This window comes from Equus asinus, chromosome 26 (genome assembly GCF_041296235.1).
Source record: "Equus asinus isolate D_3611 breed Donkey chromosome 26, EquAss-T2T_v2, whole genome shotgun sequence".
In the NCBI taxonomy this organism is placed as follows: domain Eukaryota; kingdom Metazoa; phylum Chordata; class Mammalia; order Perissodactyla; family Equidae; genus Equus; species Equus asinus.
This window is the reverse complement of record NC_091815.1, coordinates 17,902,672-17,963,619: the sequence shown is the minus strand read 5'-3', so window position 1 is coordinate 17,963,619 and position 60,948 is coordinate 17,902,672. Positions and strand designations below refer to the sequence as shown.

General features: G+C 39.9%; 1 protein-coding gene across 3 annotated transcripts; it reads right to left on the bottom strand.

Moving 5' to 3' along the window:
* Positions 1-903: 903 nt before the first annotated feature.
* Positions 904-50,968, bottom strand: ZNF507 (zinc finger protein 507). 3 transcript variants are annotated; one of them, XM_014860400.3, is made up of 7 exons: positions 50,783-50,968; positions 49,256-49,349; positions 41,938-44,072; positions 40,351-40,468; positions 36,601-36,715; positions 4,862-4,996; positions 904-4,747 (listed from the first exon to the last, which is right to left on the bottom strand). In XM_014860400.3, exons 3-7 carry the CDS (start codon positions 44,068-44,070, stop codon positions 4,381-4,383), a joined length of 2,868 nt encoding a protein of 955 aa, XP_014715886.1. In that variant the 5' UTR covers positions 44,071-44,072; positions 49,256-49,349; positions 50,783-50,968; the 3' UTR covers positions 904-4,380. The 3 variants fall into 3 exon arrangements, 2 of the variants coding, with proteins under 2 accessions (XP_014715886.1, XP_014715885.1); XR_001401186.3 differs by lacking the exon at positions 49,256-49,349 and having other exon boundaries at positions 2,808-2,993; positions 4,200-4,747; positions 50,783-50,960; XM_014860399.3 differs by lacking the exon at positions 49,256-49,349 and having other exon boundaries at positions 50,783-50,960.
* Between the last annotated feature and the right edge of the window lie 9,980 nt (positions 50,969-60,948).

Below are 60,948 nucleotides of genomic sequence, written 5' to 3'. Positions count from 1 at the left end.
ATAAAAACAAGTGAAATTAATTTTAATATATTTTATTTAACCCAAAATATCCAAAATATTTCACATGTAATCAATATAAAAAACTATTATGAGCTAATTTACATTTGTTTTTGTATTAAGTCTTCGAAACTGTTGTGTATTGGACATTGACTGGATACTAGTCACACTTCAAGCGCTCAGTAGCCACAGGCAGCTCGTGGCTACCGAACGGCACCATATGTTCTGGATCTTCCATGCTGGGATTTCTACAAGCAACCTGGACTTCAGTGACACACTGTTGGGATTTGGTTCTTGAAATGGGGATATAATTATGTTGCCCCTGGGGAGTTAGGACAAGGAATTACAGCTATTAGGAAGAAATATCTGGCCTCACTTTAAGCTGAGGCGGCCCAGGATTCTAGGGCATAAATGGATAACCAGAGCAATGATAGTCAGATGACGTTAGCTTTACTTGCCAATGCGACAACCTAGTGTGAAAAATATTTGATATAGACCCCAAAATGATCAAGCTGTGAACACATTATTGTAATCTTTGGTCTTCAATAAAGACTGCTAATGGTCATTAACAGAGCTAGTTTTTAGCACTTTGACTATATCAGAATTTAAAGCACATAAAGATGTGATTCAGAAGATAAAATGAACTGTATAGCAAGGAAAGAAGCTTTAAAATTAGACTGAATTTTTAAAACCATGGAAACAATGTAAATGCCTTTTCATCTTTGTGTAACACAGTTTAATGCTCGTCAGCAATAGTTTAAAACACGCTACCAAAGGGTAATGATAAGCCTTAGTTTAACCTTTGGGAAGTTCTTCATTATTTAAACCCAACTTTCTAAGCGATCAAATCAACATTTCCAAGATAAGAATGGATTTAACCTTGTTAATAAAACTTAGAGGCAAGTGTTTTTAACAAAAAATTTATTACCAAAATACAATATTAAAGTCAATGCATGACAAACTCCTGTAAAGCAAAATAAATTATTCTAACATTGTACAGTCCTTCCAAAGGTAGTCAGAGAAGCGCTGTGGACCCCGCTTCCTGCGTGGGGAACAGAGACTGTCCACTGCGAGCACGGCCCAGGTTTCAGGCTTAAGGCATGCAGCTCCAGGTGCAGGGTAATTTTACAAAATGCAAACCATCCTAGTTCCATAAGAGACAGTGTCAGAATTAACTGTAGTCTTTACATGTCAGTATTCCAGAAGTTTTTAGACTTTGGCTATAGAAGCAATGTCATAGTGTTACACAATACTTATTTCTTAAAAAAATACATGTATTCATGTCCATGAATATCAAACTCAAATTTCTATTAAATATATTTTATAGAATATTACTTAGAGCACCTTGCTGTACAATAAAAAAAGATTAAATAAGTGTCTATGAAAACTAAAAATATACTAAGTCTCAATAGAGAAGCCTGCTTGTCTTTGTCAAGCCAAGTACATTGCGGGAAGATACAATGTAAACATAGGCGCCCACCATTTGCTTTGTGAGAAAAGACACAGAAAATAATAACAAAGCCACTGAAAGCTACCTTGAATAGGATGACAGATCTAGAACAAAGGCTTCAGTCAGTGTCACTACACTGCGCTGGCTGGACACAGAAATCAAAGTCTACAGATCAGTACAGGCATGGTACTGCTAGGACTTTGGGGACACCAAGCATATTCTGGATTATTAGAGAAAGAGAGAAAATGTTAGAGCCTGAAAAGTATTATTTATAATCATCAGAATGCATCATCTTCCCGCTCCCCACCTTTGCCTTATCCAGTAAAAGTTTCTTTTAAAGACTGCTTTTACTATCAAATCTTAGAATTTTAGGTGTTCAGAGTGGAAAACAAATACTATGAGCTTTGTATGGCCAAAGATGTAGTAGCAATAAATAAAATGTTATTCCTGTAAAGGCAATTCCTGCTGATTTATTTAATACCTGTCTCTCTAGAACTAAAATTGCATATTTAATCTTCATTATTACTTTTAGAAATACTCAACTGCTCTCGGTAGAGGTACCGTTAACTCAAGGCTTGCCACAAAACGACAATGGGAAGGAACAGAACATCCTTGGTATGTGGCTCCTCCTATAGGCCAAGAGAAAGCTTGTGAGGATATTGTAGGCCAAAACCAGATGAATGTTTGAAGGCTTTGAATTTCTGGGTTAATTTTTTCCCATGAACTACAGAAATTTTAAATCCATGATTCCAAATGGAAAATTTAAGTAACAATCAATGTTTAAGTTTAAGGAAATGAAAAAAGATAATTTAAAAATTCACTGTGGAAAATTTTGGGATTTTTTCAGTTATTTGTATTTTCCAAATGATTACATAAAATTAAAGCCAAGGTAAATTTATAAAACAAAATTCTTCTAAGATTGTTAGTTTTCAGAATAATAGATTTTTATAAAGAAACATTGAGTTGTAGCTACCAGCAATGAAAGAATTGAATGAGTGGCAACAATATGATAATAATGGAACCATTTAAAATATTTTATTTGAATTTGAAATGAAATATAATTGTATTTTAATCCTGAAAATGAAAGGAAAAAATGAATATAAATGCATACGCAGTGGATTTGGGGAATATAATTTAGTATATAAAAATTCATTTTATCTTTTTAAAAACTACATATCAGAAATGGATTAACTTTCATAAATAAATTAAAGCTACCTAAATTAAAGAGCTACAAAGTTATAATCGTTTGTTTAAATATCATCATCAAAACGAGATTAAAAAAACAAATCAGACAATGCTTTAAGATGCCTGGCCCCGCTTAAACAGTTCCCAATGCTATCTTAAAAATGTTAATTCATACCTGGACTTCGGGAAGAGAACTCTTTCCTAAAACGTGTCTACAGAAACAAATTCTGTTTTTGATGTTTTCTAAGTTCACCAGTCACAGCCTCAGCTCTGGAAGATGTCAGAAATCAAGTTCAGAAAGAGCACCGTGAAGATGGTGCACTGCATGGAGCACCGGCCTTGTGACTTGTAGCAGAATTCACTTAAAACAATGCACAAATAAATGATCAGAACTACAAAAGCATAAACGAAAAACCCTGTTATCTTCATTCTTTGAAATACATTATGATACAAAATGTGTAATTAATGAGAAGATTACATCTATTTGACGGCAAGTTTCAATGCAAAAGCACTTTTAGATGGTTTTCCATATGTCCTATTGCACACTAATAAAATGAAATTTCCTAGATAGGAGGAACTCTGTAGACTTGCCAAATGTTTGTTGTTAAAAGTTTTATAAACAACCTGAACTCTTCCTCTATTTTAGCCACATTTGGTTATACCTCTTATGCTAAGTACAAATAAATTAAACTCCAGGAAGTGAAATCTCAATAGCGTACTCGTTTTAAGGGGTTCTGAATTTCACCGCCCTTTCCTCAAATGATTTTTATTTAAGAGTTCCAACTACTTCCCAGGTCTGATGATCAAATGCAAATTTCTACACTTTGTTGCTTTAATAGACTCTTTCAGATAACAAGCCTGGTCTAGTTTAGAAGAAAGGATTAGAAGGCCTATGCAACTAGCAAGGAAACAGCAGTGTTCTGTCAGACACCCTGAAAAGAACCTCTGCGAAGGGCACTGCGCTCAGCGAGGTACCAGCTGCACGAAACTTTGGCCTTGGGTTGAGTCTGGTGGCAGTTCGCCTATTTCTGCCTTTGCCCACAAGAAATTCACTGCAAATTTAAGACCGTTAATTGACTTCTTAATGCCTATTTACAATCTAGATTTGGATTGAGAGGTCTCTTTTCTTTTTCTCTTCTTTCAGGAGTACAGTAATATATCTGAGATTAACTATATGACTACTTCCTATCAATTTGGGAACGATTAGGTAGGTCATTTCAAAGCCCTCCAGTCACCTTTTCCTTGTTGACTCTGTTGGTAACACTGAAAAGCCCTCAGGGAGCCGCCTCCCGCTTCTCACAAGAGGCCTGTCATTCCAGAGCCGGCAGGTCAAAACTGAGAACGAAGAAAACTAAGCTCTGCTTAAGACCGTGACACTTTTATAACAAATTTTAGAACAGTTCCTGAACAACCCTTTCTTCACTCTTCTGCTTGCATTTCTACACTATGATAAGCTTTTAATAATAAATACACTCAACACTAAGAAGAGGTAACAGAGGGTTAATACAGAATTACATCTTTGCTTCCTCCTCATTTCCCCTCACTGAAAATATTTAAACATCATTACCGCTTATCCATTTGGAATTCCTCTTATTACATTACAAATTTGGTTCCAAGTCACATCTGTCATTGCCTCAAAAATCACACCATTTCCTCCGTGTCTAGTGAGCCATTTGACAGCACAAAGGTGAAGCTGTGGTTTAAGGGATCCCTCTTCCACCGCTGTCCTCTTCAAGTAATGATTCCATCTAATTTGTGTTTAGAGTTGTGTTGTGGTCCTTATTTAGGATGATGTTTACGATTTCACCCTCATGCTCTTTCATATGATCCAAGAGATTTTCTTTGCTGGTAGATTCAAAACCACAAATACAACAACAGAAGAGTAAAACACAATACTCCATACCAGGAGGGGCTGGACTGGAGTTTTTTTCTAGACTATATGAGGTATTACTTGCAGGGCTCAGTTTGTCATTCTCGTTGGGACCTACGACTTCAGTGGGCGCTTGGGCAATCAGCTCTGAGGGCGACATCAAGTTCTCTGAACTGCCAGTGAGAGGATCGGCTCTCTCTTCACTGTTGTTCACCACAGCCTTTCCAGGGGATTTCCCCAGAACTCTTGAAAACAAAACACAGTACACCAGACCTTGAGTTGGTTATAACATAGGACTGATAGATTTAAGCCTAACTTTAATTCATATATAACAATAAGGGAAGGGTAGGATCAAATACCTGCCACTTTGTGAAATTGCATCATTAATAGCCTTGTTTACTTGTTCGTAGTTATAATTTTGGTCACTTGCATGCTTCCACATATGAGACTTCAAAGACGGAGGATGGCTGCAGACATACCCACACAAGGAGCATCTGAAAGACAGGCAGCAGGGAGATCAGAGCCACCCCATGAGATCATTTCTAGTAATTATAATAATTCTGTAGCAATTATTAAATTCCTCCTTCTGAAGCCCTATTAGACACTGTATCTCACTGAATCTAAGATGTCACTGATTCTAACACACATATTGATTTCAAGGCTAAAATGTCCTAGAATGGATATCCTAGAATCAACGAAATAAAGTACTTTACATTATCAAGAATTTGTAAGAATCAAGACAAACATCCCAGATTACTGTAGCTATTACAATATTTGGAAATATTTCTAATATAGTATTATATAAAATCTTTGCTCCAAATTATTTAGATAATAATCTTAAAGTTTCTATTCAAAATACCAATTGTTTCACATAATTGGGTGCCCTTGATAAAATCTGAACTGAATGAAGTACTTTCAAAAAGAATTACGACTAGTTTTTAGAGCACCTTTAGGTTTCTCCTTTCTCTTCCCTGCATCTAGCTCCCCCTATTACTAACACCTTGCCTCAGTGTGGAATGGTTTGTTATACCTGATGAACCAATATCGATACACCACTACCAACTAGAGCCCACAGTTTACATACATTAGGGGTCACTGTTTGTGTTGCACAGTTCTATGTGTTTTAACAAATGCATAATGTCATGTACCCACCATTACAATATCCTGCTGAATAATTTCCCTGCCCTAAAAATCCTCTGTGCTCACCTATTCGCCCCTCCCACCCCCTGAATCCCTGGCAGCCACTGATTCTTTTGCTGTCTCCATAGTTTTGTCTTTTCCAGAATGTCATACAGCTGGAATCACATAGTGTGTAGCCTTTTCAGACTGGTTTCTTTCACCTAGCAATAAGCGTTTAAGGTTCCTGCATGTCTTCTCCTGCCTTGATGGCTCTTTCTTATCCCTGAATAATATTCCATTGTAGGGATGTACCACAGTTTATCCATTTACCGACTGAACGACATCTGGTTGCTTCCAAGTTTTGGCGATTATGAATAAAGCTGTTATAAACGTTCATGGCAGGTTTTTGTGTGGATATAAGTTTTCATCATCTGAGTAAACACCGAGGAGCACATCTAGTAAATATCTAGAACTGCTGGGTTCCATGGTAAAATTATGTTGACCTTCTTAGGAACTGCTAATGTACTTTCATAAAAAAATGTTTCAACTTTTTATAATTAAAAAAAAATTTTTTTTGAGGAAGATTAGTCCTGAGCTAACATCTGCTGTCAATCCTCCTCTTTTTGCTGAGGAAGACTGGCCCTGAGCTAACATCTGTGTCCATCTTCCTCTACTTTATATGTGGGATGCCTACCACAGCACGGCTTGCCAAGCTGTGCCATGTCTGCACCCAGGATCTGAACCAGTGAACCCCGGGCTGCCAAAGCGGAACATGTGAACTTAGCCACTGCGCCACCAGGCAGGCCCCCAAATGTACTTTTTAAAAGACATTTTTGTTAAACAGTTAATTACAAACCTAACAAATCAGGTAACTTATCTGAATTCATTCCAACAAGAGATATGGTCACCAATGATGAAACACAAAGACAATCAGAAGGCAGAAGAGTAAATATAAATAAGACAAATACGGCAAGGACTAAAGACTGCCTCACCTCCAATTTAACTTTATGATGGCATGCAGCAATATTGTCTTTTATTACATGTCCTGAGGCATAAGGTCCAAGGCCAATGAAGGGCCTTTGACCTCAAGAACTATGAGGCCACTTAAAGGCAATGAATACGCAATTCTTGGAAGAACTTCCCAGAAACCCAAACATATAACAAGATGTACAATTCTAATTAATAATCAGAGAAATGCATCACACGCATAAGACTGATAAAGATGAGTAAGTCCATATCTATGATTGTACTTGTTATGCTGTGGGGTGAGTGTAGTGTGGTTATAGCCCCTGATCAAGTGTTTCTGGATTGGTCCCTTGGAAGGAGCAGCTGCCCTGCACCACTGTCGCCTGGCACCAAGGTCGACACTGAGCAAGCGGGAGTGAAACAGCCAAGGCCAAGAGATGCCCACTGATTTCCTCCCAGTACTACCAACCAGTACAAGCCTTTGCGCATGCCAAACCCTGACATGGTATTTATAATATAAATACCTTTGTATTACATTATGGAAAGGGGAAACATACATGTAATCTTAGCTCTTCAGATTACTTGTCTCCTCACATACAATCAGACTGTTGCCCTGAAGCCTCATCAGAAAATTCTGTATCCAGAATGAGTCATAGGATGCCACAAGGAAAGGGGCCCCTGAGTGAAGGTCAAATCTATGCAATGGGAATTTCATACTCTGAGAAAACGGGTCAGAAGACAAATTCCGGAAATTGCACTTTTATCCTACACAACAGCTTTGACCTTACTCAAATCTTCTAAAAATAAATGTGGTGAATTATTAAATAACATTCTTCTTTTTTTAAAAAAAAACTTTCAGGTTTAGAGATTTACAGAAAAGCTAAGTTTTGCCTTTTGTTAACATCTTCTATTACTATGAGGTACATGTGTCATAAAGGAGGAGCCCGTGCTGACACATTATTACTAACTACAGTCCACGCTTTATTGAGATGTCCTTGGTCTTTACCTAATGTCCTTTTTCTGTCCCAGGATCCCATCTAAGACACCACATTATGTCGAGTCATCATGCATCCTTAGGATTTTCCAGACTCTAACACTTTCCCTGACCTTCCTTGTTTTTAAGGACCTTGACAGACGTGAGGACTCCTGGTCAGGCATTCTGTAGAACGTCCCTCATTGAGGGTTTGTCTGATGTTTTCTCCTGGTTAGACTGAGGGAAGGGTTTCCTGGGAGGAAGACCGCAGAGGTGAAGCGCCATTCTTATCACACGACACTGTCGACGCGACTCGTTACCGCTGATGCTGCCCCCGGAGCACCCGGCTGAGGTCAGGCTTCCACAGTGAATCTGCTCTTTCTCATCCCCCGTCTCCACAGGGTGCACGTGGGGAGGAAGGTGCTCTGTGCAGCCCACACCTAAGGAGTGGGAACTAGAACCCCCCTCCTTGGCTATCTGTGTATCTCTGTAGGGCATCTCCATCAATCATGGGGAATTCTGCACAGGAGCTTTCTCTATTCTCATCCATTTATTTATTTATTTGACAATCATTTATTTATATCAGTATGGACTCATGGGTATTTATTTTATAGTTTGGGACATAATTCAATACTACATTATTTATTTTGTTGGTCAAATCACTGGGGGTTCTTTTAGTTGGCCCCTATGTCCTGGTCACATACTCCCATTACCACACTCCCATTGTTTTGCTTGTTGAGCACTTCCTTACTTTCCGGTACTACAAGATGTTCCTAGCTTACCTCACATAGTCCCCGCCCCAGTGCTACATTAGATCAAGTCATTTCTCTGGTTCCCTTTATTGGAGAACAGAATTAGAAACCAAGATTTGGGTGCCAGGTGAATTGCTTTACTTTTATAAATAACCTATTTTCCTGATTTCAAAAATTCACTGTAGAAAATTAGAAATATACAGGAAAAAACAAAGAAAACAAAAATCACTTATAACTTTACCACTATATGTAACCAATGATTATAATTTTGATATATATTTCCCAGTCTTTTAATATACAATTATTTATAATATTGGGATCATGCAAGTCTACTGTTTTGTTGGTATTCTTCAATATAACTTAAATTTTCTACAATAAAATATTTTGTGGCTGCTCAGAATTCCATCACTAGATGGAATCGGCAGTTTTCCATCCACAATTCCTTATCATTTCATGCAAAAAATATAATTCTAAAAATTGACAATCAAGAACTTCTTGTTTCTGATCCATAATGTAGAAGCTTGGAAACTGCCACTCCATCCATCCTTACAGCAAGTCAAAAGCTGAACAAACTGTAAAATCAACAATTGTTCTTAGATCTGTAAGAGAAGTGAGGTCACAGGGCAAACTGCTGCCCTCAAAACTGGAGAGATGGACTGGCAGATACAGAGACTCCCAACTTACTGGAAACGCATGAGCTAAAACCCCCAAAGGAACCAGCGTTGGAACAGGACAAGATGAACTGCTGGGGACTCACTGTAGACAAGTGTGAGAGCTGACAACCTGAGGGGGATGCAGTCATGGGGGGGCTCCCACACTTTCTGAGTTTCCCTCCTAGAATTCTACCATATTCTTAGTGAACACTGGAGAAAAAACCTCTTGTGCTCCTGGCAGGTGGAGGGGAAAAGAATCATTGAAATACACCAAAGTGCTGTTTTTAACAAGGTCTGCCCACAGGAGAAACTATTTAACTAGAGCCTAACCTGCTAGAGTTTTATCAGAGTCTAACTGAGCTGAGGGAAGAGAGATACCCAACTCCAGCCCATTCTAGCTATACTGTCCACCAAGGAGGGTGGGGTGGGAGACTGAGAAGCATGTGTCAAGTTCAGTCTAGAGGCTCAGGCTCACTAAGAAACTGAGACCTAATCAGAGGAGTATAGAATGACACCCTCCCCGCTGCTCCCATTACCACCACATTACTAAAGGCCTATTTACTGCAGTGCCTTTTACCCAGTACAACATGCCTGGCTGTCAAGAAAAAATTACAAGACATACTAAAAGGCAAAAACAAATGTTTGAAGAGACAGAACAAGTATCAGAACATGGCAGAAGGCTGGAATTATCAGACTGGTGATTTAAAACAACTATGACTAATATGCTAAGAGCTCTAATGAATAACATATACAGAATGCAAGAACAGTTGGGCAATGAAAGCAGAGAGATGGAAATTCTAAGAACGAAAAAGAAATGCTAGAGATCAAAAAACACGTAACAGAAGTGAAGAGCGCCTTTGATGGGCTTATTAGCAGACTGCACACAGCTGACTAAAGAATCTCTCAGCTAGAGGCTAAGTCAATAGAAACCACCAAAAAAGGAATGCAAACAGAAAAAAGATGGAAAAAAAACCCAGAACAGAACGTACAACTACAAAAGGTGTAACATATGCTTAATGGGAATACCAGAAGAAGAGTGAGAGAGAGGAAGAGAATATCTGAAACAATCATAACTCAGAATTTCCCCAAATTAGTATCAGACACCAAAACACAGATCCAGGAAGCTCAGAGAACACCAAGCAGGATAAATGGCAGAAAAACTACACCTATCTATATCGTTTTGAACCACAGAAAATAAAACGAAAAAAATCCTGAAAGGAGCCAGAGGAAAAAAATATTTTACTTATAAAAGAGTGAAGATAAGAATTACACCCAGTTTCTTCTCAGAAAACATGCAAGCAAGAGAGAGTGGAGTGAAATATTTAAGGTGTTGAGAGAAAAAAACAACTAACCTAGAATTCTGTACGCAGTGAAATTATTCTTCAAAAGTGAAGTTGAAATAAACACTTTTTCAGATCAACAAAAGTCAAAGGAATTCGTTGCCAGTAGACCTGTCTTGCCAAAAATGTTAAAAGAACTTAAGAAGGAAAATGATATAGGCAGAAACCTGGATCTATGTAAAGAAAGGAAGGTGATCAGAGAAGGCATAAGAGAAGGTGAAATAAAAACTTTTATTTTTCTTATTCTTATTTGAACTAAGAGAGAACAATTTGTTCAAAATAATGATGGCCACAATGTATTGAATTATGTATGCTTATGTATGTGTGTGCGCACACACACACACGCTTATGTATAAATGAAATAAATGACAGAAGTGATAGGATGGGAAGAAGAATTAGAATTATTTTAATACAAGGTACTGGTACTACCCATGAAGCTGGTATAGTATTACTTGGATTGGTTGCAAATGTATATTGCAAACTCTAGAGAAACTGCTAAAAAAAGTAAAAAAAAAGTGTAACTGATACAGTAAGAAAGGAGAGAAAATGGAATCATATAAGATGCTCAATTAAAACCACAAAAAGGCAGGAAAAGAGTAAAAGAAAATAATAGGAACAAAGAACACGGGCAACAAATAGAAAACAGTAACAAATATAATAGATATAAATCCAACTATATCAATAATCGTTTTGAACATCAATGGTCTAAATGCACAAATTAAAAGACAGAGATTGTCAGAACGGATCAAAAAGCAAGAACCAACTATATGTTGTCTTCAAGAAACCCACTTTAAATATAAAAACACATATAGATGAAAGTAAATTGCTGGAGACAGATATCCCACAGTAAGACTAATCAAAAGCAAGAAGGCATAGCTATATTAATTTCAGACAGAGTAGACTTCAGAGTGAGGAAAGTTATCAGGGAAAAAAACGGGTATTACATAATGACAAAGGGGTCAATTCTCCAAGAAGACATAATGATCTTTTAAATAGATGTGCCTAAGAACAGAACATAAAAATATGTAAGGCAAAAACTGACAGAACTGGAAGGAGAAACAGATGAATCCACTATTGCAGTTGGAGACTTAAACACCCCTCTACCAAATGGACACATACAGTAGGCAGAAAATCAGTAAGGACACAGCTGAATTCAACACCACCATCAATCAACTGGATATAATGGACATCTACAGAATACTTCATCCAATGACAGCAGAGTACACATTCTTCTCAAACTCATATGGAGTATTCACCAAGACAGACCACATTCTACCTTAACAAATTTGAAAGAATAGAAATCATGCAATGCCTGCTTTCAGACCACGATGGAACGAAACTAAAGATCTGTAACAGAAAGACAACTGGAAAATACCAAAATACTTGGAGATTAAACAAGACACTAATAAATAACACATGGGTCAAAGAAGAAATAACAAGAAAAATTTTGAAATATTCTGAACTAATGAAAATACAGATTTTCAAAATGCATGGGAAGCAGCAAAAGCAGTGCTTTGAGGGAAATTTATAGTATTGAATGCATATATCAGAAAAGAAGAAAGATTTGACAATTATCTAAACTTCCATCTTGGGAAACTAGAAAAAGAAGAGCAAATAAAATCCAAAATAAGTAGAAAAAAAGAAATAACAAAAATTAGAGCAGAAATCAATGAAACTGAAGTCAGGAAATAGAGAATATCAACAAAACCAAAAGCTAGTTCTTTGTTAATAAAATCAATATGCCAGTAAGTAGCCAGGTTACTTAAGGAAAAAAGAGAGGAGACAAATTACTACCATCAGAAATGAAAGAGGGGACATCACTATAGATCCTACAGACATTAAAAGGATAGTCAAGGAATACTATGAACAACTCTATGCCCACAAATTTGATAATCTAGATGAAATAGACCAATTCCTTGAAAGACAAAATCTGCTAAAAGTCATACAAGAATAATTAGATAATCTGAAGAGGTCTGTATCTATTAAAGAAATTGAATCAATAACTAATAACCTTCCAAAATAGAAAGCACGTGGTCCTGAGGGGTTCACTGGTAAATTCTACCAAACATTTAGGAAGAAATTATACCAATTCTCTACAATTTCTTTGAGAAGACAGAAGCAGAGGGAATATTTCATAACTCATTCTATGAGGCCAGCATTACTCTAACACCAAAATCAGACAAGATATTACAAGGAAAGAAAACCATAGCCCAATATCTCCCATGAACACAGATGCAAAAATCCTCAACAAAATATTAAAAAATCAAACCCATCAACGTGTAAAAAAAAATTATACACCACAACCAAGTGGGATTCATCCCAAGTATGCAAGGCTGGCTCAACATTTAAAAATTAATCAATGTAATCTATCACATTAACAGGTAAAGAAAAGTTATGTGATCATATCAATAGATGCAAAAAAAGCATCTGACAAAATCCAACCCTCATTCATTATAAAAACTCTCAGCAACCTAGGAATATAAGGGAACTTTATCAAATGGATAAAGAATATCTACAATAAACCTACACCTAACATCATACTTGATGAGAAACTAGAAACTTTGCTGCTAAATTTAGGAACAAAGCATGTGTCCCTTCTCACCACTCCTTTTCAACATTGTACTGGAAGTCCTAGCTAATTCAATAAGACAAGAAAAGGAAATAAAAGATATACTGATTGGGAAGGAAGAAACAAAATTGTCTTTGTCTGCAGATGACATGATGATCTACGTAGAAAATCTGAAAGAACTGACCAAAAAACTCCTGGAACAAATAAGCCATTATAGCAAGGTTATATAGCAAAACACAAGGTTAATATACAAAAATCAATCGCTTCCCTATATTCCAGCAATGAACAAGTGGTATTTGAAATTAAAAACACAATACCGTTTACACTAGCACTCCTCAAAATGAAATACTTAGGTATTAATCTAACAAAATATGTACTAGATTTACATGAGGAAAACTGAAAAACTCTGATAAAAGACATCAAAAAAGAATTGAGTAAATGGATAGATATTCTATACTCTTGGATAGGAAGGCTCAATACCACCAAGATGTCAGTTCTTCCCAACTTGATCTATAGAATCAATGTGATCCCAATCAAAATCATTTTGTGGGTACTGACAAACTGATTCTAAAGTTTAAACGGATAGACAAAAGATCCAAAACAGCCAATACAACATTGAAAGAGAAGAACAAAGTAGAAGGAGTGACACTACACAACTACAGAATCAGTAAAAAGATCAGAGGTCACCAGAGGTTTGGAGTTGGGGGAAGGAGGAAGGAATAGGTGGGACTCAGGGGATTTTTAGGGCAGTGAAACTACTCTGTATGATACTATAATACTATTATGGTGGCTACATGTTATTATAAATTTGTCTAAACCCGCAGAATGTACACCACCAAGAATGAAACCTAGTGTAAACTATGGACTTTGGATGATAGTATGTCAACGTAGGCTCAGCAATTTTAAAAAATGTTACCACTCTAGTGGGGAATGTTGATAATGGGGGAGGCAATGAATGTGTGGGGCAGGAAATATATGGGAAATTTTTATACTTCTGCTCAATATTGCAGTGAAACTAAAATGTTTTAAAAATTAATGCTTATTAAAAAAAGTTGACGGTCATCTTTGTATATGAATTTTAGGCACTTAGGCTTTTGATAAAGTCATTGAGATCACAGCCCATTAGTTCTAATATTTGCACCAGTACATGTTCATTCTTTTGGAAAATACTAAGAGTAGAATATTTGCACCAGTACATGTTCATTCTTTTGGAAAATACTAAGAGTAGAAAGTAGAAAAAGAAATGTGACACAAATTCTTTTTCTAAACACCTACCATTCCAATGTCTAAAGTCAATAGAGAATAGCTAGAATCTCTGTATTTAAATTAGCAGTATCTTCAAAAGTTCCAGAGTTTAAAAAGGCTTTCAAAGTACTTTTAGGAAGCTAGAATAACAGTGATACTGAAATTTGGCAAGGGCAGCAGAAAAAAGAAAACTACAGACCAGTCTCACTTTGACTATCAATGCAGATATCCTGGATAAAATGCTGGCAGACAGAATCCCACAGTATATTAAAAGAATAATATTCCATGACAATGGGAGGCTTATTCCAGGAATATCAAGAGTTCAATATTAGGAAATATTATTGTTATGATTCAGAAGAGAAAAGATCATATTTTCATTGTTGTTGCTGAAACAATCTAAAAAATTCAATGTCCATTTTAACAAAACTTTTTATTATGGAAATCTTTAAACAAAGACAAAAAGTAGGAAAGTACAACGAATCTCCATAACCCAGCTTCAATAATTATTGATATTTTGCCAGTCTTGTTTCATGTATCAGCCAACTTAAATTTCCCTGATTTTTGCAGAAATGTCTTATTCCAATTAGGATCCAAACAAGATCTATATATTATTTCACTTGGTTGGTATATATCTTAAGTCTCTTAATCTATAACAGTTCTTATTCTTTCCCTTACCCACCTCATGCCATTTACATGTTGAAGAAACCAAGTCATCTGCCTTATAGAAGTTCTCATATTATGGACGGCACTGACGACTTTCTGATGTGAAAGTGAGATCTAGAAAAGGGTTTTTCAACCTCAGCCCTCTTAACATTTTGGGTTAGATAATTCTTTATTGTGGGGGCTGTTCTAGTCACTGCAGGATGTTTAGTAGCATCATTGGCCTCTAACCACTAGGTGCTAGTACACCCTCTTTCCCCTTGGGACAACCAACAATTTCTCCAGAAACTGCCAAACGTCCTTTGGGGAGCAAAACTCCCCTTGGGTGACAACTACTAATGTAGAGGTTTCATTAGATTTGAGGTCAATTTTTTTCCATTTTTATTTTTTTTTGCAAATATAATTCATGGGTAGAGATGTGTATTTCCCACCACCACATTTTAGGAGGTACTTAGATCAGGCTGACAACACTTAACCCAATATACATTCTTAATAAAATTTCTCAACAAACTAGGGTAGGTGGATAATTCTTCAACATGATGAAAGACATCTACTCAACCCCAAAACTAGTATAAAGCTTAATGAGGAAACCAGAAGCATTTCCATTAAGCCCAAGAACAAAATAAGGATGTTCACCATCCCCACTATTACTCAGTATTGTGGAGGTGCTAGCCAGTACAATTAGATAAGAGAAAGAAATAAGAGGTGTAAATATCACAAAGAGATGGCTGAGAAAATTATTTGCAGATCATACAATTATATACCTGGACAATCCAACAAGAATTAAAAATTGTTACAAGTAATAAGATAATTCAGTAAGGGCATAAAACTAACATTCTGTATAGATGTATAGCTTTCCTACGTAAAAACAACACTACTGAAAGCTGAGAGAGGAAAGAAAAGACCCAATTTATAAAAGCAAACAAAAAAATAAGTTACATGTGAATAAGCTTAACAAGTGCACACACACATGCACGTGTGTATGTGTTTGTATAAGCAGTCCTTGCTTTGCACGGTTCTGATATGCATGGATTTTGGTTACTATGTCTTAGTTAAATGTCACCAGTTCCCCAACAGCCTTGTTCGAATTTCAGTTACCAAGGAATGTTAACTGTAAGTAACTGTAGAGTATAAATTTCACTGGTAGTTCTTCAGGTCACTATGTTAACACAGGTGCTTCACGATCAGCAACGAATCACGTCACTTCTTTCAAAGTCTCTCAGTGATTGGTTCCCCAACTTCTATTCAGTTCACTCACAGATAGCAAAAGTATGCGATTATGTTGCCTCCTTCTCTCCCAGTGATAAACCTAAATGACATTTTACAAAAATGGTAATTCAAAAAAGGGAACTGGCCAACAAAATGGAAGTGCAGCCAAAAACCAAAAAGTAGTAATGATGAAAATGAAATTAGACTCATATGTAAAGGGAGTTATAGAACAAAGAGCTGACACAGGAATGCTGCCACTGCCGCCACTGAAGAAACTCTGTATATGTAGCCAGAGGATCTATACGAAGATGAACTTAATGACGTAAATGAGGAAAGAAGTTCCCAGAGGTAGTTATGCTAAGTTCCCAGAGGAAGTTATGCTGGTAAAAAATTTCACGGTACAGAAACCCTTGGAGGTATTTCATAATATTGAAGGAGCAAAGGATAAAATATTGAAACCTGATTCATACTCAGAGGGGTAGGACAATTGGCTGAGGCAAAGAAATGCTCACTCCATGCTGAAAGGTGTACAATGAGAAGCAAGCATTATGCAAACTACTCTTGATAAGTTTCTTACAAAGAAATAAAACATTTTAATTCTCAATGTTTCTAAACTTTAAATTATAGTGTATTAAATTAACACTACTTCATTTTTCATTTCTCTTTACATTTATAACTAATGGTAAGAGAGTTTTTAATATTTTAAGAAGAAAATTTAAGATCATCCAAACAGAAGATCAATAAGGAAACATTGGCCTTAAATGACACATCAGACCAGATGGACTTAACAGATATATACAGAACCTTCCGTCCAAAAAGTGCAGACTACACATTCTTTTCAAATGCACATAGAACATTCTCCAGGATAGATCACAGATCAGGCCCCAAAACAAGTCTCAATATATTTAAGAAGACTGAAATAGCATCAAGAATCTTCTCTGACCACAACGGTATTAGACAACAACACAAGAAGAAAACTGGAAAAGTCACAAATATGTGGAGATTAAACAAAATGCTACTGAACAACTATTGGGTCAATGAAGAAATCAAAGGAGAAATAAAAAAACACATAGAGATAAATGAAAATATGACATACCAAAAACTATGGGACACAGCAAATGTGGTACTAAAAGGGGAGTTCATAGCAATACAGGCCTACCTCAAGAAACAAGAAAAATGTCAAATAATCTAATATTATACCTAAAGGAACTGGAAAAAGAATGATAAAGGAAGCCCTAAATCAGAAGAAAGGAAATAATAAAAATCAGAGCAGAAATAAATGAAATAGAGACTAAAGAGACAAAAGAAAAGATCAATGAAACTAAGGCTCATTCTTTGAAAAGACAAACAAAAGTGACAAACCTTTAGCTAGATTCACTAAGAAAAAAGACAGAAGGCTCAAATAAATAAAATCAGAAATGAAAGAGGAGAAATTAAAATGGATATCAAAGAAACACAAAGTATTATAAGAGAATACTTTGAAAAGCTATATGCCAATAAACTGGATAATCTAGAAAAAATGGATAAATTCTTAAAATTATACAACCTTCCAAAACTGGATCAAGAAGAAATAGATAATCTAAATAAATCAATCACTAGTAAGGAGATTGAAACATTAATCAAAAACCTCCCCCAAAACAAAAGTCCAGGACCAGATAGTTTCTCTGGTGAATTCTACCAAACATTCAAAGAAGATTTAATACCTATCCTTCTCAAATTCTTCCAAAAAACTGAAGAGGAGGGGATGCTTCTGAATTTATTCTACAAAGCCAACATTATCCTGATACCAAAACCAGACAAGGACAACACAAAAAAAGAAAATTACAGGCCAAAATCACTGATGAACATAGATGCAAAAATCCTCAGCAAAATATTAGTAAATCAAATGCAACACTACATTAAAAGGATCATACACCATGATCACGTGGGATTTATTCCAGGGATGCAGAGATGGTTCATCATCCACAAATCAACCAACCTGATACACCACATTAAAAAAATGAAGACTAAAAGTCACATGATCATCTTAATAGATGGAGAGCAAGCATTTGACAAGATACAATATCCATTTATGATAAAAACTCTGAATAAGATGGGTATAGAAGAAAAGTACCTCAACATAGTAAAGGCCATATATGACAAACCCACAGCTGATACTATTCTCAATGGAGAAAAACTGAAAGCCATCCCTTCAAGAACAGGAACCAGATGTGGATGCCCACTTTTGCCATTCTTATTCAACATAAAATTGGAAGTCCCAGCCAGAGCAGTTAGGCAAGAAAAAGAAATAAAGGGGATCCAAATTGGAAAAGAAGTAAAACTGTCACCATTTGCAGATGACATGATTTTACATATAGAAAACCCTAAAGAATCCACCAAAAAACTATTAGAAATAATAAATGCTTACAGTAAAGTTGCAGGGTACAATATCAACACACAAAAATCAGTAGTGTTTGTATACACTAACAATGAAACAGCAGAAAGAAAAATCAAGAATACAATCCCATTTATAATTGCAACAAAAAGAATAAAATACCTAGGAAAAAATTTAACGAAGGAGGTGAAAGATCTGTACGCTGAAAACTATAAAACATTGTTGAAAGAAATTGAAGAAGTTCAAAGAAATTGCAAGATACTTCCTGCTCATGCACTGGAAGATTAACGTAGTTACAACGTCCATACTTCCTAAAGCAATCCACAGATTCAAGGCAATCCCTGTCCAAGTCCAAATGATGTTTTTCATGGAAAGAGAACAAAGAATCCTAAAATTGATAAGGAACAACAAAAGACCCCAAATAGCCAAAGGAATCCTGAGAAAAAAGAACAAAGCTGGAGGTATCACACTCCCTGGTTTCAAAATACACTACAAAGCTATAGTAATCAAAACAGCATGGTACCAGCACAAAAACAGACAGATCAATGGAACAGAACTGAGAGCCCAGAAATAACCCATATATTTGTGGACAGCTAATTTTTGACAGAGGAGCCAAGAAAATAAAACAGAGAGAGGAAAGTCTCTTCAATAAATGGTGTTGGGAAAACTGGACAGAGACGTGCAAAAGAATGAAAGTAGATCATTATCTTACACCATACACAGAAATCAACTTGAAATGGATTCAAGACCTAAGAAAGACCTGAAACCATAAAAGTCCTCAAAAAACATAGGCTCTTTGACATCGATCTTAGTAGTATCTTTTTGAATATCATGTCTCCTCAGGTAAGGGAAACAAAAGAAAAAATAAATAGACGGGACCACATCAAATTATAAAGCTTCTTGCACAGCAAAAGAGACCATCAACAAAATGAAAAGGCAACCTACCAAGTGGGAGAAGATATTTGCAAATCAACTACTCGGTAAGAGGCTAATATCTAAAATATAAAAAGAACTCATACAACTCAACAACAAAAAAACCCCAAAAACCTGATTAATAAATGGGGAGAGGATCTGAACAGAAAGTTTTCTAAGGAAGACATACAGATGGCCAACAGAGACATGAAAAGATACTCAATATCACTAATTATTAGGGAAATGCAAATCAAAACCACAATGAGATATCACCTCACACTCATCAGAATGGCTATTATTAAAAAGACAAGAAATAACAAGTGTTGGAGAGGATGTGGAGAAAACGGAACCCTCATGTACTGCTGGTGGGAATGGAAGCTGGTGCAGCCGCTATGGAAAACACTATGGCGATTCCTCAAAAAATTAAACATACAACTACCATATGATTCAGCTATTCCACTTCAGAGAATTTATCCAAAGAACAGGAAAACACTAACTCGAAAAGACATACACACCCCTATGTTCACTGCAGCATTATTCACAATAGCCAAGCCCTGGAAACAACCTAAGCCGACTGACGGATGAATGGATGAAGAAGACAGAGCACTACTCATAAAAACAGATGATATCTTGGGGCTAGCCTGGTGGCATAGTAGTTAAGTCCACGTGCTCTGCTTCGGTGGCCCAGGATTTGCAGGTTTAGATCCTGTGCGGACCTAGCACTGCTTGTCGAGCCACTCTGTGGCACCATCCCACATAAAATAGAGGAAGATGGGCACAGATGTTAGCTCAGTGACAATCTTCCTCAAGCAAAAAGAGGAAGATTGGCAAGAGATGTTAATTCAGGGCCAATCTTCCTCACACACACACACACAAAAGATGAAATCTTGCCATTTTTGACAGCATGGATGGACCTTGAGGGTATTATGCTAAGTGAAATAAGTCAGATGGAGAGAGCCAAATACTCTGTGATTTCACTCATATGTGAAAGATAAAACAACAACAACAACCAAACACACAGACACAGAGAACAGATTGGTAGTTACCAGCGGTGAAGGAGGGGAGGGCAAAGTAAGTAAAAGGGCACATATGTATGGTGACCAATGGAACTAGAGTTTTGGTGGTGAACATAGTCTACACAGAAGTTGAAATATAAAGATGTACACCTGAAATTTACATAATGTTATAAACCAACGTTACTTCAATAAAAATTTAAAAGAAAAGAAAATGTAAAGGTCTTGGAGGAACTGTAATTTTCACCATTAATTATTAAGATTGCTTTGTATGGTTTTGGCTTGCATGGTCATATTTACAATCCCATGCTGTTGTACAAACCAAGGGCTACCTGATACATATACACATATGTATGTGTGTGTGGCTAGTCACACACATGAAACAAGAAATGTACACAATAATATACATGAAGAAAACTTTAAATAGTACTGAGGGACAGAACAGATGACTTGAACAAATGGAAAAGCTCACACATTGTTTGTATAAAATTGTCAATTCTTTCTAAATTAATCTAGAAGCTTAAGATGATTCCAATACAAATAACAGTATTTTGGGGCCAGCTCCGTGGCTGAGTGGTTAAGTTCACGCACTCCGCTGCAGCGGCCCAGGGTTCGGATCCTGGGCACGGACATGGCACCGCTCGTCAGGCCACGTTGAGGCGGTGTCCCACATCCCACAACTAGAAGGACGTGCAACTAAGATATACAACTGTGTACAGGGGGGATTTGGGGAGATAAAGCAGAGAAAAAAAAAAAGATTGGCAACAGTTGTTAGCCCAGGTGCCAATCTTAAAAAAAAAAAAATTATATTAAAAAAACCCCAGTATTTTAAGAGGAAACTAGAGAAGTTGATTCTAAAGTTCATATGTGCATGTATGTATTACCCATTCTAAATGAGTAAGAAGCTGAACTACCTACAAAATCCACATACTTAATTTCATTCCTTACCACTACTTCTCCCATAGAATTTGGTTTAATCTGCATATACAATTGAAAAAATGTTTTTTTGTGTGAAATTAACTATATAAAAGAGTGGTATAAGGTGTATATGCAATTAAAAAAAGTAATAAACACAGTGTACACAATACCTGCTTAAGGAGAAGACTGCCTTTACCTTAAGAGCTCTCTTCACCTTAAGAGCTCCTCCAAGATCTCACTTCTCTTCCTCCTCAAAAGAGGCACCACTTTCCTGAATTTTTATATTGTATGATTTGCTTACTTTTTCTTAGTTTTACCTATATGTATCCCTAAACAACCGTTCTTTTGCATGTTTTTGAGCATGTAAACAGAAGCATACTTCACGTTTTCTTGTGTGACGTGCTTCTTTATCTTAGCTCAATGTTTCTGAGATTTATCCATGGCGATAGGTATAGCTCATTCACTCACAGGGTACCCTGCTTTACTCTGATTTTTACCTCTGCAGTTTCTTAAATTCCCTGACAGATTGCTATACATTTAAATGTTGTTTTTCATATTTATCCAGCATTTTAGTTATCTTTATTGAGAGAGCTGTGCAAGTTACCTAGTTTGCTCTGTTGTCTGAAATGCGAGCCTCCTCCTTTAGTTTAAATTGCTAAGCCAATTTCTGTCCTGCTCAACTGGTCAGCAAATGCTCTTTATTAAAAAATTTTTCTGATTATATAATCTATATTCCTTATACAAAAATGGAATATACAGGCAAGTAAAAATCCAAAATTTAAAAACTTTCTTGTATAACTTCCCACCAGTCTTTTCAAATGTACGTATGTAGATCTGAAGCAAAAGTGGAATGATACTATAGATTTTTAATCCTATTTTTGACAATGTTTCATGAGTATTTTCTCAAGTGAAAAGTTACACATTTTCAAGAAGGGTATAATGTTCCATCCTAATATAATACAATATCATAATTTAACCATTCTAATATTTCTAGAGTTAGAATGTTTTCAATCTTTTTAACATTGTAAACAATCTTGTAACAAATATCTCCTACATCTAAATGCATCATTGATTATTTTATATGATAAAGTCCATCCCCCTCACCCCCAGAATCTTTAATAATAATAAAGGAAAAGTAAACACTCATAATGAAGACAGAAGTTAAGACAACATTCCTTTGAAACACCCTATGTGCCCACTTTGGTTGCCTCCTCTTCCTGTCCCTGAGGTAAGAACATTCCTGAACTGTAGGACAAGGCCATTTTTAAGACTTTTGATAGGTCAGTATTTATTACCACAGGCAAAAACCAGGTATAATGAAACAGTACATTTAAATTAATAACGGAGGGGCTGGCCCCATGTCTGAGTGTTTAAGTTCACGTGCTCCACTTCGGCGGCCCAGGGTTTTGCTGGTTTGGATCCTGGGCACGGGCACGGCACTGCTTGTCAGGCCACGCTGAGGCAGTGTCCCACATGCCAAAACTAGTAGGACCCACAACTAAAATATACAACTATGTACTGGGGGTATTTTGGGAGAAAAAGCAGGAAAAGAAAAGAGTGGCAACAGTTATTAGCTCAGGTGCCAATCTTTAAAGAAAAAAAAATTAATAATGGATATCTATGTAAGTTGTGAATCACATATTCCAGAAGTAAATGCTCCAATTATTTTTAGAATAGTTTGTGGAGGACAAGTATACCTTAAGGTATAAGAGTTTGAGACTAGCTAAAATTTACAGTGAAATATTACTGTTTGAAATGCTCTTTGCTAATAATTCAGACTTTCATTAGCTTTCCTATGTAAACAATGCATATAGATCAAGCCTTTTACTTTCTTGCACTAGTCTTTCCAAATTTTTCTCTCCCACCCTACTGGACAAAGACTTATTTCTATAAAGTTTGCTGACTTGGTTAATTGATATCCTTTAATATGAAGAAATCCTTAAAATCTTTTTTAAAGAGAGGAAGGGAGAGAGAAAGCAAAAGCAGTGAGCTGAACAACTCAGCCCTAATGCTATGAGCACCTTCCTCAGGCTGCTACAAATGCTATTCTGAAGGGAGCTTAAAATGGTGAATATTCATTATAAGATCTAAGTATGAAAAAAACATGGGGATGACTTGAGAAGGTGACATACTTACCAAAATGATTAGAGGAGAAGGGACACTACAGAAAAGCCTCAACTTCAAAGTTATCTAACAGTGGCTTAAACCTATTTTCACTCCCTTTCTTAGAATATATTTCTTTTAGCTAAAGTATTATTTTCTCATTTTCCATTCCCTCGTCACCTTTCCTTATACAATTATATGGAGCAAACAAAATTCTCTTAGTCAAAAAAGTTAGAGGCAACCATTATTATACCATCATCCTGTTTTCTTCACTTCCCTGCATTTATTTTCTGAAATTATCGTTTACTTATTTACTGCCTATCTTCTTTCCTGAAGATGTAAATTACGTGACCATATGTTTTGCTGAGTCAGAAAATGAATAGCTGACTCTGTATCAACCTGTACTACACATGTAGCACCTAGAGAAAGCATAGAACATATGTTTGGAAACAGGGTTTCTACCACGTCAACAATAGACCAGCAACATTCCTATTTCCAGTTACCCCATACACTGGGCAAAAAATCAAACCAAAGCAAAGCAAAAGCAAAGCAAAACAAAACTGTATTGACACTAGAGTGATACTGGCTCAGCACAAGGTTGACGTAAGAGAAGCCATATTGTAGAAAAGAGACCATACTATAACTTTGAATGACCTCTGCCTAACTAACCCAGCTGGATAAGCACCCTCCAGGAGATCCACCTGCTCTGTAGATTTTATGAGCCCGGTTGCGCATGTACCTCCCAGGTCCGATAAGATGATAACTTCGTTCTTTTGAGTTCCTTAGGAATGCGATGACCCCTGAACAGAGTCTATGCCGACAGCCATCATCAATGAAAACTGAAAGATGTGGTGTGGCGACTCCCAGGTCAACATTTCTAACCTCCTCCCCTATAACCCATTGGCCTATATAACTGGTTCAAGATTCTGTGCCCCCCTTAAGATGGTTCTTTTGGACACTATTTGGCCATCTTCCCTTTTGCTAGCAAGCTGTAATAAAATGCCCTTTCTCTGCCACCATCTTGCCTCTCGATGACTGGCTTTTGTCTCACAACAAGCAAACTGTGCCCTTTGTGCGGTAACAGAAATCTGGCAACAACGAAGGGACGATAAATCCTACTCATGGCCAGTCGACCTTGGACGGGTGACCTGTTGGGTAAGTCTCTCTCGGCTGCTGAGGCTGTTTCTCTCGGGGATCTGCCCTTCCTGCTCTCCAATGCCAACGCTGGCTGCCTCCTAATGCTCCCTATGGTGGAAAGAGAAACGGCTACTTGGGGTGCGCTGACAGGCTCACATCTGTCGTAGGGTAAGTTGCCTCGGGGGTGCACCACTAAGAACTTTCCCTCCCCCCTATCTGGGATCCCCTCTTTGAGGCGCGGGACCATCTGGTTAATAGGGTGCCCTACCAGAGTGGGAAAAGGTATAGGACCTCACCTGAAATCTAGGAACAGGTTCACTGGTATCTGGTTTTTGTGTGTCTGTGAAGAGCTCCAGGATCAAACGACTTTTGGGTAAGTGACCTCGTTAAAATGTGCCTGTGCCTAAAACTGTCTAATATCTCATCAGGATAGTGGGTTAGGGGTCGTACTGGTGAGATCTGGTTGCTGGGTTAAAGTCCCAAGGCTGGGATTGTAGGAGACAATGAAAAGGGGTGACAGCCACTGGGGCACTCAAAAGGATTGGGTTAGAGTCATGAGCTCTGGATTAGAGTCCCAGGAGGATAGGATTTTGGTATCTGTTCATGTTTGTCTATATCTGACTGTTCTATTTGTTAAAATTGGCTGTTTGGGGACTGAGTTTCTTGGTGATTGTAACAAATTCTCTTTAGAAATTGCCTTGTTTGTTGCAGCCAACTTGGGAAAAGCCCCCTAAAATGGGGATAACTGTAAACAGCTGGCATGATAACCAGAGATGATTTAAAATTGCAGTTGCCATTTTGGACTCTTTTTGACCCTCCAAACCAAGGAACAAGGAAAAATCTTTAATCTTTAAAGAGTCAAGGGCTCCACCCTTCCACCAAAGGTTTCAAGGAGCTGTAAAGGTTTACAGAGAACAGCAGAATCTTAACCAAGCTTGTTTGTGTCCTGAGGGCTTGGCTTGACAACAGTCAGGTTGGGGTTGGACAAATACGATTGGACAAAAATATGGCTGCACTCCATTTTGCAGTAAGAGATAGTTGGACAGAAATGCAGGCTGCACTCCTGTATGTGGCTAAGAGTCCTACCAAACTGCCGTCAGCCTCAGGGGAACTACCTTGGCTGTTAGAAGAAAGCCTGGGCTTGGCCTTCATCATAAAGGTCTTGATTTCAGGGATGAGTGAAATTTTTGTGATCTGATTCTAGCTGCAGCGTAAATATATTTTTGACCAGCAATGTCTAAATTCTGAAACAATGGGAAACGCTAATTTGATCCCCACCTGTAGCCCCTTAGGCTGCATTCCCCCGAATTGGGTGACTTTTAGCTATAGGGAGTCCGAGCTACTGAGTACTAATTGTATTGATCCTTTCCTCCCAGAGAGAGCCACTATTTTTCCTTGTCTCTGTTTTTTTTTGTGTGTGTCATTTGTCATAAAAGGGAAAAACTATAGAGCAAGATGTAGGCACTCCATCAGCCTGTCGTCTGGGGGGCTCCAGTAGGCTCTGCCATAGGGCCTGCCTATGGAGTGTGCACATAAGGTGGAAGCTGTTGCTAAGGGCATCCTGGAAGCCAAAAGGGTTGCGATATTGGTGGGCATGGGTTGAGCAGTTAAGAGCCACTTGGGCGCTCACCACCTCAAAGTCTCCTGTGAAAGGATGAGTTGGTCACGGAACGGGGTAGATGACACAGGTCCCCCTTTCAACTTCAAGAAAATGTCTGTGCAATGACAAGCCACTCTGTAAAGCATACACAATGCCCAACCTGGAGGCACCTCCCCCCAGGTATTAGTCTGGCTCTGAGACCCAAAGCATAGCTAAAACTGTTAATGTGCATATAAGATGAGATTTTCCTTTTCCTTTTTCTCTAGTGCTATATCTTGAGAACTTGGCTTTGTGACCTCTCTGGTCAGGAGGGGTCCCAATCCATCGGGAGCCTTTGTTGTCTGAGACTTTGTTGCTTGTTAGTGCACTACTGCCTGTGCAGTGGAAGCCTTTGCTTTCTTGGACTGTTTTTGGGAGTGAACTTTCTGGATCTTGTGGGGGCTCCTCCTTTTACACTCTCTTTTGCGGATGCCTCCTGTATCAACAGTTAAGCCATAAATGCTTGTAGGTACTGGAACACTAAAAACTGACAAGGAAAATATGACCCAGAAACTCCATCTTGGAGAAAACTTGAGTGGTTTCTCTGTTCCTTTGTGATATAATTGGACAGGAAGATCAACCTATAATGTCATTTAAGTTACAACCCAATTGCTCAGAAATTAAGAGCAATTATCATTAAAAAAAATCTTTGCAAGACTGGAAATGCAGCTCTAGAGGCAGTTTAGGTCCCACCTATTTCCCTTATCTCAAAGAGCTTGAAAATCCTCTGGGGAATATCTAGTCCATCACTAATTCCTAGGACTTAAGGAAGAAAAAAAGGAAAAAGCAAGAAAAATGGCCAGAAAAGCACCCTCATCAAAAGTCTAGCATCTTGAGTGTCTTCTCCACAAATGTTAGTGAAAAAGACTTAAAACAAAATTTGGATTAATAATTAGGGAGCCTTATACCTGATTCATGGCAGTAATTTTAAAACAATAGCTGTGCAGTCTCTCTGTGTGTCTATATGTATGTTATGTGTGTGATATTTTTACCACTGGAGAGTGTGACCAAAAATTAAGAGCTCTGTTTAATTGGTTTAAAATAAGTGCTTACGTAAATTATTTCTAAACAGAAAAGAAATTAACCCAAATGTCTTTTAAGTTAACATGATATAAATTAATCTTTGGTAACTGAAAACTGATTTAAGTTTGTTGGTTTGATTAAAATGGACATGTTTTCAGAGTTATCAGCATTGGATGTGATGCAGACATGCAACCTTTATTCAACATTTATTGGTCAAAGAAGCTGATGTTACCTTTACCACAAACCTGGTTACCGGGCTGGCCCATGGCCAAGTAGTTAAGTTTGCGTGCTCTGCTTCAGCGGCCCAGGGTTTCACTGGTTTGGATCCTGGCCACAGACACGGCACTGCTTGTCAGGACCCACAACTAGTAGGACCCACAACTAAAATATACAACTATGTACTGGGAGGATTTGGGGAGAAACAGCAGGAAAAAAAAAAGAAGACTGGCAGCAGTTGTTAGCTCAGGTGCCAATTTCTACAAAAAACAACTGGTCAGCAAAACAATAACTTAAAATGATGGCTAATTTTGTCTAATGTCTCATGAAATTTTGTAGGCAATCTAAGTAACTATCAGAAATAGGTAAACTGAATAAATGTAAAAAGGGTAAAATTTTGGGGGAAACTTTTTAATAATGATTATGTTATGATATACGTACTTAAAACAATTTAAGATGATGGCTGCTTTAGTGTCACATGAAGTTCTTGTGAGTAATCTGATTGTTATAAACAAATGGTCGAGATGTAAGTAAGATAAGAGTTTACAAACTTTTAGCAATAATTACAGTTTATGACATGAGTACTTAAAATAGTTCCAAAATTTCTTTGGTAACTTGAAAAAGTGAAATTTTGTTAGGTTAAAGTCAATGATGGAAACTCCTTGAGTGTCTAGATCATTTCCAAACAAGTTAGAATATTAGACGTTAATTATTAAATCTGGTTTATCTACTTTTGGCTTCTTATTACAGAGAAACTAAAATATATTTGGGTCTATTAGTAAACATGTCTTGTATTTTATTAAAGATTATTCTATGTCTCTAGGAATTATTACAAAGTGTTTATGAATCTGCCAAGCCATAGAATGTTAATACAAAAGACAGTTTATATTTGACTTTTTAGTTTTTTTAAGGTCTGTAAGGGTTAAAAATTCTAATTAATATGAGTAATTAAAGCTACCAAAGGGGCCAGTCCCATGGCTGAGTGCTTAAGTTCGTGTACTCCACTTCGGCAGCCCAGGATTTCACCGGTTCAGATCCTAGGTGCAGGCATGGCACTGTTCCTCAGGCCATGCTGAGGTGGCATCCCACATAGCACCACCGGAGGTGGTCACAACTAGAATATACAACTACGTACTGGGGGGCTTCAAGGAGAAGAAGGAAAAAAAAAAAGAAGACTGGCAACAATTATTAGCTCAGGTGCCAATCTTTAAAAAAAAAAAGCTACTAAAAATTAATGAGGAAAACATCTTTGTGTTAAAGGAAAATAAGATATATTTTCAGTAGAGAAGGAATAAAGAATGGAGATTTTGTTTTTGTTTTCTTAAAAAAATATATACATGTACATTCAAATCCTGAATGAAGTCTTTCTTTTGACCTGGGAGAAGGAAAAAATTTTTTTCTTTGAGAATTTTCAGAAGGCCCCTGGGACTTCTCAAAGAAATTCTCTCTCTCTTCCTATAAGGAGGAAGATATTAAACTTATTAGACTTACTTGGTATGTTAAATTATATGGGAAGCATTGTCAAATAAGTGATGATAAATCTTCTTAAATGGTATTAAAGGGTAAGTCTTATTAATATAAATGTTTTAAAAATTATGTAACATTCCTAAAATTCTGATCTGTCCTGGTTATCAGCCATAATTCTAGTTGTTATCTTGAAGCATTGTATGTCACAGAAATAGGCAAGTTTCTTTGTCAATTGCCATTTTGGGGTTTGTTTGTTTACAGATAGTTATCGTTTTACTCTAATGGTTTTGCAAAATATGTTTTGTCTTCAGAGAAATTCATGGAAAGGACTCTGACACTCCAGAATACAGGCTTCTGATAAACTTTCCAACTATAAAACTGGGCTGGTTAAGAAATTTCAGAACTCTAACAGCAAAACTGATGACCTGATGAAACTACTAACAGAAGATTAGGATCAAGAATTGATTACATAGGACTGAATGAACTGATGAGGATGATTGTAATTTACAGGACTTTTTGTTTGAAACATTGATTTCTTTGATGTTTTGTTTTTTCAGATTTAAGGAGGTCTTTTTCTCTTTTCCTTAAGCTAACTATGACCTATAGCAATTTGGTAAGATCACACCTTTGTAAGCAGAATCGAAACATTTATTTTTTTCTCCCTACCTGATCCCTCCAGAATTTGGAAACTCTTAGTGAGTATTATTCTCATGGCAATATAGTTATTTGCATAAGTTCAATAAGAATCTGTTCTCTTTATAACAGGACATAATTGAAAACATTGGTTACATTACCAAAGCTTTGACTGGAATGTCATATTTGAGAGAAACATACAGACTCAGATATGACAAGGCAGCTTTTGAGGAATAAAGGTTCACTTTCTGGAATAAAGCCACTTGGAAATATTGGCCTGGTACCTTGTTTCCTAGCAACCTTACCAGGTAAGTAAGGAAGGTCACTTATCTGACAGGTGCCTAGAATCTCAAAATATTTTGGGGAACAACAAGAGAAGAGAGGAATTCATCCAAATCTAAGGTATTGCAGGTGAAGCCTGATAACAAATACTCGGCTTGGCTTTTCTGGCCTCAAGAGGCCTTTAAAGTTCAATCTGAGATTCCTTATAAAAAGTTTCAGCAAAGCATATTTAAAAGAGCCTATGTGATTAATGACTGTTCTTGCTGTACTTATGTAAATGAATGAAAGAAGTTTGATTGAAGCTATACTTATTTTGCAAACCAAAGAGTCTTAATTGGCTATCTTTGGTAAAAATGAGGGTGGTTTTAGAGAGAAAAATTATTTCAGTAAAAACTATAGTACACATTCATGGATATTAGATTCTAGATCTGTTAACTGTCTTTGAGGTTTTTGTCTTATATCTGTTAACTGGACTGGATCCTGAATTCTTCTAGTTTTTTGAAATATCTGGCTACAAATCTCCAAACTAACGTTTTCAATTTTTTCCCATCATTTTCACTTGGAATCACTGAGAACTGAACCTGCCCTTTTGCCTGAAGCCTTGCAAACTGAAGCTGGAGGATGTGATATAAACTTAAGAGAGATTCATGTCTGTTGCCTCACATCATGTCTGTTGACTGGCTGCCTCCTGGGCTCAGGAACTGGTTTATAATTTTCTCCCACCATTGACCTTGTTTTTCTTTTTGTCTCTCTAGAAATGCTTCTTATGAAATATCTGGTTACTTGTTTACACAACATGAGCCTAACTTTTGGAGCCCACTTCCATCACCATCTTACTAAGAGACTGGCTTAAAGAGGTGGAACAACGTATGCCCCTCATCAATAGGATGTCCCTCAAGATTGAGGAACAAAAAACAAAAGGGGGGGAACTGATACCAACTCAACACAAGGTTGATGTAAGGGAAGCCATATTGTAGAAAAGAGACCATATTGTAACTTTGAATGACCTCTGTCTAACTAGCCCAGCTGGATAAGCACCCTCCAGAAGATCTAACTGCTCCATAGATTTTATGACCTCTGCTTGTGTATGTACTTACCAATCACAATAAGACAATAACTTCATTCTTTTGAGTTCCTTAGGAATGTGATGACTCCAGAACAGGGTCTATGCTGGTAGCCATCATCAACGAAAACTGAAAAATCTGGTGTGGCAACTCTCAGGTCAACATTCCTAATCCCCTCCCCTATAACCCACTGGCCTATATAACTGGTTCAAGATTCTGTGGCCCCCTTAAGATGGTTCTTTTGGACATTAGTCAGCCATCTTCCCCCTTGCTAGCAGGCTGTAATAAAATGTCCTTTCTTTGCCACCATCTTGCCTCTTGACGACTGGCTTCTGTCTTGTGGTGAGCAGATTGTGTCCTCTGCGTGGTAACAAGAATAGCAGCAGCAGATTTATATGACATCACCTATCACAAGTTTGTTTTGCGCCTTTAGTGGAACTGCCTGATGCTCCTGATGATAGAGCCATTTGGTACTTCAATTATTCAAGTCATCAAGTTATACATGTGATGTGAGGAAACAAGGGAACATCCTAACAGCAGGGGTGCTGGTCTCCTGGTGTAGCCTGTAAATAAGGCTGGACCAGAGCTTTTGGAATGAACACAATTTCTATGGCAAAGAATAAAATCCAACCCACATCTGTATGAAAAATGTTTTCTTCTTGATGCAAGAAAGCTATTTTTGGCAATCAAATGAAAGCCAATGTAGAAATCTGTGATATTGTGATTTAGAGTAAGAAATATATATTTGGTCTTTGTCCTAGTTTCTGGCACGGAGCTCCTAAAACCCTTGGAATTTCCTAAGTGATGACTGCATAAAGGTGTCTTTTGTTACATTAATGAGTGAGTTCAGGAAAGCACCTGAGGATGGGGGCTGGTCGCCAGAGGAACCAACCACGTGACTGAGGTTGGAACTTTCATCCCACCTCCCAGGGGAGGAGAGAGGGAATGGAGATTGAGTTCAATCACCAATGGCCAATGATTTAATCAGTCATGCCTATGTAATGATGGTTACATAAAACCCAAAAGGACAGTTCAAAGAGCATCCAGGCTGGTGACCATGTGAAATGCTGGGAGAGTGGCAGGCCCAGAGAGGCCATGGGAGCCTTGCTGCTCCTGGGCCTTGCCCTGTGTATTTCTTCATGTGGTTTTCATCAGTATCCTTTTTAATAAATTGGTAACTGTAAGTAAACTAGTTTCCTGAGTTCTGTGAGCCACTCTAGAAAACTAATCAAACCTGAGGAGAGGGTCATGGGAACTTCCGATTGGTCCGCTGGTTGGTCAGAAGCACAGGTGACAACCTGGTGTCTGAAGTGGGGGGCAGTCTTGTGTGACTGAGTCCTTAACAGTGGGATCTGATGCTGTCTCCAGGTAGACAGTGCCAGAACTGAGTTAAATTTTTAGAACATCTGGTCAGTGTCCGCTGAAAACTGAGTTAATTGCTTGGTGCTGTAGAAAACATTTTACATTGGAAAACCGAAAGCTTCTCAGTATCTGGCTAAAAATCTTGGACTGAATTTTTCTACAGGCTTTCTCCCAATTCCAATGGGTTAGCTACTTTAGTCCTAGAACACCAGGGAGATAAGGACGTGGTTAAAACACCTTATTTCTCTGAGCTGGGACCTTACTTGGATCCTACCTTATTCCAGGTCTGATTCAATTAGGAGCAAGTGCCTTGAGGGTTAGGCGAAGAAAGCAGAAACTGGATGTCCTGTAAGATTTGAGGTGAGCTGAGTATAATTTGTTGGGACCAAGAGCAGGCTGACTTTAAATATCCCACAATGGCATATCGACTATTTTGAATTAAAGTTACTTGAGAAGCAAAAAGGGCATGCTGACCCTCCTGTTTCTGGTCCCCTGAAAGCAGGAAATAAATCTCCCATGTGAAAGGTGCTCTCCCAGCATCCTTATCACCAGAGCTAGGGAATTCTGGGCTGAGAGGCAGACATAAACAAACCTTGTTAATTTAATACAAACCTAAACTCTGCTTAAATTTCTCTCTTATTACACACCCTAAAACTAAGTTTCTTTGCCCTGTCATTCCTCACAAATTTATTGTTTCTTTGTATAAAAGATATACATATATTGCCTGCTTTGTTCACTCTCCAAGCACCATTTTCATGATCCTCCTGTGCACAACTAATTAAATTGGGTTTTTCTCCTGTTAATCTGGTCTTTGGTCAATTTTAGTATTATTCCAGGCATATGAACACAAGAAGGGTAGAAAGGGGATTCCCCCCGCCCCCCGACAATACATAAAAGATTTCAATAGAAATTCTGCAGTGGGGTTTCTCCTAGCACATTCAATTCGCTTCCTATGCTTTCAAAGGAATAAATAACTAAGGCCCAGAGAAGTGGCCACTTCAAATTTTGCCATGAACCCAAGAAGTCTTCATGCTACTGTGAAAACCAAACTCCTTCAGTTCATCCCTTCAAAACAAAACATATCTTTTCCCTCCAAATTATGCCATCCGCTAAACTGTTTTCATTAAGACAAATTCAAGTTTTTCAAAGACTTGAAGAATTTTTCCCCAAGCCAACACAATTTACTAAAGATTCAACACACCTCAGATTAAAAGAGACTTAAGAAGCCTACAACTATGGTGGAAGGCTGGTCATAGAAGGTAATATGGCCTTGGTCTACTTCTTATCTAATCATTCACTTTTGGAACTAGCATGCTTGAAAAGTCCACGCGGAGAAATGCATTACGTGTTCCAGCTGAGGGCCCAGGCACGGCCAGCACCAACCCCCAGCCTGGGGAGGGAGCCTTCAGATGACTGCATCCCCCAGCTGCCTGAGTGACCTCCAGCCTTTAACTGAGACCCCAGAGCTTATGGAACAGTGACAAGCCATCCTGACAGTGCCCTTTATGAATTCCTGACCCACAGAATCCCTGAGCACGATAAAACAGCTGCTGCTCTACACCACTAAGTTGCGGGGGGGGGGGGGGGGGGGCGCACAATGAGCGGCAGTCGGCCTCATCAGCCGTTCTCTCTGGCACAGCAGAGACAGACAATGTGCACAGCTGACAGGAGCAAGGGTTCAAGCCCAGCTCTGCCACTTGTGAGACCTGGAGAAAGTTTTTATCTATTCTGTCTCTGTTTCCATATCTATGAAAATGGGATAGTAATATTCCTAAATACTAGGCTGTTGTCCAGATTAAGCGAGCTGACACAAACTGAGGGCTTAGTGCATTGCCTGGGCCATGAAAAATGTTCTAAAAAATGTTAACTATGATTATCATTTCTAATATATTTATATTTATGTAAAGACCAGACTTTATACAATGACTGACCACACTGAGGCAACGGTATCATTCCAAAATGTCATTCCCATTGCTTAAAAACTTGCTGGTTTTTTTCCCCCCAGTTTTGGTGCCACATTAGAAAATCAGTCTCATTAATACATAAGCACACAGTATTTTTGGCCCAGCTGATGTGCATCCCTGAAAATCAGTCTCACTATTTTCTAAGCACACATTTTACCTCATCATCTTCCTTACTCACCAGGCTATTTCAAAAAATCAACTTCAGTTTCAGAGCATAAAGACACAGAAACCCTAACCACAAAGAAAAAAGATTAATAAATCTGACATTAAAACTAGAAATTTCTGTTCATCAAAAAAACCTCACTGAGAAGAGAAAGGCAACCCACAGCTTAGAGAAGATATGTGCAATATATGCAACAGACAGAGGCCTCGTGTTCAGAATACATAAAGAGCTGCTGCAAATGAGTACGCAGAAGGCAGATGACCCCATAAAGAATGGGCAGTAGCCTATGAACAAATGAAAAGATGCCCAACTTCATGAATTATCAGGGAAAACGCAAATCAGAACCACAACAACACACCACTACACACCTAGCAGAATGGTCAAAATTAAAGACTGACAACACGAAGAGCTAGTAAGGAACGGGGACGTGTCCCAAAAGTATTTAAAGAAGGTTAAAGGAAGAGTCACAGATTTCAAAGTTGGAAAATAAGAGTTATGAGAAAAAGTTGGTAATAATCACATGAGGGAGTAGTATGACAACAGTTTCTTTCTGTGTAGTGTGAATAAATTTGGAAAATGATATACTGAGTCTTCTCTTCTGTAACAGGAGGAGGATTCTCACAGGATGTTGTCCACTGCTAGGAAGACCCTAAGACAACTGCAACCAATCCTATGAGTCTGTGAATATTTTAAGAACATAAGAAAACGTAATCCCTAAGACACAGAAAGCTATCAAAATGAGACTTTAAGCTGTAAGTCTATTCAGGTAGATGTAACTCTCCTCCACAGGAGCAGAATCAATCGTTAAGCTCTTTCACAAATTTATCGTAACTGTATATTTGAGAGTTTCCTTGTTTGCTGTTTGTCGATAAGCTTCATGATGGCACTGATGATGCCTTTTTAATCAGGACTATAGTCTAAGAGTCTAGCACAGCTCCTGGAACATAATATTTGCTCAATAAATATTTCTCAGTGAATTTGAATGAACAGTCTAATTCTAGATCCAGAGGAATGTTATTTTATTATTGCTCAGATCGTAAGAATTTGGCACAGTATGTCATTAAATTTAAGAATAAAGACATCCCAAACATAAAGGCAAAGCTTTCTCCTCACACCAGATGAACCAGTGTCTCTGGTTTCCATATGTTCTCCCACATAGTTCCTAGTGTAAATAATAAATGATACATGTTAAATACCACCTATCACTCCTCATCTACAATTTATGGCACTGAGTTATTTTTAATAATGGTTAATAGCCTTCGTTATACTTGGGGGAAAAATCTCTCTAAGGGATCCTAGTTTTAAAAACATTTGAAATAAAAATAGAGACACTGTAGCAAGGTCAAAGACATTGCACAGAGCTACAAGACTCTGCAAACAGATAGTGTATGAAGAGTGATTATAAATAAGTCTGCTAGTTAGCAAATTAAGCAAATATTAAATATTTAAAACCATATATAGAGAGAGAATGCCACATTATGGGATGAAATAAAGGCATTTTAAGGCATAGTCTGTCAGGTTTTCATTAAATATTAACATAGTAACTTCCCTACATTCACCTGTGTCATACCTATAAACCCTGGGGAGAGAGTTAAAACATGAAACAAGTTCTGACAAGGGGTTAATGAGTTCATGCCGACAGCCCAGCACTATGGGTCATGGTGACTCGCTCAGCTTTGAGTGGGAATCTGATGTTCCATCATGTCTGCTAGTAGAACAAGCTGTCTAGCTCCGTGACAGCTAGACAAACTTTGCAACAATGTACCTTAACTATACATAAATAAGTAGTTTATTCTCAAGAGGCAAAGTTTAAGAAATAATGATTTCTATTTATCAACCTATCTTGACCAACTAAGAATGCCCACATTTTTTGACAATACCTATTATAATTGCCTGTTGTAAAAAATCAACAAAATTAAATTAAATGACCTTATTCTACACATATGAGATCAATTTTCAAAAACAGAATCTTTCATAGGGAATTTTATTGCTTTTAAGTTTCAAGGATCTTTTGATGGAATATTGAGTATTTAACTGCCAAATCACTGAAATGTAGTCTAAGCAGCGAAAATTGCTAATAATTTATACCCAAATAAAACTGGAAACATAAAAATGATATAGACATCTTCCTGTATTTCAACTAGACAAGATGCCTATTGTCGAAACACTCAGGCTTAACGTTCATATTCTTTAATAAACACTCATGAAACCAGTAAGGGAAAGTTCTTAGTGCTTAACCTGTGTTTAAACTAGTGTTATGAATTAATTACTTCTACTTTTTTTTTTTTTTACTATAACATATTTTAATACAAGCATTACAACTCTAAGATCATCACACTTACCTGTACGGCTTATCAGAGTTATGGATTCGTCTGTGGTTTCTGACACCCACGTATGTTGTACTTGTATAATCACACACATCACATCTATACTGTTTCTGGACTGAAGACTTATTCCCTAGACAAGGTATTTCAGAGTTTTAGCAATATGCTTTGATTACATTCAAATGACAGCATTTACATTCCACTGTAAGTGAATACTTATACCACACAGTATAACATTTCAATCAGGGCTTTCTCACTATTTAATAAAGTTAGTACGTTGAAGTTTTAAAGTGGCTTCACAGGTTCTCCTCCATCTGGACTGTCAGCAGATATAAACTGAGTATCATCTGACTTGTAAACATAGATACATAGGCTTGGTTTCTACAAAACCTTGTACAAAATTCTGAAATACAATGAACTTGATGCCAGCAGCCCTGCTGACTGTGCAGCAGCTGACTTAACCAGATACACTGTTCATTTGAAAGGTGTTAGTCTAATCAATATCGGACATGCTGTCTCAAGGAAACACAGATTTGCCAACAAGTTATAATTGAATACTATAATCCAATATTATAAAGTATGGCTACAAAGCACAAATAACAAACTCAATACAAAAAGCCTAAAGCTTTTTCACTCTGTAGGCTTCCTTTGTTTGTAACTGTCAGCTATCAATGCAACAATGGAAGGAAAAGAAACTGCAAATTATTAAGTGCTACATAATATAATTCTATCTAGTAAAGTGACAGGTCACAAGCACAAAGGTTATGACTAACATGAACACGTGGCTCTCTGAAATCCAGGAAACACAGATCCACTGGAAATAGGCCACGTTCCTAAACTCACTCTGCAAGAACAGAGCTGGCTAATTCAAATCAGAGTAAACCTGAGACAAAACAAGCCGAATGGCTTGATCATATGAACCTGCTCCTGGAGGTGTTTGATGCTTTCTTTACTCTGCTGCCGGCACACAGTCCACAGGCCACTCACAGCCCCACTGCTTTACACACAGAAACAAAGCAAGCGTGGAAGCTGAAGAAGGCTGAGCAGGAAGCTGGCTTAGGTAGAACACCAGGGCACAGAGAGCTAAGTAAAATGGGTGGCACAAAAGAAAACCCACACTGACATTTGAACAAAACAAAGGAAATCCTTAAGTTAAATTTAAGCTTTCTAAAACTGAAATTTTCTTTTGCTAATAACTACTTTTGCCAAGTAGAACAAAACGTCCTAATTTCCTGGAATAAATCTGTAACATTAATATACATACTAATCATAATTATAATGTGAGTATTGCTCTTAATTGGTAGGTTAAAAACTTGGACTTGATTATAAGTGGCACTGTTCCAAATACAGTTTTAAAAAAAACTCTGAAAAAATGAAGTGTGAAATATTGGATAATGGTTTGGTGTGAGAAATATTACAGATCAATGACAACTAATAAAAATGACAGATGGAAAAACTTAATATAGCACAGAATGAGAGCCTGTGCTACTTCAAGCAACTGTCTCCAATGGAAAGAAAACTGGATTTAAAGTTCAAAAACTTGGGTTGAGTCCTCGCTCTGCCACTTAGTACCCGTGTGATCACAGGCAAATTATTTTACCTCTTGAGGACTCAGTTTTCTCATCTACAAAATGGAAACACTAGGCCCTCCCAGCGTGGGTGAGCCCAGCAGCACTCTGTGGTTTCCTTCACCAGCATCCACATGTCCTGCGTGCCGGCCTCAAGTCTGACTGCTGCCTGCTGTCGACTCCCCACAGGCAGGGATGCACCTGTTTTGTTTACACGGGATTCCAGGGCTTGGTGAATTGCAGGTTTACACTACAGAAGAATAAATTTCCTGAAGAAACACAAAATGAAGGTGCTCTGCCCGAGGCTCTATGAGAGTAGCCGTGAGCTTGCTCACATACCTGTCGGCACAGTGCTGTCTTCCTCACTGGGCTGGGGTCCTCAAAGACAGCGAGGCCTTCGCCATACTCCCAGCACCTAGCACAGTGTCCCGCTCAGCATGGGCACTCCATGCCTCTCAGCAGAACGAGTGTCTGAGGTGCCACTACACTGGACCTCTGAGTGGAAACCACGCCTTAAGTTCTCTGTGCTATCAAAGTGGGGAGACAGTGGGGACCACAGAAACACACATCCTCATTTGCTTAATAAGTTCACTAAATAGCTAAAGAAGTTTTAATGGGACATAAATTAATTTTACCTTCCTTGTGACCTAAAAACTTGTTCTTTGGCCTAACAACCAGGTTACTTTCTAAAGTTCTACTACTGAATTCATGAAGTCTCAGTATAGCTGTCTGTGTGCAGGAGGTTAGCAGTCATTAAACTGTTACACTACTGTGACAGAGAAAAGCAAATGGAGCCAAGCGGAAGGAAAAAACGCAGGGCAAGCAATTTAAAACCCACACATCTAACCCTAAGAAACAGTCTGACTCAAAGAAAAGATGCTGCAAAATGGAATATGCTGGACAGATGCTAACGTAAAGCTCGAGCTGGTTATTTTATTCTGGAGCTGACATTTTAATCTTTTCTACTAAAATTGTGAGTTTTAATTGGTTAATCCATTTGCACAGCTTTAAATTATTGCTTTTGAAGATGGTGCTAGAAAAGACATATTCCACCACTAGTATTAACCGCAGGTGGTGCCACTGAGTAGTAGTTACTTTATTCCTTCATTAGGGATTTATGATCCAATGCTATCCAATGTTTTAATGTCTCCTTTAAAGGGGATATGGAAACATAATGAATTAAAATAAAAGGAGGCATTTAGGGCTATTTTGTAAAAAGGAAACAAAACTGTTTTAGCTCAGCCATCTACTGCAGAAACAGATGCTATGTCATAAACTCCTTTTGTTTTGGATAGTTTTACAGGGGTGACATCTGTTTGACAAGAGAATCTTGGTGCTACAGTGGTGTCAAATCAGTTCTTTCAGAAACATTCTAGAATCAGTTATGCTTTCTGGGGTATAATTTAATGAAGCATTATGGTAAAACATTTTACTCTGCAGTTGTTTCTAACTTTAATTCTTAGGAAATCTAAAAAGGAAAGTCACCCCAATATGTTTTATTTCCCATAAACACTATGTACCACACTTGAGACATTTAAAGTATATCAATTGAAGTGAGCTGATGCAAGAAAGCACAGCTTATTACACTTTATCCCTAATTCTCCGGATGTGGCATCCGCCTTTTCATGGAACTCTAATTAAATCTTTTGATTCTAATATTCCTATTAGTAGAAACTTGGCCGACTGGTACCTAACTAGTACATAAAAAGATCTTGGTTTTTTTCTTTGTTTTAAAACAATGCAGATGAAATCTGGCAGTCATACTTGGATAGGAATAAGATCACGGCAGGAAGCCTCAGTTAAGGTTTGAGGTGGGGGCCTACCATCTGCAAAGGCTATGTTCTCACTGGGTCAACTGGTGCTGAATGAGGGAGGGGAGGCGTGCTTTCTACGCTGCAGCTTTCCTGGCTTGCTGGTATGTCACCTCAGGGTTTATGCTATACTTGGCTCTTGCAGGACAGCACAAATTTCAGTGTAACATCTACCTACACAGTTGAAGCTGAGTACTTACTAATATAGTATTTCATTTAGAATTCGGAATTTCCTTAGGAACAGACATAAGATTCACTCACATCCATAGTATAAAAATAGAAAAAAAATATGCAGCATTAGTACTGAAAATAACCCATATGACAACTAAGGGTATTTTTTTAACTTCATACGCTAGTCAGTGAAGCCTATATAAAAAATGCACAGATACCTTCTGGAACACATCTTCCATCAGCTGTATCACTGGAAATTCTTGACTCACTAGAAGTGGCTATTGACAAGGGATCTGGAAGACTGTGTTGCTCTCTCTCATGGGTCCTCAGTTGACTCTAAAACATTGAGAGAAATTAATACATAGTTTTCAATAAATATATTTGCACAGTGACTAGAAGGCTGTAGGAGGAATTAATTATTTTCATGGCCTAGTACCTAGAACACATTACCAAGATTTTAAAATCAAATGTGCTGGATGATAATTTGATATATTTGACAGTTTATGGAAAGAAATACACTAGGGAAATCACAACCTCATCAAAAAGACAGTTCCCCTTTTCGTATTCTCCTAAAGGAAGCCACCGCTATCTTAGGAGGTGTTGATACGTGGCACGTGCATGCTTACTGAACCACAAGAAGGCCCAGAGGATGAAAGAGCAGAGTGTTCAGAACAACTCAATACTTTCGGAAAAATAAATCCAATCACAGTTAACTGCTGGACTCCTATTAATTTCTGCTTGTGGATATCAACTAAAGGTGTCAGAGAGACCTAATCGGAACTGCTCCTCCAAGGATGTCTTCTTCCTCCACCTCACCCCCATGAATCAAGAGTGCAACAGCAAAAGAAACTCCTGGAAACTTCTGGAACTTGCTTCTGCAGCCCATTTGGATGCACTATTTGTTTAGTGGCCTGAGGCCATTTCAGAATTTCATGAGGGCCATCCAAGTAGGCGGTGAATCTCAGACTCAAAGGCTTTTCTATTTCTGATCAGCTTTTTACCACCAGCTAGACCCCAACTCTGAGTAATTTGAGAGGGAAAGTCCACATCTCAGTTAGACCTATAGGATACATTTTTGACTTTTCAAACAGTTAACTGGCACCCTGAAGAAGAAAATTCTAAATCAACGATTCAATGAATGTGAGTTTCTTTCACAAAAACAGTATTTCATGCTGGTTGTTGCTTTTAAGGTAGCACGTAAGATGAAAATCACATCGTTAAAGGAATCCTTGAAAGTCCCTTAAACTGCCCATGAAACAGAAGCTACGTGGTTCTACTTCCACTGTATTGTCTTTCACTAAGTCCAATACGGCCCATTTTTCTTTCTGCAATGATACAAATCACTGTTGGTTGTTTGTGCAGCAGTTGAAGTGAATGACTTGCATGGGGGGGGGGGCATGTAAGTTGAAAAATAGATATTTTTATGTTGATAATGCAGCATTAAATTTGTGTAAGTCAAATGTTTATGATGTCTCTCCACTATACATTCTCTTGTAATTCCCTTGTTATTTAAAATCAATACTTTTTAAAAAAGACAGACACACTAAAATACTAAGCGATAAACACAGAGGCTGTTAAGGCAGCAGGAAGTAGGGAAAAGAATCCTACACCAGAAATTCTGATGACCTAGATTTCCGTCCCAACCTTCATACTAATTAGTTGGGATCCCCTGGGCAAATTACCGTACTTTTCTGGGCCTCAGTTTCCTTATCTATAAAATGAGGTGGTTGGACTATGTCTACAAAGTTCCCTCCTTGCTCTCAAATCCTAAGGTTCTCTGATTGATTTCATGCCCCAGGGCTCACCTTATAATGAAAAGATTCTTCGCACTGCTTGCACTGGTATATTCTTGTTTTACAGTGGTTGATCATGTGGGTCTCCAAGTCTTTGCTGTTGTCAGCTATGTGCTCACAGATAGGACACTGATACGGCTGCCTCTGTCGATGGACTCGCAAGTGCTGTTTGATGTAGCCCTTGTTCCCACTTGCGTAGTGACACAAGCGGCAGCGGTAGGGCCGATCAGCATGAGGGATGTACTCCACTACACTGCTTCCTGACAAACCTGGATCGCTGATGGGTTGGCATTGGGCATTATCCTGTAACTCTTTCAAAATGTCATCATCTGAAGCATTTTGGTCTGTCCTTTCCCTCAACTTTTCAATTACAGTGAGTAAGGACATGCTGATGCCTGTCTTTACTTGCCCATCTGACAATTCCTGCCTGCCTTCTGGGAGCGCAACCAAGGTAGAGCTGCTTTGGTTAAAACTAGTCAAGCCATCTGAAGAGTTTTTAAGTGGTGACATAATTTTAGAATATGCTGCCAATGTACTATCTACTTGCCTTTGTCCAGTATTTGGATCTAAAAGGTTTATATTCCCATAGTGCCCAAGGTTGGCTCTTGTTAGTTCTGCAGCCCTTATAGGCATCGTAACCAGGGCTTCTGCAGCTAATGAGTGCAGTCTAAGAGACTCAGAATTTGTCCTTCTTCGGCCTGGTGGGGCATTCTCGTCAGGAGCCAGTCCTTTACTTATTAACTCACTGTCTTTCTTCTCTGGATTGCTCCAGCCTATGATCAGCCCCCCAATATCAACAGTACATTTATCAGCACGATAAACTTCATCTCTTCCTTCACACCCAAGCTGGGCTTCTGTGGGGCTCAGGTTCTTCCCTTCTTCAATTTCAGCATTCATGAGGAAATGCTTCTGTGAAAGAGTTTCTTCAGCATTTGGCAAACGCTCCACTATCACGTTGACATGACCTTTTTTATTTGGGCTGCTGCTGATGATTTTCTGTGCTGATGAAAGTAGGCTATCAGCAATCAGATTCTCCTCCACATCAGAAATCACCTCCAGCATTTCTTCCTCATTAGTGTCAAGGGTAACTGACTGACTTAGATGAACTCCCCCTTCTGCACTCTGTTCTAAAGGAGATGAGGATGATAACGGTTCTGAGCTGCAAATCTGCACTTGCACTGATGGCCCGTTGTGGATACTCAGTTCATTGTCTCCAATAGCAATGACTACTGCATCAACCCCTCCAGGTGCGGCAGCCACTGAAGAATCCAGCAAGCCCAGGGGCTCATTTTCATTTTCAAAAATTGGATAGGAGCAGTCAACCTCCCCAGCATGTTTCCAAGCATGTGTTTTCAACATTCTCTGCTGGCCACAAGTATAACTACAAAACAAGCATCGATACATGCCATACTGTTCATATGCATACCATTTCCTCCTACCCACTTCTGTCATGGACACAGTTTGGGCATTATGAGCTTGTGGCTTGTCCAGACTTACTGGGACGTCAGGAGTGCTGTCATTATTTCTCTCCGTGGTTCTCTGACACAAGGAGTTGGCGGGGCTTACGCACTGTTGGGCTTTGGGTTGAGTGTGACTGCTGGCATTGTTTTCATGGTCATTTACCACGTGAGCTTCAAGTTCCTCTTGGCTTTTAGATGTAATATGGCACTCTGAGCACATTAATATCACTTCATTCTGCTGACCATGCTGCTTGATATGATCTTTTAACACAGAAAAAGATGATGACAGAAACTTACAAAGGCTACACTGGTAAGACATAGCCTTCCCATCATTCTGGGCAAGAGAGTCAGGGGTAAAATGTATTTGCGACATCTCAGCCCTTCTAATATCAGCAGCAGACGACCGGGTTACTTTAGCTGGAATCTCACAAAGTTCTTGGTTTTCAAGAGAGTGCATTGCAGCACTTGAACGTGAGCGTTTTTTCCCAATTAAAAGACATTTTTGTGACTTTTCATGCTCCACTATCTTGCTTAACTTCTGGATAACATGGATTAATGGATCTGTTTTAGCTTTTCTTTGTTCATCAATTTCCAGTGATGAACTGATGACAGTTTCAGCAGTCAGTATAGCCTCCTGTTCTCCAATATCTGGCACCAACATGGCAACAGTGCTGCTTTCTTCCATATCTAAAAAGGATAATATACAACAGAAAGAAATACCAGGTTACACGGTAATTACAGGTATATAATTCAGGAAATATAAACCAATCTTAGTATTTTCTAACCTGGGAACTCCATATCAATATATCTTGCTTCTCCCATAGAGACCTAAATTGTTCAGAATTTCTCTTGGGAATGGTATCTCCTATCAAGACTGATGATACAGATCTTTCTATCCTTCATCTCTTTCTTTGGAAACGACTTTAACAACCTGCATCTCCTTCTTCCTTCACTTTCTTTGCCCTAGACATCTAGCTAGACCCAATCAATACTCCCCTTTTTTTGCACAATGCCAAAACAAATGACTCTTGTTCCTTGACTGAAGGAAGATGGCCATTCCCAGGGCATGTGAAACCACCTCAAGTTACTATGAAATACCATCTGTAAAGCCAATGCATGACTCACACAGTTCTTGGGAGGCAATTTCTTACACCAAATGTAATTGTAGTTTTATTATTAAAATCATAAATTTCAGGGTTCTTTCTCCCCAGATCTTTGGACCTGTGAAAATACAGTCACGTAACCTATTGTAAGGGCACAGTGAACTCTGAGTAGTGCTATGCAAACGAAACTACATAACAGCAACGATCCAGTTCCTTCTCGTACTTCCTTTATCTTCCTGAAGTTAAACCACAAACTATGCTGTGGTTTTTTCCAGAGGTCATATTAGTGGTCAATTATTACTCACACACACATACATATTTTTTTTTCTGAAAGGGAAAGGGGTATCAGAAAAGGAAAAAATTGATATCCTAGTTGTGTTTCCAGTCTCAATATGGACAGAGTCCTGAGAAGGGTTATCTGCAGGTGTCGGCAATGTGTTATGGCCAAGGAAGTCACTAAACATAAAGGACTCCCAATATCTTTCAGTCTCAAACTTGATTACTCTATCTCCTGGCAGTACTTTCATTTCAAACATTTCCTTTGGCTTAAAGTGAGATTAATTTGTTGACTTGGATCAGATTTTTAAGTGTAGGCTTTTTTCCAGCAACAAGTTTTGTTTTTCCACATTTTAGGTGCATTCTGGGATCTTACTCACAACATTCAATAAATGCCAGCAAATTTTTCGTGGCACTAGCTACAGACCATAGCCCATACTATTCTTAAATCTCAGTCAGAGGCTCTGAATTCTTATTTCAGGAGGTGAATCACGGCTCCTCTTCCCCCAGGGGACTGAATCGACATATCGGGGCCCTGGAGCCCCTGCCAAGATCACACCTCCTCCCAGACCCCCCCAGTGCTCTGACCTGCCTCAGCGCCAGTTCTCCCAGGTCAAATCTCGGCAGCAGTTATAGCTTTTCCTCTCTTATTTCTACTCTTCCTGGCACACTACCTTTCTAGATCCAGGTCCACATCAGGCAAAAAGGCCAACAGTTTACTCTCGGCTTCCTTAGGACTACTTCTTCCCTCCTTCCTAACACTATGCCCTACGTGATCAGCTTTTTCTCTTTTCCACTTCTGACCACACTCATGGCAGGGCACGCCTTCCACAGTCATTACAACAAATGACAGCTATCCCAGCTCCCAAAGCCCAGTGGTCCTTTAGCCACTCTCTCCCCTTAACAATCTAAGGGCATTACCGCTCAAAAGACTAGTTCCTTCAATCTTTCTCAAGTAGGATGAACAAAAGTGTTTTTAAATTTCTACATTCAACCTTAAGTCACTAAAAGAGGGGACCAGTGGGGGAACAATTTGTTTCCTTAGAAAAATCCTTTGTGACTTCCTAAGTCACCTTATTGCCTGAGAATTCCACATCTTTAGGCCAAGGGGAGCTGTGGCTCTTCCTGTGACTACTGATTTCCTTTTAGGGTCATTCACTTAAGGCTTTCTTTCAGTTCAATTGTTAAACGCAAATTAGTTAAGTAATAGTTAATGATAGGAGTCCCTGCACATTCAGTTTCTTGCACAAGATTCGGTGCTCTCCTACAGATCTATGGCCTCCTTCCCCAGGAAACAGGACATCCATGTAGGCTGATTGATAATCTGGAGGTTAACAAGTGAATATTTGCTCAGCAGACTCTGCACACCCACAGGGTTACAAAGGTGACTCAGATTATCCTTTTTCTACTTAATGATACAATAGGAGGGAGACAGAGCAGTGCAAATTGCTCCCTGTGGATATTTCACTGTGTACCTTAAAAAGAAAGTGGAAGGAAGAAGGGGAGGAGTTCATTTTATCTCAAGCAAAAGACTAATACAAAAGACTCTGACAAAACATTCAGATTTTTAAAGCTGTGCCTGCTCAGGCATTAAGAGCTAATGGAAATTTGCAGCAGATGCTCCAATTTTCCCTGAACATTTATGTAAGTATCTCATTTTAGAGGCTGCAGACATTTGGGGATAAGTACAGAAATGGAAGCCATAAAACAGATATGACAACATAAAATACATCAAGAAACACCTGAAAAACCAGTTTGAGTCCATGTGGCAAATCAATGTACAAGTTAAGTCTCACTAAAACAAAGTCTCTTAAAAATGTTAGATAAACAGTTCATAGTAAAGTATACACAGGAAGTAAAGTTGACCTCGTGGCCAACTCTTCAAATTTTCACAAAACTTTCACTTTGGCCACTGATGTACATATATATGGGATTGCATGTCGAGTGAAGGAAAATTTATTTGAATAAAAGGGACAAAAATAAGGAGTACAAATACAATCCCAGTGGCTCAATAATGATGACAACATGGATTACAATAATCTGCATGCTATCCATGGCCTCCAAGAGTTCAATGGAAATGCAACTTTACATTGGGTGGGTGGAGAGGGTAGGGATAAAGTAAGAATGGCAAATTTTGTAGCTGAAGTTGAGTGATGAGTACCTAGGAGTTCATGATACTATTATTTCTACTTGTGTAAATGTTTAAAATTTTTCTTAACAAAAAGTTACAGAAAAAATTCTGTGCAGGGTACCAAGCAAAGTACCAGGAAGAATCGAAAAAATTTTAAATTCACAGTACTCATGGTTTAAAACTGAACTGAGTGGATAAGATAAATATATTTGGAAGTTAAAAAGAATTAACAGCTTTTAAACAATGCAATAGTACATAAGGTAAAACAGTCAGAAGGCAGCAGTCAGTGACAAAATCCTAACAAAGACTAAGAGCTCTTTTTGGTCTAGGAAGGTAAGCAAAGGCTTCTGGAAGAAGTAAGATGTACACTGTATTCCAAAAGATGAGCACACCAGATGTCAGCCATTTCTCCCTCTAGAGTCACTGTCTCCTCTTCTGCACTCTACTCTCTGTCCCAGGAGGGAGTATAGCATCAGGCTCCCAAACCCTGTGGTTTCTGGTTGAGTTGCGCCAATGGGAAGCCATGACAGGAGACCAGAGGGAGGCAGGAGAGTGAGATCAGGAGATTCATTTCCCCAGTTTCATCCCTCCAGGTCACCTCGAATTGGCCACGTTCCCCAGTAGAAAGCCATTCTCTCCAGGCAGGCTGCTCTACCAGACTCTCGTGGTTCTGGGACCTCTCCCTTCTCCCGATCCTGCTAGCTCCAGATATACAAGCCCTACACCTTTATTAGGAGTATCTCTGTAAATACATCCTCCTTGAATTATCCTAATTAGGGTGTGCTATTGGCTTTCTTGGAATTCTGTTGACACAATGGTAAGACTAACAAGGAAAGTAGCCATAACTATTATACTTTCAGAAGCAAGAATAGGCATGCTATCCAAGGGTTAGTGAAAAGATCAATACGGCTCAATAGTAAGGTTTACAAGGAAGAGGAAAGACAAGAGGCATCACAAAACAGGGTTTCTTGTTTGGAATCTTTAGACATAACAACATTAGACCAAATATATTGAATTGTTACAAATAAATAAATAAAAGTTGTATCCCAAACCAGAAAAGTTTTACAGCCTTTTCCAGTGCATCTCAAATTTTTCCAAGACAACAGCATTCCACAGACAAAAGCTTACAATTAATGTCTTTCCCAAGAAAAGAGTCAAATTATTTCAGTTGTCTTTAGTTTCCTATAATTTGCTATTTGGTTTATTTGTATATCTAATTAGTTTCTTCCAGTTATAGCAGTATGATTATCCTAAGTAAAATCAACTTGAACAATTCATGTGGGCCTGGAGAAAGGCTGTAATTTTCTGTGTATATACAAAGACAGTTCAATATGGTATAAAGAACCTTTTCTTTCAGACTAAGGATTTGTTCTTTCCAAACTAGAAAAAAATTGTGCTACAGAAGTAACGGCCAATTCCCCATTCTTCTAAATTATCGTAATTCTAAAATATAAACCTTTATTTTACTCCAGCCAAAAGACGACATGGGACATAAGCTCATGGGTCCCTCTCCTAGAATGCCCTCAGTTAGCTGTGTGACCTTAGGCAAGTCACCGTTTCTGTGGCTTTTAGATTCCTCAGATGTAAAATAAGAGTGTGGTGCTGGACGAACTTTCATGTTCCTGAATTATAAACCGTATATAAAAAATCACCTGGCAACTGCTTACATATTATTTATAGATTTATCTTACTAATATCAGCCATAATTTATTTGAATTAAAATCTCCTTAGCTTAATGTAATTCTTAATTACCACTAAGAAAAATAACTGAGTATAAATATCAAAAGTATATGAATTTCATAGTCTAAAATTTCTTAGCTGGCATCTAGCCTGAGAGAATATTCTAATTTGGCAGCTGCAGTTAAGACATAAGATCTAACTAATGTTAACCAATATTCAGATTTAACATTTATTGAGCACCGACAATGTGCTGGACACACTGTGTGCCCAAACAGTGCTGGAGACTATGAAAATGAGTGAGAGGAAATCCTTGCCCTTGAGGTCTCATAGTCCAGGGAGCAGTGTGAAGATTTAGTGTATTACTCACATAATTCCTGGTGATATTAACCTCTTTTTTTGCACATGAGGAATCTGAGGCTCACTGATATAAAGTAATAACTGGCTGAAGCATTGGAATCTAGGCATGATTCTAAATCCATCCTTCCTCTTACTTTCTTCTTATTTCTCAGTGAGAACAAAAATGTATAAAGTAACAACACCGAAAAGAATAACAGCCCCCTACAGTCAGGCTGTATCAAACACGTTAGTGTGTTGATCCTCATAACTTTTTGGGACAGGCTAGGTGGGTGTTACACAATTCTACAAATAAGGAAACACTCAGTGCAATTTAAGTGACTTACCCAAGGTTACATGGCTGTTAAGTGGCAGAGCCAGTGTCTTTCAAATCAATTCCTGAAATTAATACAGTCCCTTGGATCAATCTTCAAAATCCAGCTGTGGCCAAGAATGAAAGTATACAGTATCAAACATTTCTCTTTTTGGTTAAACAAAGTAATGATTTTTTTTTTTGGCAGTGAAAAATTTCCTGATAATCTATGTGAAAAAGAAATTCAGAGGAATGTTCATGTAACCCACTTACGTGAGGCAAATTTATATAACTTATCTAACAAGTAGACTTCAGGATTTTGTGCAAGTCAGAAAGTACAGCTCTGGAAACTTCTCCCAATAATGGTGTACTTTGTTTTAGCTCAGACTTTATCGAAAGGACTAAAAATACTACTGGTTTTATTGATACCACTTTCTAACGAATAAGGAACAATAAATAGTATATTGTTATCTTAATCTTAACCAAAAATACAATCTAAGGGATGATTTTGCAAACTTCAAACAGTTCTACAAGCACAGGAGGCTGAATGGCAGCATGAAAAGATAGGACACAGCAGACTGACCTATACATCTTTTAATGCAGTTTCCCGCCCTGGTGCTACATTTCTTTGCTACTGTTTCTTTCACTAGCCAGAATGAATCTTTTAGATCAAAGACCGCTTATTCATTTCACCTAGAATGCAACTATCTTATCGATTACGGTTAAGTAAATAGTCCACTGCCAGGGTGGAGAGCATGTCTTTGGTCCTCCGAAGTTAATTTTAAACGAGTTAGTGAGGTAAAGGAATGAAGGGCCAAGCTTTCTCTTGTAATCAATAACGCAACCCATACACTGGGTCAGAGCGGAGGACCGGAGAAAGCACAAACTCAAGGTGATAAATCCAGTAATTGCCTGATAAGAGAGATGCACACTGATAGCAAATTACACCCCACTGCACTAACGAAAAAGATCGCCTCCAGGCTGGGATGGTGGCCTCGGCCGAATTAATCATCCAGGCCTTCCACACAAACCATTCACTCCCATGCCCCCAGGTCTTAAGAAGCAGGAGCTTTTCCCAGTGAGCTCGGGGATCTCGGGGGAGCTCATTTCATCTCAGGGGTTCGCAAGAGGTGCAGGGGGCTGGGGCTGCTTTTCTGTACTCGCTTTTTCTACACGAAGCAATGTGGCTCGAGGACGGGGACGGTGGGGGTCGAGAAAAAGTAATCGAGAGAGGCGGTGAGGACGCCGTTCTCGGCTCCATCCCGACGGGCCCGGGCGGCTTCCCCTCTGCAGAGGGCAAGGGGGCAACGCCTCGGCGGGCCTGCCCGCGGACCGCGCTGGTGACAGGACGCGCGGCGCGGGGCTTCCCCCTCCCCGGGCGGCGGGCAAGCCCGGGGGCTCCGCGAGCCTTGCCATGGGCGGCAGCGAGGACCGAAGCGGGACACGGAACTTGCGGCGTGTGGCGAGCTCCGGGCGGGCGCCGGCAGAGGCCCGAGGGAGGGCGCACATGGCCGGCGGCGGCGCTGCGGGCGGGCGGAGGGGCGGCCCCGGGGCGCGGTACCTGCGGTCGGGCGGCGGCTGCTGCGTCCGCGAGCCTCCGTGGGCCGGCCGGGCGCCTGGCCGTGCCCTCGCCCTCGTCCTCGCCCACCTCTCTCCCGGCTCTTTTCCCTCTTTTCCCCCGCTTTTCCCCTCCTCATCCGGAGCTCCAAAATGGCGGCGCCGGGCACGGATCACGTGAGCCACGGGCAGGTCAGGTGACCCGAGTGGCGGGCGGCGGGGGCGGGGCGAGGCTCAGGCCCCGCCCACGGGCATCCCGGGGCTCCGGGGCGAGGCTGGCCCGGACGAGGTAGCCTCCCGGCTGACGGCAGTGGCCCGTCCTGGGCGGGGTTCGGGCGTGGTTGGCGGGCTCTCAAGGCCTGCGCGGTGGCCTCTCGGTGGTCGTCTGGGGTCGAAGTCAGAGTATGATCACTTGCAGTCTCCCCACGTCGCCCAAATCTGCTTCATCACTCCGTCCCCTCCCGAATTGGCTTTCAACAATGGCCACTGGCCTTCTTTTCAGCCCTGTGCTTCCGAATTTGTTACTGCTTTGGTTGGGCTACCCTTTTTGCGTTGTTCTTGGCTAAAATTTAGAAGTCCTTGCTGGATTCATGGCTGGACTTCAGATGTGTCTGGCGAGGGGCAGAGCTGGCCCTGGGAAATCTATTTGTTTGGGAGACTGAGAGTTTTCAGGGAAAGAACTCCTCCTAGGGATGGTGGGGCCTGACTTGGCAGCTTGTAACTACCTCTGTGGGTAACACAACCTCAGTCTTCTGAGGGCACCATAGTGTTTGTCATTTGGATCTGTTTCATGACATACACATTATAAGCAGCCTGTTTTGGTTCCCCTGCTAACAGAATAAAATCCAAAGGGAGTGAAGCATTTCACCTAACTTGACCAAGAGTGCTGGACAGTTTTAGTGTATTAGGAACTACACAGCAGGGCGCTTGGGTCTAGACCCAGTAGATAGGCCACCAACAGTAGGAAAGGAGTAAAACTGAAGATTCTGGTCACAGTAAGGACTGGACCTGTTCATTGAGATACCTCTCAGCAATTCCGGCTATATTTAGAGGCCTTTGTAGCAGGCTGGGCTCTCAATTATTAAGTGGGGGAAAGTTGCAGGAAAAACTTGAAGTTGCTGTTCAGCCAGGTCAGTCATTCCCCTTACTGTATCTCAAGATACAAATTCACCTGAATTTGGGGGTTGGGAAACCAGTAAAGTTAGAATTCTGCCATTCCACAGAATCCTTTGCCAATTGGACCAAATAGCTAAGGAGAAGGAAAAATAAAGGGTTGAGTAATTTTGTTCAATAAAAGAAGTTGAACAGGAGACTAGGATGGAAGGGTGGAAGGAAAAAAATCAAGGCAAACCAGAAATACATGACAGGGAGAAAGAACAAACAATTAATGTGCAAATTTCTTTCCTTTCCTTGAGCTGCCGACACAAGCAATCCTCGTTTGGATCTGAAGAGAGGCTTTTCTTTAGAAATGTCTTACCTGTAATGTCCATGAATCTGAAAGTGGAGAAGCTATAATCTAGGGAAAATAAGGGAGTTCTAAAACCAGTGAAAGAAGGTCAGTGTATCTTTGTCTGAAGTTCCTGTGGTCGTCTTTTCTGGTATTCACCAGCTACTTCTAGCACAAGGTTAGATGGAACTTCGGCCCTCTGCCTGGCTTGGAGGTGTGGCTTGTGACTGGTGTTGGCTAGTGAATTGTGTATGGGAGTGAGGGCTGCCCCTCCAGCCTGGCGCATTTAGTTCTCAGTGTAGTTCTCACCAGAGCCCTCTTTCCTCGCTGGCTTGATGACTGGCAATGTTTGAAATGGTGGCCACCCTGTCAGCCTACCTTTTAGAGTGACAATGAGGAGCTGAGCCCCCAGCTGACTCATGATGGATATGTAGGGTGAGGAAGTCACACAGGTTTTGGAGCTGTTTGTTACTGCAGTGTGCGTGACATAGCCACTGCTGACTGACTGACTGATACTCCCTCTCTGTACACCAAAGTTACTGAAAGAGGCAGAACCAATAGAAAGAAACCATTACGGGCAGATAGGAATGTTAATGAAAGAATTAGGACCTTCGTTCCTGAAGACAGAGAATGTATAAGATACAAAATACAATAGAAAAACCAAGGCAATGTCAAAAAGCTAGGGGAGCAAAACCTCAGTATTTCTCTTTCATACACAAGAGCTCTCCAGAAAATTACAGTGAACATTTTTAAGTCAGAGGAAGGCAAAGACATCCAGATGTAGTTCCATTGAACTTGTGGATATCTCACTGAAACTCTTCTAAGCACCTTCCACTTGCCATGGAATGTTATTCACTACGATTTAATTAACCAATCATAGTAAGATTTAGTGTTATAGATAGAAAACTTGCTTACTCGGTTATCTAGCGCCTACCTGATGGAACCTGACTGTCTCCAGATGAGAGATGACCCAGATAACTGCATCCCTATCTCCATGCATCTCATTATTCCACTTTGGGATCATTCATTAGTTGATGAGGTGAAAGGTCTTGCTTCTCCTACAAGTATCAGGATCTGTATCTTCTAAAGTATCTCCTAAAGTGACCAGGGACTCTGATAATACAAGGTGCGTGCTTGACAGTTTAAACCAGAGCACTGTTTAAATTTCGGAAACTCTCAGGGAGGAAGACAGCACAGTGAGGAAGTTGCCAAGGTGATGGCTGGTTGTAAACTGAGTGAAACACTGAGCTAGGTGAAACTCGAGAAGACCAGCTTGTTCCCAGCCATGATACTTATGAAGGACACTTTGTCTTTTGTGCAATAAGATTAGTTTCGATTTCTTTCAAAGGGACTAATCACATACGTCTTTGGCACAGCATAGAAAATCAGAGGAGACATGTTAACCTGTATTTCTTTTAGTTGTAATTTTAATCATGACCTTTAAAAAATATGCTTTGGATATACTGCCTCCAAAAAGGAAAGAATGTGGAAGAGCGAGAGGAGGCGGGGGGCTCAAAGAGGGAAAAAAAAGGATGTGGTAGTGTAAGCTGAGAAGGTAAACACAAACATTTTCCCTGACCTTCTCTTTAGCTCCAGTGGGACTGCAAGCAGGTGGGCTCCATCCTTCTGACGTTTTCCTCCTGCCTGTAAAACCAGCAGTTCAATTTATCCTTTTATTTTGAGCTTCAGATGTCTGGTATATGGAAGTATGGAGTTTAATTATAGGAGTCCTCTGGGTTCAAAATGGGACTTCATCATTAAGAATAATGGCAAGGCTTGATTTTATTAATGAATGAAAAGATTGCTTGATGTAAGTCAGAAGGAATGTAAGATTAAAGGACATGATATATTATTATATATACAGCTGTCAGTAATAAATTAACATTAGCTCTGGGTTCCTTACACTTTGCATCCTGAATATACACCTAGAAATACTTCATAATTATAGTTCAGGTCTCAAGAATCATCATAAATTATCCATCTGTCAGTCATTCTCTGCTAAAAGCCACAGACCTACATTATTTCAGCAGCACATCGACATCTACAATCTCTGGTGCTACGAGGCACACATATTAATTTACTTCTCATCGAGGACCTGGATGAACCAGAAGGATACACGACAACCGATGATGTCTAGGAGGAACTGGAGAAAGAGCAGGGACACTATTGCGAGAGTTGGGGTTTGCTGAAGTGAAGTCTTGCTTCACTTTCAGCTCAGCTGTTTTGGGTCTGAGCCCATACTGGCTGAGAAGAGGCCCACGGAGGATCTCAGACTGTCGTAGCATCTAAAGCAGCCGCGGAGTTCAGGCTGTGATGGAATTCTGTATAGAATTCTCTTAGCTCCTAGCACTGTCTTGTCCCCAGGACCTGGGAGTGAGGACACAAATCAATAGTGGTGACATCTAGTGGCTTACCTGGAATGTGCAGTCAAGCCAAAGAGCCCTCCAGTGGACAGCAGGGCATTCGCCTTGTCCAGCTAACTCGGGCCTGACCCCGGGCCCTGGTATCAGTCTAAGAGTTTGATTGCTGGCAGAGATTGCCTGACTTCATGTTGGTTTATGGGTGGGGTCCAGGAAAGGCAGCAGCAGGCTGGGAGTGAGGCGGAGAGCGGCTGCTTGTGAGGCCGGCGGGAGGCCCCTCGCAGTCTGCTCTGCACCTGCCCCAGACTCATGCTGCGGCGAAGCAGGGCTCGTGGAGCAGGAGCTCCCTCCGCCAGGCTGTCTCTCGGCTTCAGCGCAGACTGGTGATCGGAACGCTCAAGCCATTTTCAGTCGTCTTTGTCAATAAAGTCAGTCTCTTCTCCACAAAGGGAATGAAAATGAGATTTCGAGGCCTCCAGAGGGCTGTCTCCTTTGGCCACTTTATCTGCCCAGGAGCCTCAGCTGAGTTGGGTGGCCGCTATTTGCTATGTGCAAACCCGGTTGACAGGTAATACCACCTGCTTCTGAATAAGACGGTGTGATTATAATAGGGTACTGTTAAATTCTTCTCCAAGAAGCAGTTTCCTTAACGCAGTGACCTTTGTTGATGAGAGGGGCAGAGGAGGAAAATGAAAAGAAGAAAGGGAAGAAGATGAAGGAAGACACTAAGGAAAAGGAACTGCTAATCAAACCAAGAGGACCCGGCTAAGGGGTAATCCTGTGACCTAAAAATGCGTCATTTGTTACTTTGACAGCTCCTCTTGCGGTGAGAGACTAGAAGCCCCTAGCATCATCACCAGCTGGCTGGGAGTTCTGCGTCTTGCTTCTTTAAGACATCAGTGACTGGATAACCATAGACAGCAAGTAGTCTACCCTCTGGGGGCCTCCAGCTCTGAGCTCCTCACGTACTGTGGACGACCAAGCACGGGAACAGTGTTGCATCTTTGATCTGGTGGGCTGTTTCTTTCACTGAGAAAGAGACATGAGTGAAAGGGGAAGAAGAATTGCATGTGGCACCCGGAGATAGTCTACACTGCAATTTTCATGCCCTTTCTGACCACGAAACCAGAACTGCTCAGCAGAAGCTCCAGCAAGCCATAAGGCTGGGAGGGCCCAGCAGAAAGCTATTGTGAGGCAGAAGCGGCACATCCAGAATCAGGCCTAAGCAGGCTGCAGGGCACACATGAGGTTCAGGAGCAGGGGGCCAGGCTCCCACGTCATCCACCCCTCTTGCACGAGCATCTCTCTCACCTCATGCTTCTCTGACTAGCTGATGGGAGGGGGAAAGCTTGAGCTAAGTTAACAGGTGGATAAGCTTGGTGTGTGTAAGAAAATGGACCGACATGAATGAAGGTGTGAGGTGAGACTAGACACAGGGCATCTGTCTGGCCAAAGGGCTTGAGAGGGGAGCAGGGAGAGCTTCGGCCAGAATGGTGAGCTGGGGCTGGCCCAGGCAGCCACAGGCAGCAAGCATCTGCTGAGAGCCTTCCCATCAGGGCCCTGCGCAGGGCCTCTGCTCGTCTTATTCACGCGTCTTTGTGGACTTAGCTCTGTGGTCATTGACTGCGTATGTAATCCCTGCCGCAGCATCTGTCTACCCTGGTGGGGAGCAAACTCCAAGAGCCAAGGGAGCTTGTCAGTCTTGTTCATCCAACAAGAATAGGGCCTCGAATAGGGCCCAGAGTGTAGCTACACTGTGTAAACGCTCATTGATTGAATGAAAAAGCAGTTTTGTTCAGCAGACACACTCATTGGCATGGGCTTTATTTGAGTAGCTGCTTGAAGGCAGTCTTTTGGGAAGATCAGGCTTCAGATTGAGAGCTGGGGCCTTGGGAGAGATGAAGATGGTGTCCAGTTAGGGACCTGGACTGGGTTTCACCCTGAGCTTCAAAACCTGTTAGCACTCACTACCTGTGTGATCTAAGGCAAGTTACCTAACCTCTCTGCCTATGTTACTTCATCTGTAAAATGGGGATAGTGAAACCTATCTTATAGGGCTGTTGGAAAGTTTAAAGGATGTAATATGTATGAAGCACCGATGTGCCTAACTCATAGTAAATGATCAATAAACCCTAAGTATCATTGTTGCAAAGGTTCAGACTGGAATGATACGAGATGGAAAGAAGAGATGGAGATGGCAGACACTGTGAACAAAGAACACGTAGCGTTAGAGGCAAATTGGAACTAAGGTGTGAAGTGGAGGGCCAGCGAGCCCCTCTGTCCTTTTAGTGTGCCCTTGGTGGGAGGCACAGACAGCTCTGGGCTGCAGTGCCAGTGACAGAGGCAAGCACAGAAGTCAGAGGACACATGGAGAAGAAGAGGCCAGAACCATCCAGCTACTCTGAAATCAGCTACTCTGTCGTGGAATTTGATGTGAGCAGATGACTACGTGGGTTTTCAGCCTATTTTTCCTAAATGTGGATTTTGTTGGCAGCTGAATGCGCGCTAACACCCTGAGATTTCGTTGCATTTGGTTAAGTCCAGAAGACTGTGGACTTGGCTTTGAAAAATTGAAAGTGAATTGAATTTGCATTATTTAAGTGGCTTATTCAGATTAACACTGCTATCTCTTCAGATTTAAAATTTCAAAGACTCAAGATTTGATATTTCAGCAGCAACAATGACATCTAGGGGTTGGTTTTTACAGGTTTAATCTTAGATATATATCCTCTACATTTTGAGAAACAGGGATGCTAACACATTGATTCAATCCAAAATGTCTGGACCGTGTGAACTTGGTTGGTGGCCAGGGCAATGCTGATGGATCAAAGAAAGGAAAAAGCTGGAAGTGGCTTCTGCTGTCAGCTAAGAAAGCTACTTTCCTTCTAAAATTGCAACACCTCTCAGTTTGCTGAAAATATACCTTTTCCCCTTGACCTTTTAACCAGAGATGTGCCATCCGTCTCGGCTCTCCTGCTTGATCCTCTACCACTCTGCCTGTGGATGACAGAGCTGCCTTCCCTGTGTGGACAGGGGCTGGGACTACAGGTTCTAGCTCCTTCCAGTTTTTTCCACTCTTTGATGATCCAGTGGAAGGAGTCTTTGACAGTTCACCTCATCTCTACCATATATTTTTACCAGATTCTCTTAAATGGATCATTCTCTTGACTTTACGGCCTTGACTGTCAAACTCAGAGGCAGACTTTGGTGTGTTGTCAGTCATTCAGTCAGTCAACTAAAAGTGTTGATTGAGCACCTTCTGGGAACAGTCTTTTTTGTTGTTGTTGAGGAAGATTGGCCCTTCGCTAACATCTGTTGCCAGTGTTCCTCTTTTTTCTGCCTGAGGAAGGTGGTCCCTGAGCTAACATCTGTGCCAGTCTTCCTCTGTTTTGTGTGCAGGATGCCCCCACAGCCTGGCTTGATGAGCGGTGGTGGTATGTAAGTCCACACCTGGGATCGGAACCCACAAAGCCTGGGCTGCTGAAGCGGAGTGTGCAAACTTAACCACTATGCCACTGGGTCAGCCCCTGGGAACAGTCTTTGTGTATGTGTGTGTGTGTGTGTGTATATGTCCCACAAGGATCAAGTGGGAATGAGAGGGAACAGGAAGGCAATAGACATGGGTTAAGCCTGGGAAAAACATCGTTTATTTAGAGAACACCAAGCATACATGTCAATAGGAAATAAATTATACATGAAAACATCTATGAACATACTGGAAAAATTCACAAATATTCAGATGATGCTTAAGGTTCCTCTCAGCATGAATATTCTGTGATTTTTGTGCAGATTAAAATTAGTACCCTGTTATACTGATGCATAATAATGTTGGTGTCAGCACAAGAATTATAGATTTTTTAATATTCTGGTGAGAGCCACGCAAACCTGTGTCCGTGGGTGGGTGTGAATTGACCCTCGGTGATTTCAGGCTATGAGGGGTTTTCCGGTCTGCAGAACCGTACAGAGTGAGCTGAGGCTGTTGAGACAGGGCCCATCAGCGGCACTGTGGTGCATGCCCTGATATGTAGCTTTCTGATTAAGATCGACCAGGAAATCCTCTTTGTTCCACCCTCGCTGTTGACCTTTCCTTTTCTCTCTTCAGTGTGTTTCCTGCTTTAGCAGGTAGAGTGTACAGAACTATTGCATCACCAGGCTGTCAGTTTCACCTTCTGAATAGTCCTTGAATTTTTCCCTTTCTGATGGTGACTAAAAGTCTCCCGTGGCTTCTACTGAAGATCCAGACCTTTATCCAGCCTTTGAGGTCCAGCCTGATGTCCCTGGCTGCTGCCCCTGCCTCAGCCCCATTATACCTGCCCGTCCTCAGATGTGCTTTTCGGTTTCCCAGATGCAGCAGGCCTGGTGTCCTCTCCTCCTCTCCCCGCTTCCCTTCACATGCTTCTCTCTTACTCTTCCCCAGGGCTCAGCAAAGAGCCATTTTGTCAGGGAAGCCTTCCCTGACCTCTGTGATCAGCTCAAATCCTTTGCCTTTTGGTCACAAGACACCTTTGGTCACAGGTCTTGCCATAGCTATGGTTTATCTATGCAGTTATTGCATCAGTGTCAACCCCCGTCCATAAATGGCAGAGTCCGTGAGGTCAGGCACCATGTCATGTCAGCATAGGGCCTGGCAGTAGTAGAAGCTAATGAAGAAACCAACAATGAGTGAATGAATGAATGAATGAATGAATGAATGGTGAATATAGTGGAATTTGTCTTAGGTGACTAAGATTCTTACAGTGCTTCAGGTTCACCAACCCAATGTCTAATCACTCTGTGTCTTAGTCTGTTCAGGCTGCTATAACATAAAACCATAGACTGGGCAGCTTATAAACAGAAATTTCTCTCTCATGGTTCTGGAGTCTGGGAGATCCAAGATCAAGGCTCTGGCAGATATGATGTCTGGTAGGGGCCTGCTTCCTGGTTCATACATGGCCGTCTTCTTGCTGTGTCCTCACATGGCAGAAGGGGCGAGAGAGCTCTCCAGGGTCGCTTTTGTAAGGTCACCAATGCCATTCATGACAGTTCCACCTTCATACCCTAGGCACCTCCCACCTCCAAATCCCTCATAAGGGGGATAGGTGTCAACCTATGAATTCTGGGGAGACACAACATTGTCTGTAGCACTCCATTTGATTTTGTAAAATAGAGAAGTAGGTCATAGACAGTATGCATTAAATTTATGTGGGTTCTAGGACCCACTCAGGAAATTTTGATTTAAATTTCTACTTAACATTACTGGGTCTCAATGTTGAGTGTAGGAAATTTCAGTTACTTGAGTAGTCCCATTAGTCAGCGGCCTTCCTGCATCTTGACTCTGAAGTGATGCAGACTAAGGGGCACCTGCTGTGGCCACTTCTGCTGCAGTGGAGAAGTCCATCTATGTTAGTTGGAGGTCCTTGTCATCAAACCCAGGCGGAGTCTAAGAATCAGGATCGCATTCTCGCAGCTCTGGGGAGGAATGGCATTCCACTTTCTCATGGAAAGAGTCTTCTACAAATCATTTGCCTCACCATCTTCAGGTTAATTTCTTGATGTTTTATCAATAGGGGAGAGATTATCAAGTGACATCTCAATTTGGAGCAAAGATTTGTAATTTGAAATCTACTTTGAAAGAAAAAATAGGAGTAAACTCAAGGGGATATAGTGTTAGTGCCCAAAGATCACTCTGAAGGTATTTTTCGAGTCGTTTGATATTTATCCTGGATTTCAAACTCAAGAGAAATAGCATAGCATAGAGATTGAGAGCACAGGTTCAGACCGGACTGCCTGGCTCTATTTCCTGGGTCCGGCACTTACCATCTGTGCAATTTTGGGCACGTGACTTTACCTCTCTGTGTCACAATTCCTCACCTTTAACATGCAGAGAATAACATTCCAGGCCTCATGGTCCTATCATGTGGGTTTTATAAATGAATACCCTGGAGAGTGCTTCAAACAGTGCCCCCATAGGAAACACTATTTCAGTGTTAGCTATTACAGTCACGTGCCACATAATGACGTTTGGTCAACAATGGACCACATATACAATGGTGGTTCCATCAGATTAGTACCGTACAGCCTAGATGTGTAGTAGGCTATACCAACTAGGCTTGTGTAAGTACACTGTATGATGTTCACACAACGACGAAATCACCTAACAACGCATTTCTCAGAATGTGTCCCTGTCGTTAAGCAATGCATGGCTGTGTTGTCCCTTGAAGAGTGGTGGGAGATGCCTATCCCGATGCATGGATAGGATTTGCGGTTCGCAGCCTCTCTCATGCACTTGTTTATGTTTTAGAGCACCTAAGCTGTGCATGGTGCTGCATAGGTGCCTTGGGGAGCATCCCTGCCTTCGGGGAGGTATGATCTAGTTGGAGAGAG

What these genes read in the sequence shown, in the direction of transcription:
- ZNF507 (XM_014860399.3), bottom strand. Translation starts at nt 50,918, where the DNA reads ATGAGGAGGGGAAAAGCGGGGGAAAAGAGGGAAAAGAGCCGGGAGAGA. An exon ending in CAGCCGCCGCCCGACCGCAG is followed by an intron (nt 44,073 to 50,782) that starts GTACCGCGCCCC and finishes TATCCTTTTTAG; the next exon opens with ATATGGAAGAAAGCAGCACT. An exon ending in AACTCTGATAAGCCGTACAG is followed by an intron (nt 4,997 to 36,600) that starts GTAAGTGTGATG and finishes CCTGTCTTTCAG; the next exon opens with ATGCTCCTTGTGTGGGTATG.